The sequence below is a fragment of the Entelurus aequoreus genome, linkage group LG24 (genome assembly GCF_033978785.1).
Source record: "Entelurus aequoreus isolate RoL-2023_Sb linkage group LG24, RoL_Eaeq_v1.1, whole genome shotgun sequence".
Classification (NCBI taxonomy): Eukaryota; Metazoa; Chordata; class Actinopteri; order Syngnathiformes; family Syngnathidae; genus Entelurus; species Entelurus aequoreus.
Genome location: NC_084754.1, coordinates 29,165,853 through 29,223,352, shown reverse-complemented (window position 1 = coordinate 29,223,352; position 57,500 = coordinate 29,165,853). Strand labels below are relative to the sequence as shown.

At 38.1% G+C, this 57,500-nt stretch overlaps 4 protein-coding genes and 1 long non-coding RNA gene across 5 annotated transcripts in view; 4 read left to right on the top strand and 1 right to left on the bottom strand.

Annotated features, from left to right (window-relative positions):
- Window positions 1-7,835: 7,835 nt before the first annotated feature.
- LOC133641640 (uncharacterized) lies at window positions 7,836-10,279 on the top strand. The gene is made up of 3 exons (XR_009824313.1): window positions 7,836-7,959; window positions 8,854-8,897; window positions 9,043-10,279. It is a non-coding gene; the product is annotated as an uncharacterized LOC133641640 (long non-coding RNA).
- Window positions 10,280-16,851: 6,572 nt separating this feature from the next.
- il17c (interleukin 17c) lies at window positions 16,852-23,239 on the top strand. The gene is made up of 3 exons (XM_062035334.1): window positions 16,852-17,340; window positions 17,409-17,650; window positions 22,611-23,239. Exons 1-3 carry the CDS (start codon window positions 17,335-17,337, stop codon window positions 22,858-22,860), a joined length of 498 nt encoding a protein of 165 aa, XP_061891318.1. The 5' UTR covers window positions 16,852-17,334; the 3' UTR covers window positions 22,861-23,239.
- Window positions 23,240-24,309: 1,070 nt separating this feature from the next.
- Window positions 24,310-42,858, bottom strand: utp4 (UTP4 small subunit processome component). The gene is made up of 16 exons (XM_062036019.1): window positions 42,381-42,858; window positions 39,382-39,570; window positions 39,201-39,285; window positions 35,466-35,555; window positions 35,188-35,399; window positions 34,919-35,090; window positions 34,198-34,289; window positions 33,979-34,075; window positions 33,692-33,756; window positions 30,762-30,884; window positions 30,522-30,678; window positions 30,176-30,282; window positions 27,702-27,797; window positions 26,148-26,333; window positions 25,959-26,069; window positions 24,310-24,581 (listed from the first exon to the last, which is right to left on the bottom strand). Exons 1-16 carry the CDS (start codon window positions 42,537-42,539, stop codon window positions 24,465-24,467), a joined length of 2,058 nt encoding a protein of 685 aa, XP_061892003.1. The 5' UTR covers window positions 42,540-42,858; the 3' UTR covers window positions 24,310-24,464.
- A 629-nt stretch (window positions 42,859-43,487) lies between these two features.
- chtf8 (CTF8, chromosome transmission fidelity factor 8 homolog (S. cerevisiae)) lies at window positions 43,488-47,366 on the top strand. Its single transcript, XM_062035459.1, has 3 exons — window positions 43,488-43,586; window positions 43,815-43,938; window positions 46,955-47,366. Exons 1-3 carry the CDS (start codon window positions 43,567-43,569, stop codon window positions 47,207-47,209), a joined length of 399 nt encoding a protein of 132 aa, XP_061891443.1. The 5' UTR covers window positions 43,488-43,566; the 3' UTR covers window positions 47,210-47,366.
- A 4,705-nt stretch (window positions 47,367-52,071) lies between these two features.
- The window catches only part of tmem170a (transmembrane protein 170A), a 14,642-nt gene continuing 9,213 nt past the window's right edge, over window positions 52,072-57,500 (top strand). The window contains exons 1-2 of the mRNA XM_062036162.1: window positions 52,072-52,447; window positions 56,729-56,899. Of these exons, the coding sequence (XP_061892146.1) occupies window positions 52,165-52,447; window positions 56,729-56,899 (454 nt within the window). The 5' untranslated portion in view covers window positions 52,072-52,164. The remainder of the gene's footprint in view (window positions 52,448-56,728; window positions 56,900-57,500) is intronic.

The window sequence follows — 57,500 nt, the reverse complement described above, 5'->3', positions numbered from 1 at the left end:
ACACAAAACTTAAAAACTAAATTATTTACAATTGCAGAACAAGGTTCTTGTTTTGCAGTGGCTGTGTGGTAATGTGCTTCGTACACCTGCAGGACCGCAAGCAAGGTCGCAGAGGAAAATGCGGACTGGATTTTGAGTGATGTGGGCATTTTCCATATGAACAAGTCCAAGGACCGCAAGCAAGGTCGCAGAGAAAATGCGGACTGGATTTTGAGTGATGTGGGCATTTTCCATATGAACAAGTCCAAGGACCGCAAGCAAGGTCGCAGATAAAATGCGGACTGGATTTTGAGTGATGTGGGCATTTTCTATATGAACAAGTGGAATGGATTGGATACCGACACACTAAAGGGGCTCTCTACCTTACACTATGAAGTGAGGGGAAACTGAGTGAATAATGAGAGGTTTATATGATTATTTATTTAAAATCATATTCGGGCCACTTTATAATAAAAATGTGTCAGCATGTATTTGTAAAAAAAAAAAAAATTATATATATATATATTTTTTTTTTTAACACCAAATTATTTAGGGGGGCTTAAGAACATTTTAGGGGGGCTTGAGCCCCCCTAAAATAGGCCTAACAACGCCAATGCATATATATATATATATTATATATATATAAATGTATATATATATATATATATATATATATATATATATATATATATATTATATATATATATATATATATATATATATATATATATATATATATATATATTATATATATATTTGTGTGTGTGGGTGTGTGGGTATGTATATATATATATACACTTTATTGCCAAAAGTAATTTGGGCACCTGCCTTTACTCACATATGAACTTGAAGTGCCATCCCATGGAATTGTCCAAAATGTTTTGGTATCTTGGAGCATTCAAAGTTCCTTTCACTGGAACTAAGGGGCCAAACTCAACTCCTGAAAAACAACCCCACAGCATAATTCCTCCTCCACCAAATTTCACACTCGGCACAATGCAGTCCGAAATGGAGCGTTTTCCTGGCAACCTCCAAGCCCAGACTGGTCCATCAGATTGCCAGATGGAATAGCGTGATTCATCCGTCCAGAGAAGGCGTCTCCACTGCAGTCAGTGCGACGTGCTTTACACCACTGCATACCACGCTTTGCATTGGACTTGGTGATGTATGGCTTAGATGCAGCTGCTCGGCCATGGAAACCCATTCCATGAAGCTCTCTGCGTACTGTACGTGGGCTAATTGGAAGGTCACATGAAGTTTGGAGCTCTGAGACAACTGACTGTGCAGAAAGTCTTTGCACTATGCACTTCAGCATCCGCTGACCCCTCTCTGTCAGGTTTATGTGGCCTATCACTTGGTGGCTGAGTTGCTGTTGTTCCCAAACTCTTCACTTTTCCTATAATAAAGTTGACTTTGAAATATTTAGGAGCAAGGAAATTTCACGACTGGATGTGTTGCACAGGTGGCATCCTATGACAGTTTCCACGCTGGAAATCACTGAGAGCGGCCCATTCATCCACAAATGTTTGTAGAAACAGTCTCCATGCCTGAGTGCTTGATTTTATACACCGGGCCAAGTGATTAGGACACCTGATTCTCATCATTTGATGGGTGGCCAAATACTTTTGGCAATATAGTGTATGTGTGTATATAAATATATATATATGTGTGTATATTATATATGTGTATACATATACGTATGTATATATATATATAATATATATATATATTATATATATATATATATATATATATATATATATATATATATATATATATTATATATATATATATATGTATATTTTAATATATGTGTGTATATATATATATGTATAAATATGTATGTATATATATGTACAGTATGTATATACAGTATGTATGTATATATGTGTATATATACAGTATATATGTGTATATATATGTATATGTATATATGTATGCATATATATGTATATATGTATGTATATATGTATATACAGTATGTATCTATATATGTATGTATATATGTGTATATATATATATATATATATATATATATATATATAGATAGATAGATATATATATGTGTGTGTGTGTGTGTGTGTGTGTGTGTGTGTGTGTGTGTGTGTGTGTGTGTGTGTGTGTGTGTGTGTGTGTGTGTGTGTGTGTGTGTGTGTGTGTGTAAAAAATTTGTATATATATGTATGGACGGCGTGGCGAAGTTGGTAGAGTGGCTGTGCCAGCAATCGGAGTGTTGCTGGTTACTGGGGTTCAATTCCACCTTCTACCTTCCTAGTCACGTCCGTTGTGTCCTTGGGCAAGACACTTCACCCTTTGCCTCTGATGGCTGCTGGTTAGCGCTTGCATGGCAGCTCCCGCCATCAGTGTGTGAATGTGTGTGTGAATGGGTAAATGTGGAAATACTGTCAAAGCGCTTTGAGTACCTTGAAGGTAGAAAAGCGCTATACAAGTATAACCCATTTATCATTTATTTATTTATATATGTATGCATATATATGTATGTATATATACAGTATGTATACATGTATGTATATTATATGTATTAATGTTATATATATGCATATATATGTATGTATATATACAGTATGTATATATGTATTAATGTATATATGCATATATTATGTATGTATATATACAGTATGTATATATGTCTGTATATATATGTGTATATGTATATGTATATATGTATGTATGCATATATATGTATGTTTATATGTATATATATGTATGTATATATATGTATGTACATATATATGTATGTATGTATATACAAATGTATATAATGTAAATATGTATATACACATGTATATAATGTAAACATGTGTATACAGTATATATATACATATATACGTATGTTTATGTATATATATGTATACATATACATATATACGTATGTACATATATACATGTATACATTTGTATATACATATGTATGTACATGTATATACAGTATATATACATGTATATGTCTATACAGTATATATACATACATATGCATATACAAACCCCGTTTCCATATGAGTTGGGAAATTGTGTTAGATGTAAATATAAACGGAATACAATGATTTACAAATCATTTTCAACCCATATTCATTTGAATATGCTACAAAGACAACATATTTGATGTTCTGTTCAAACTGATAAACATTTTTTTTGTTGCAAATAATCATTAACTTTAGAATTTGATGCCAGCAACACATGACAAAGAAGTTGGGAAAGGTGGCAATGAATACTGATAAAGTTGAGGAATGCTCATCAAACACTTATTTGGAACATCCCACAGGTGAACAGGCAAATTGGGAACAGGTGGGTGCCATGATTGGGTATAAAAGTAGATTCCATGAAATGCTCAGTCATTCACAAACAAGGATGGGGCGAGGGTCAACACTTTGTTGACAAATGTGTGAGCAAATTGTTGAACAGTTTAAGAAAAACCTTTCTCAACCAGCTATTGCAAGGAATTTAGGGATTTCACCATCTACGGTCTGTAATATCATCAAAGGGTTCAGAGAATCTGGAGAAATCACTGCACGTAAGCAGCTAAGCCTGTGACCTTCGATCTCTCAGGCTGTACTGCATCAACAAGCGACATCAGTGTGTAAAGGATATCACCACATGGGCTCAGGAACACTTCAGAAACCCACTGTCAGTAACTACAGTTGGTCGCTACATCTGTAAGTGCAAGTTAAAACTCTCCTATGCAAGGCGAAAACCGTTTATCAACAACACCCAGAAACGCCATGGGCTTCGCTGGGCCTGAGCTCATCTAAGATGAACTGATACAAAGTGGAAAAGTGTTCTGTGGTCTGACGAGTCCACATTTCAAATTGTTTTTGGAAACTGTGGACGTCGTGTCCTCCGGACCAAAGAGGAAAAGAACCATCCGGATTGTTATAGGTGCAAAGTTGAAAAGTCATCATCTGTGATGGTATGGGGGTGTATTAGTGCCCAAGACATGGGTAACTTACACATGTGTGAAGGCGCCATTAATGCTGAAAGGTACATACAGGTTTTGGAACAACATATGTTGCCATCAAAGCAACGTTACCATGGACGCCCCTGCTTATTTCATCAAGACAATGCCAAGCCACGTGTTACATCAACGTGGCTTCAGCCATGAAATTCTAAGTTGATTATTATTTGAAAAAAAAAAAATAGAGTTTATGAGTTTGAACATCAAATATGTTGTCTTTGTAGTGCATTCAATTGAATATGGGTTGAAAAGGATTTGTAAATCATTGTATTCCGTTTATATTTACATCTAACACAATTTCCCAAATCATATGGAAACGGGGTTTGTATATACATATATATACATATGTATATATATGTATATATAAATATACATATATATATATATAAAAATCTATACATCTATATATATATATATATATATATATATATATATATATATATATATATATATATATATGTAAGTAAGTATGTATATATACGTGTGTGTATTTGTGTATATATTTATTTTTATGTATATACTGTATGTGTGTATGTATGTATATGTGTGTGATTATTTAAATGTGTGTGTGTGTGTATATATATATATATATATATATATATATATATATATATATATATATATATATATATATATATATATATATATATATATATATATATATATATATATATATATATATATATGACTACCTCTTGAAGCTCATTGAGAGAATGCCAAGAGTGTGCAAAACAGTAATCAGAGGCTGTGGCTGTTTTGAAGAAACTAGAATATAAAACATGTTTTCAGTTATCGCACCTTTTTTTTGTTAAGTATATAACTCCACATGCGTTCATTCATAGTTTTGATGCCTTCAGTGAATGAGGTGTGTCCAAACTTTTGGCCTGTACTGTATATATGTGTACAGTATTTGTATGTATATATATGTATATGTATATGTATATAATAATGTGTGTGAGTGTGTGTGTGTATATATGCCTCACAATAAGAAGGTCCTGGGTTCGATACCTGGGCTCAGGGTCTTTCTGTGTGGAGTTTGCATGTTCTCCCTGTGACTGACCGGGTACTCCGACTTCCTTCCACCTCTAAAGAGCAAATTCAAACAGCGGTGCAAACAGTTGGTATTTAAAAAGTACAGGGAAGAAGAGAGGTATGACTAATACCAGGGTTCTCACATTTAGCAACGTTTGCTATTGATGTTATTTATTTGGACACAGTCAGTTATGGTGTGGTTGTTTGTTAGTGATTGTCATTTTTGGTGGAGGGTATTAAAGAAGAAAAAACACAGGAAGTAAGACAACCTATAGTACTAGGTACTAAATGGAGAAGGGGTGGGAATTAATAAGCTAATGCTTCTTCCTACTCTTTTTCAAACATATCATCTAGTGCTTCAAGTGTAATGCAGTATTCACATGGTTTTTTTTTAAATAAAGCATTCATTCATTCATCCATTCAGTCAAAGACATGCACCTGGGGATTGAAAATGAAATCATCATCTCCATAGAGCTTTTCAACAGATGGAAGCATGCAGTGCTCTAAAGTCTCTTGGTACACAGCTGCATTGACTCTGGACTTGATGAAACACAGTGGACCAACACCAGCAGCTGACATGGCTCCCCAAACCATTGCTGACTGTGGGAACTTCACACTGGATTTCAAGCAACTTGGATTTTGCTCCTCTCCAGCCTTCCTCCAGACTCTAGCGCCTTGACTTCCAAATGAAATACAAAACTTGCTTTCGTCTGAAAACAGTACTCTGGACCACTCTGCAACTGTCCAGTGCTTCTTTTCCATAGCCGAAGTCAGACGCTTCTAGAGATTTTAGAGCACTACATGCTTCCATCTGTTGAAAAGCTCTATGGAGATGATGATTTCATTTTCCAGCATGATCTGGCACCTGCCCACAGTGCCAAAACCACAAGTAACTGGTGTACTGACCATGGCATTACTGTCCTCGATTGACCTGCCAACTCCCCTAACCTGAACCCCATAGAGAATGTGTGGGGTATTGTGAAGAAGAAGCTGAAAGACACCAGACCCAATAATGCAAATGAGCATTATTGCTGACCGCTATTGAAGCATCCTGGGCATCCATAACACATCAGCAATGCCACAGGCTGATTGCCTCCATGCCACGCCGCAATGATGCAGTAATCCGTGCAAAAGGATTCCCAACCAAGTACTGAGTGTGTTAATTGACATTTTCAAATGTTTGATTTTGTTTTGCTGTTTTAAATTTTTTTTTTTACTTGGTCTGAGGAAATATTCAAATTTTTTGAGATACTCTTTTTAAACCAAAATGACAAAAGAAAGTACTCAAATGACCCTGATCAAAAGTTTACATACCCCAGTGACTTTGATCTGATAACATGCACAAAAGTTGACACAAACAGGTTTGAATGGCTAATCAATGTTCCAATCCTCACCTGTGACCTGTTTGTTTGTAATTAATGTGTGTGTATAAAAGGTCAGTGAGTTTCTGGGCTTCTGACAGACCTTTGCATCTTTCATCCAGTGCTGCACAGATGTTTCTGGATTCTGAGTCATGCGGAAGGCAAAAGAATTGTCAAAGGATCTGCGAGAAAAGGTAATTGAACTGCATAAAATTAATTACAAACAAACAGGTCACAGGTGAGGATTGGAACCTTGATTAGCCATTCAAACCTGTTTGTGTCAACTTTTGTGCATGTTATCAGATCAAAGTCACTGGGGTATGTAAACTTTTGATCAGGGTCATTTGGGTACTTTCTTTTGTCATTTTGATTTAAAAAGAGTAAACAGTTGTTTGCCAATGAATAGCTTCACACAACCATTAAGCATGAGTGGAAGAAAGGTTTTTGTGTTATCATTCATATTCTCTGAAGAATGGCCAAGAAATCATAAATTCTTCCAGTGTATGTAAACTTATGAGCATGACTGTACATATACCGTATTTTTCGGACTATAAGTCGCAGTTTTTTTCATGCGACTTATATTCAGAAGCGACTTATGTGTGAAATTATTAACACATTACCGTAAAATATCAAATAATATTATTTAGCTCATTCACGTAAGAGACTAGATGTATAAGATTTCAAAAAATGCGACTTCTACTCCGGTGCGACTTATATATGTTTTTTTCCTTCTTTATTACGCATTTTCGGCCGGTGCGACTTTTACTCCGGAGTGACTTATACTCCGAAAAATACGGTGTGACATCTGGCGAACTCCTCAATCTCGGCTCAGCTTCCTCGTGAGGGCAGCGTATGACACTCTGCCATGCCCTCCAAACCTCACCCAGTGGTTCGGAAGCAGAGTCGGGGCAAACAACGCCACAGATCCCCATCGGCCAAACATCACTTTCATCAAACCAGGAGAGGTAGGACAGAAGACAGAGGCGGGAAGATCATCACGTCTGCTTACCCCTGGTAAGGGTTGGGAGATGCGCGTTGACCTGGACAAGCAGCTAGTCTTCCCAACTGAGGTAATACAGACAACGCTAAGACCAGACGTTGTGATGTGGTCCTCAGCTGCTAAGAAAGTCCTCATAATTGAACTAACCGTGCCATGGGAGGAGGGAATACCAGTAGCACATGAGTTCAAACGGTCAAAGTACAGCGACCTGGCAGAGGACTGCAAGGGGGGAGGCTGGTCTGCGTCCATTCACCCCGTGGAGATCGGATGCTGGGGCTTCGTAGGAGGTTCTGCGGCCCGGCTCCTGCGTGTGGCGGGAATGACTGGTTCCAGCCTGAGGAGGGCCATCAAGGAGTTGGCAGAGGAGGCAGAGAAGGCAAGTTTCTGGATGTGGCTAAGAAGGAGGGACAACACTTGGGGCTCAACACCCCATTGAGGTCAGTTGCAGGGAGTGGCGCGGGGAGATGTCCCCGCTTAGCCACTGCCCCCCCCACCGCAAGGTGTCCTGGCTTGGGGGCGAAACATCAGTGAACGGTGGCACCAGCTGACGACCCTGCAGCTGACCTCGAAGTGCACTGGAGGAGGTGCGACAGGCAGAGATGCCAAGCAGTTAGGTCTGTACTTATTAATATACATATATATATATACATACATACATATATGCATACATACGTACATACAGGTATATATATATATATATATATATATATATATATATATATATATATATATATATATATATATATATATATATATATATATATATATATATATATATATATATATATATATATATATATATATATATGTATGTATGTGTATATATATATATATGTATGTAATGTATATATATATATATATGCATATATATATATGTATGTGTATATATATATTTACATACATACATATATATGTATGTATATATATGTGTGTATATAAATGTATGTAAATATATATACATATATATATACATATATATATATATATATATATATATATACATACATACATATATGCATACATACGTACATACAGGCATATATATATATATATATATATATATATATATATATATATATATATATATATATATATATATATATATATATATATGCATATATATATATATATATATATATATATATATATGTATGTGTATATATATATTTACATACATACATATATATGTATGTATATATATATGTGTATATAAATGTATGTAAATATATACATATATATGTATATATATGTATGTATATATATATATATATATATATATGTATATATATATATATATATGTATATATATATATATATATATATATATATATACATATATATATATATATATATATATATATATATACATATATATATATATATATATATATATATATATATATATATATATATATATATATATATATATATATATATATATATACATATATTATATATATGTGTGTGTCGAAGGAATAAACTCTCTGAGGCATCATTTCACTCAACAGGAACACACAGTTCTTCATTCCCAACTGGTATAAACGGACAACTGGTATTTAATACACATCAACACTTAACATTTCACATTATAGTGAAATTTAACAGATAACCATCTTATCTGTTTTATCTTTACACTCAGCAGTAATTTACAATCTGTTCATGCAAAATTAACTCTATATTAATGATCTCCTTTCTAGGATGTTTTCATGGTTATCTTACCATGAGGGTCACATACTCAAGAAGTCTTCCTCACACTCACCGATCAGGACACATTGATGAAATCATATGAAATTATAGGAATTATGTAACCATTTCCCCCTGTCAGGCAGGAAAAAAGAAAAAGTCCGAAGAGCTGCGTGGGTCGCAAACTCGGGTTGTATGTACACAAGTGCAGTGGAAAACGGATCAAGATTTGGCAATTTATCAGGGAAAATCCCATTTGACATGTTGAGACCTATTTGACATGTTGAAACCTATGCAATGTGCTAACTGCAGCGTGTGTTTACACTTTGATTTACGGCAGCCCTGTTTGAAACTTTACCTTAAAGAAATCAAGTGTCATCCATGTGAGACATATGTATGTGTTTTAAAACTTAATAATATGAAACTCAAGCTTATGGCTTTGTAAAAAAAATTCCAAAAAAAAAAAGTACAATCTAAGATATCATCCAGGTTGACTTGTCTATTTTGGGCTTAGTGCAAACTTTATTTTGGTCATAAAAAATACAAAAATGCCACATTGACCAGTGTATTTTGGGCAAAAAATGTAAAACTTGACCCTACGTGGTAAAACAGTGGTGTCAAACTCATTTTAGATCGGGGGCCACATGGAGAAAAATCTACTCCCAAGTGGGCCGGACTGGTAAAATCACAGCACGATAACTTAAAAATAAAGACAACTTCAGATTGTTTTCTTTGTTTAAAAATAGAACAAGCGTATTCTGAAAATGTACAAATCATAATGTTGTTGTTTTTTTTTACACTTGCATGTTGCGGTTAATAGTATTCTATCTTTATTCGTTGTTATTTATACTGTCTTAATAAATTATGTGATAATGTTCATCAGTCAACTCATGGGTGTCAATTTTCAATCAATCAAGATAAAAATATGTCAAAAATAAATTACAGGATGTTATTTATGTAGTTTGCTCATTTTCCTCGACTGATGTACTAACATAATGTGGTTTATATTGTACATACAGGTATGTAGAATCATCTACAAAGATATAAATCAGGGGTGTCCAAACCTTTTCCACTGAGGGCTGCACACTGAAAAATCAAAGCAAGCGTGGGCCATTTTGATATTTTTTATTTTAAAAACCAATACAATATATGTATAAAAAAGATACATTTAAGCCTCCACTCAGACTTGATCCCAAAAGGTTTTGGTCAAAAAGAAATATTACAAATGTGTCATTATTTAGTATTATTATTATTATTCAAGGTTTAAATCTCTAGATCAACATTAGGTCTATCTGTCAATATAACGCTTTTAAAGATTTAAGTTGTATGCCATTTTTGTCAAGGAAAACCGTGTTTTTTTATGGAAAAAAACACAAAATATGCAATATTTTCCCCCAATAAAATTTAAAAGTGGAATATTTGAGATTACATAGTAATTGGAGTCTTAAAAAGGTCAATAACTCATAACAACATTAATTTTAATTCATTATTTTTTTGAGCAATGACATTTAAAAAAAAAAAAAGTCCTACTAAAATTATTGGGGATCCAAAAGGGTACTGCTCAGTAAAGTTTAAAAAAATAAATCCAATTTTTTTTTTAACTTTTACCACAATAGTCTCAAGATCAACTTTAGATCTATCCATCAATTATAAGTTTTATTGTTGTTTATGTTTTTTGTTTGTTCGTTTTAGGCCCTTCTTTAAAAAACTTTGTTTTTTAAATGGCAACCGAAAAATATGCAACATTTTCCCCCCAAAATATCTCAAAGTGGAATATTTAATGTGAAGTAAATGGAGCCTTGAATAGGTCAATAATTCAAAATGACATTGATTTTGATTCATTATTATTTTTTAAAGAAAGAAACAGCCTGCATGGCAGCTTTTTGTTATTAGAGTAAATAATGCAACGTTTTTTTGTTACATTTCACCTGTTTGCTCTTTTATACCACTTTTTCTGTTTTTTATTTTTTTTTCATCGTATTTTTAGAATGTGCCGTTAAAAAATTACCTGCGGGCCGCACTTTGGACACCCCTGATATAAATAATTGCTCTTGCGACATCCGGTGGACACATTTAGAACAGCTGTTTTTTTTATTTAAAAATTTTGGCTCATTTTTATACTTAGCAAACTCATCCCGCGGGCCGGAAAAAAACCTGTTCACTGTCCTGATCCGGCTCGTGGGCCGTACGTTTGACACCCCTGTCATAAAACCTTATGTATGGTAGCTGTAAACAATTGTTGATGTTGACTCTTAAACTTTACCATTGTTGTAAAAAAAAAAAAATTAAATATCGTCCACGCTGGCTCATGTATTTTGGGAAAATAAAGTAATTTTTTAATTAATGGCAGTTGTAAAAAAAGAAAAAATTATCCAAGTAAGTCTATTTTGGGCTAATAATGTATTACGATGTGGTAATTGTAAAATATATATATATATGGCAGCACGGTGGCAGAGGGGTTAGTGCGTCTGCCGCACAATACGAAGGTCCTGAGTAGTCGTCAGTTCAATCACGGGCTCGGGATCTTTCTGTGTGGAGTTTGCATGTTCTCCCCGTGACTGCGTGGGTTCCCTACGGGTACTCTGGCTTCCTCCTACCTCCAAAGACATGCACCTGGGGATAGGTTGATTGGCAACACTAAATTGGCACTAGTGTGTGAATGTGAGTGTGAATGTTGTCTGTCTATCTGTGTTGGCCCAGCGATGAGGTTGCGACTTGTCCAGGGTGTACCCCGCCTTCCGCCCGATTGTAGCTGAGATAGGCTCCAGCGCCCCCCGTGACCCCGAAGGGAATAAGTGGTAGTAAATGGATGGATGGATGGATGGATATAGTATATATATATTAGATATTGTCTATTGACTCATGTATGCCAATTTGGGGCAAATAATTTGAAAACATAAAATAAAGTATTGTCCATGTTGTCTCATGTATGTCTATTTTGGGCAAATAATTAAAAACTCTTACCTTAGGTATGTTGTTAAAAGCAAATATCTGACTCCTCTATTTTGGGCTAATCATGTGAACTTACTGTAAAAAAAAAAAAAAAAAAAAAAAAAAAAAGCCCAAATGCAAAAAATGCAAAACTTGACCTTATGTCGTAAAACATATATGACCTTATGGGAGCTTTAAAAAAAAAAGTTGACTCTTAAGCTTCACCATTGTTGTAAAAAAATGTTTTAAATAAAATATCGTCCCAAAAAAAAAGAAAGAAAAAAGTATCTAAGTACTTCTATTTTGGGCTAATAACACATTACGATGTGGTTATTGTAAAACAAAAATAAAAATAAAAAATATTGTGAATTGACTCATGTATGCCAATTTGGGGCAAATAATTAAAAAAATGTAAAACAAAGTATTGTCCATGTTGTCTCACGTCACGGATGTCTATTTTTGGCAAATAATTTAAAACTCTTACCTTATGTACGTTGTTAAAAACACATATCTGACTCCTCTATTTTGGGCTAATCATGTGAACTTACTGTAAAAAATAAAATAAAATAATTAAATGCCCAATAAACCAGTGTACTTTGGACAAAAAAATGCAAAACTTGACCTTATGTCGTAAAACATCTATCGTAAAAAAATGTTGACTCTTAAACTTTACCATTGTTGTAAAAAAATTATATATATATATATATATATATATATATATATATATATATATATATATATATATATATATATATATATATATATATATATATATATATATATATATATATAAGTATCCATGTACATTTATTTTGGGCTAATAACGCATTACTATGTGGTTATTGTAAACATATATTAAATATTGTGAGTTGACTCATGTATGCCAATTTGGGGCAAATTGAAAAAATTAAAAATAAGGGTGTACCCCGCCTTCCGCCCGAATGCAGCTGAGATAGGCTCCAGCACCCCCCGCCACCCCAAAAAAAGGGACAACCGGTAGAAAATGGATGGATGGAAGTATTGTCCAAGTTGTCTCACGCATGTCTATTTTGGGCAAATAATTAAAAACTCTTACCTTGTGGTCGTTGTTAAAAGCAAATATCTGACTCCTCTATTTTGGGCTAACCATGTGAACTTACTGTAAACATTTAAAAAAAAAAATTAAATGCCCAATTGACCAGTGTACTTTTGGCAAAACATGCAAAACTTGACCTTCTGTCGTAAAACATCTATGACCTTATGGGAGCTGTAAACAAATGTTGATGTTGACTCGTAAACTTTACCATTATTGTTAAAAAAACATAAATATATACAGTATATATTAAATATTGTCCACGCTGGCTCGTGTATTTTGGGCAAATAAAGTACATTTTAATTATTGGCAGTTGTAAAAGAAAATAAAAAAATAAAAAAAAAGTATCCAAGTACGTATACTTTGGGCTAATAACGCATTACGATGTGGTTATTGTAAAAATATATATATATATATATCTATATACTGTACATTGTCTATTGACTCAAGTATGCCAATTTGGGGCAAATAATAAAAAATAAATAAAATAAAGTATTGTCTATGTTGTCTCATGTATGTCTATTTTGGGCAAATAATTAAAACTCTTACCTTATGTATGTTGTTAAAAGCAAATATCTGACTCCTCTATTTTGGGCTAATCATGTGAACTTACTGTAACAAAATAAAACAAAATAATAATAATAATAATAATAATAATAATAATAATAATAATAATAAAATGCCCAATTGACCAGTGTACTTTGGGCAAAAAATGCAAAACATGACCTTATGTCGTAAAACATCTATGACGTTATGGGAGCTGTAAAAAATTTTTTATGTTGACTCGTAAACTAATTTACCATTGTTGTAAAAAAATAAAAAATAATAAAATATGGTCCACGCTGGCTCGTGTATTTTGGGCAAATGAAGTACATTTTAATCAATGGCAGTTGTAAAAAAAAAAAAAAAAAAGTATCTAAGTACGTATATTTTGGGCTAATAATGCATTACGATGTGGTTATTGTAAAAACAAATTTAAAAAAAATTGTCCATTGACTCATGTATGCCAATTTGGGGCAAATAATTTAAAAAAAATAAAATAAAGTATTGTCTATGTTGTCTCACGTCACAAATGTCTATTTCGGGCAAATAATTAAAAACTCTTACCTTATTTACGTTGTTACAAGCAAATATCTGACTCCTCTATTTTGGGCTAAACATGTGAACTTACTGTAACAAAATAAAATAATAATAATAATAATAATAAAATGCCCAATTGACCAGTGTACTTTGGGCAAAAAATGCAAAACATGACCTTATGTCGTAAAACATCTATGACGTTATGGGAGCTGTAAAAAAAAATTGATGTTGACTCGTAAACTAATTTACCATTGTTGTAAAAAAATAAAAAAATTAAATATGGTCCACGCTGGCTCGTGTATTTTGGGCAAATAAAGTACATTTTAATCAATGGCAGTTGTAAAAAAAAAAAAAAAAAAAAAAGTATCTAAGTACGTATATTTTGGGCTAATAACGCTTTACGATGTGGTTATTGTAAAAACAAATTTTAAAAAAATTGTCCATTGACTCATGTATGCCAATTTGGGGCAAATAATTTAAAAAAATAAAAAAATAAAGTATTGTCTATTTTGTTTTACGTCACAAATGTCTATTTTGGACAAATAATTAAAACTCTTACCTTATCTATGTTGTTAAAAGCAAATATCTGACTCCTCTATTTTGGGCTAATCATGTGAACTTACTGTAACAAAATAAAATAATAATAATAATAATAATAATAATAATAAAATGCCCAATTGACCAGTGTACTTTGGGCAAAAAATGCAAAACATGACCTTAAGTCGTAAAACATCTATGACGTTATGGGAGCTGTAAAAAAAAATTGATGTTGACTCGTAAACTAATTTACCATTGTTGTAAAAAAATAAAAAAATAAAATATGGTCCACGCTGGCTCGTGTATTTTGGGCAAATAAAGTACATTTTAATCAATGGCAGTTGTAAAAAAAAAGAAAAAAAAAAAGTATCTAAGTACGTATATTTTGGGCTAATAACGCATTACAATGTGGTTATTGTAAAAACAAATTTAAAAAAAATTGTCCATTGACTCATGTATGCCAATTTGGGGCAAATAATTTAAAAAAATAAAAGAATAAAGTATTGTCTATTTTGTTTTACGTCACAAATGTCTATTTTGGACAAATAATTAAAACTCTTACCTTATGTATGTTGTTAAAAGCAAATATCTGACTCCTCTATTTTGGGCTAATCATGTGAACTTACTGTAACAAAATAAAATAATAATAATAATAATAATAATAATAAAATGCCCAATTGACCAGTGTACTTTGGGCAAAAAATGCAAAACATGACCTTAAGTCGTAAAACATCTATGACGTTATGGGAGCTGTAAAAAAAAAATTGATGTTGACTTGTAAACTAATTTACCCTTGTTGTAAAAAAAATTAAATATGGTCCACGCTGGCTCGTGTATTTTGGGCAAATAAAGTACATTTTAATCAATGGCAGTTAAAAAAAATTAAAAAAAGTATCTAAGTACGTATATTTTGGGCTAATAACGCATTACAATGTGGTTATTGTAAAAACAAATTTTAAAAAAAATTGTCCATTGACTCATGTATGCCAATTTGGGGCAAATAATTTAAAAAAAATAAAATAAAGTATTGTCTATGTTGTCTCACATCACAAATGTCTATTTCGGGCAAATAATTAAAAACTCTTACCTTATTTACGTTGTTACAAGCAAATATCTGACTCCTCTATTTTGGGCTAAACATGTGAACTTACTGTAACAAAATAAAATAATAATAATAATAATAATAAAAAAATGCCCAATTGACCAGTGTACTTTGGGCAAAAAATGCAAAACATGACCTTATGTCGTAAAACATCTATGACGTTATGGGAGCTGTAAAAAAAAATTGATGTTGACTCGTAAACTAATTTACCATTGTTGTAAAAAAATAAAAAAAATAAAATATGGTCCACGCTGGCTCGTGTATTTTGGGAAAATAAAGTACATTTTAATCAATGGCAGTTGTAAAAAAAAATTTTAAAAAAAGTATCTAAGTACGTATATTTTGGGCTAATAACGCATTACGATGTGGTTATTGTAAAAACAAATTTAAAAAAAATTGTCCATTGACTCATGTATGCCAATTTGGGGCAAATAATTTAAAAAAAATAAAATAAAGTATTGTCTATGTTGTCTCACGTCACAAATGTCAAAACTCTTACCTTATTTACGTTGTTACAAGCAAATATCTGACTCCTCTATTTTGGGCTAAACATGTGAACTTACTGTAACAAAATAAAATAATAATAATAATAATAATAATAATAATAATAATAATAATAATAATAAAATGCCCAATTGACCAGTGTACTTTGGGCAAAAAATGCAAAACATGACCTTATGTCGTAAAACATCTATGACGTTATGGGAGCTGTAAAAAAAAATTGATGTTGACTCGTAAACTAATTTACCATTGTTGTAAAAAAATAAAAAAATTAAATATGGTCCACGCTGGCTCGTGTATTTTGGGCAAATAAAGTACATTTTAATCAATGGCAGTTGTAAAAAAAAAGAAAAAAAAAAGAAGTATCTAAGTACGTATATTTTGGGCTAATAACGCATTACGATGTGGTTATTGTAAAAACAAATTTAAAAAAAATTGTCCATTGACTCATGTATGCCAATTTGGGGCAAATAATTTTAAAAAAAATAAAATAAAGTATTGTCTATGTTGTCTCACGTCACAAATGTCTATTTTGGGCAAATAATGAAAAACTCTTACCTTATTTACGTTGTTACAAGCAAATATCTGACTCCTCTAAACATGTGAACTTACTGTAAAAATAAAAAAATAAGATGCCCGATTGACCGAAGTACTTATGGGCCAATTATGTAATATTTACCTTTATTGTTGACTTGATGTGAGTCTATTTCGGACAAAGAATGTAAACTTCGCCTGGGGGTTGTCTAAAAATACTGCTTACTGGTCTATTTTTAATGGGCTTGTTTATACGAGAGCGTGATGAAATAACACCGGAGCTCCAGAGTTGCGTCATGCTGCCATTGTTATCTCAGCCGCGTTAGTCTGGGCGGCATATTAACACACAAGCAAAAAAACAAAACAAAAAAAAAAGACTCGGTCATGAGATAAAAATAGAATTGCCGTTGTCACGTGACCTCACCTGGAGCGGCGCGAAGGTGTGTGAGTGGGAAGTGAACTGCCGTATTTCCTCATGCCGCCGTGGATTAAAAGCAGCTACAATGTCGGCGCCGCCACACAGCAGCCCACACAGCGAGACGCGCCAGCATGCAGGTGAGTCGTGGCCGCCTGGCCCTGCGCGAACATTTTCACGCTCACCGGCTCTGCGTCCCCACATTTAGATCGCGATGATCGTGGTGATCTTGGGCCTCCAGCTGGGACCGGCGTGGACCTGCAACGTGAACCGCTGCTATGAGGAGGGCGAGCTGAGCAAGGCGGCCAACAGGAAGCTGACGAGTCATTACCCGCAACCCCCGGAGCCCCACGGCGTGCTGGCGTGGGACTCCCCGGCCTCCTGCCCTCTGGACCTCTACGTGCACTACCAGCAGAGGGAGGCCAGGTCCTTGTCGCCATGGAGATTTGTGTAAGCTTTCACATCTTCATCTACACCAGGGGTCGGCAACCCGCGGCTCTAGAGCCGCATGCGGCTCTTTAGCGCCGCCCTAGTGGCTCTCAGGAGCTTTTTTAAAAATGTATGAAAAATGAAAAAAGATGAGAAAAAAAAAAAAAGTTTTTGTTTTCATATGGTGTCCGTAGGAGGACAAACATGACGCAAACCTCCCTAATTGTTATAAAGCACACTGTTTATATTAAACATGCTTCACTGATTTGAGTATTTGGCGAGCGCCGTTTTGTCCTACTAATTTTGGCGGTCCTTGAACTCACCGTAGTTTGTTTACAAGTATAACTTTGTCCGACTTCCTAGAACGTGTTTTATGCCACTTTTTCTGTGTCATTCTGTCCACCAAACTTTTAACATTGTGCGTGAATGCACAAAGGTGAGTTTTGTTGATGTTATTGACTTGTGTGGAGTGCTAATCAGACATATTTGGTCACTGCATGACTGCAAGCTAATCGATGCTAACATGCTATTTAGGCTAGTTATATACATATTGCAGCATTATGCCTCATTTGTAGCTATATTTGAGCTCATTTAGTTTCCCTTAATTCAATTTATATCTCATGACACACTATCTGTATGTAATATGGCTTTTAATTTTTTGCGGCTCCAGACAGATTTGTTTTTGTATTTTTGGTCCAATATGGCTCTTTCAACATTTTGGGTTGCCGACCCCTGATCTACACCTTCTTTTTCTTTCCACGCACACTTTTTAATCTGACATTTCCAATTGTTTTAAACACTAAATGCTTCACGCCGCTCTATTCCAGTCAAAAGTTTAGAGACGCTTTCCCATTGAACATGTGACACAAGTTACTTTTGACTAGCGAGTACAAGTCAGTAGTCTAGTGCGGTAGTTCTCAAATGGGGGTACGCGTACCCCTGGGGGTACTTGAAGGTATGCCAAGGGGTACGTGAGATTTTTTTTAAATACTCTAAAAATAGCAACAATTCAAAAATCCTTTATAAATATATTTATTGAATAATACTTCAACAAAATATGAATGTAAGTTCATAAACTGAGCATCAAATCAAGTAGGCTATTCCATTCATTACCATAACGCCAGAGTTCCCCCCATGCCATGATGGTTTGACCCTCACTAAAATGTCTGTCAAAAAGAACTGTGAAAAGAAATGCAACAATGCAGTATTCAGTGTTGACAGCTGGATTTCTTTTGGACATGTTCAATAAATATTGATGTTAAAGATGTATTTTTTTGTGAAGAAATGTTTAGAATTAAAGTTCATGAATCCAGATGGATCTCTATTACAATCCCCAAAGAGGGCACTTTAAGTTGATGATTACTTCTATGTGTAGAAATCTTTATTTATAATTAAATCACTTGTTTATTTTTCAACAAGTTTTTAGTTATTTTTATATCTTTTTTTTCCAAATAGTTCAAGAAAGACCACTACAAATGAGCAATATTTTGCACTGTTATACAATTTAATAAATCAGAAACTGATGACATAGTGCTGTATTTTACTTCTTTATCTCTTTTTTCAACCAAAAATGCTTTGCTTTGATTAGGGGGTACTTGAATTAAAAAAATGTTCACAGGGCGTACATCACTGAAAAAAGGTTGAGAACCACTGCTGTAGTGCATCTCCAAACTGCTGACTGCTACTTGAAGGAAAAAAAACCGTTTCCGATTGCATTTGCCTTTTTGAAAACACATTTGGGGATTTAGATGGAAAACCGCAGGTGCCAAACTCACGTCTAGCCCGCCATATCATTTAAAGTGGCCCTATACATCATTTATCGTGGCCCACCATGTCATTAATTGTTCAGGCAATGTCATTTAAAGTGAGCCACAGCGTCTTTTGATGTGGCCCGCCACGTCATTTAAAGTGGACCACCACATCGTTTAATTTGGCCAGCCATTATCTTTTTAAGTGGCCCGCCACGTCATTTAAAGTGGACCACCACATCATTTAATTTGGCCTGCCATATCATTTAACTTGACCCACCACGTCATTTAAAGTGGACCATCACATCATTTAATTTGGCCCGCCACATCATTTAAAGTGGACCATCACATCATTTAATTTGGCCTGCCACATCATTCAAAGTGGACCACCACGTCATTTAATTTGGCCTGCCACATCTTTTAAAGTGGCCCACCGCATCACTTTAAGTGAGCCACAGTGTCTTTTGAATTGGCCAGCCACATCATTTAAAATGGCCCGCCACATCATTTAATTTGGCCCGCCACATCTTTTAAAGTGGCCCACCACAACGTTAATTTGGTCCGCCACATTATTTAAAGTGTCCCGCCACGTCATTTAAAGTGGCCCGCCACTTCATTTAAAGTGAGCCACAGCGTCTTTTCAATTGGCCAGCCACATCATTTAAAATGGCCCACCACATCATTTATTTTGGCCCGCCACATCTTTTAAAGTGGCCCGCCACATTATTTAAAGTGTCCCACCACATCATTTAAAGTGGCCCGCCACTTCATTTAAAGTGAGCCACAGCGTCTTTTCATGTGGCCTGCCACATCATTTACAGTAGACCACCACGTCATTTAATTTGGCCCGCCACGTCATTTAAAGTGAGCCACAGCGTCTTTTCATGTGGCCTGCCACATCATTTAAAATGGCCCACCACATCACTGAATTTGGCCCGCCACATCTTTTAAAGTGGCCCACCACGACATCATTTAAGGTACAGCGTCTTTTCATGTGGCCTGCCACATCATTTAATTTGGCTTGCACGGGGTATATACGTGTGTGTGTGTGTGTGTATACAATGCATGCAGTTTCTCCAACCAATTGGGTCATTTCCATGAGACTCCCCTGACATGTTTCAACTCCCCAAACATGATCAGATAACTTTCCCATATTTAATGGCAGTGTTTCTGTACGCCTGCTGTGTTCTGAGCGGGAGACATGCAGCTCTTTTCACGCTCCGTCTTAAATAGCCAAACAAAATAAACATCCTTCCATGGTTGAGATTTCAATGCCTGGGGCGAGAAAACACCCACACACACACACACACACACGTGGGTGTACACTATTAGTGATGACACCTGAGTCATGCGACATCCATCCAGTTTTGTTTTGAAGATCGTATGTCGACTCTCTTTCCGCTCAGGTGATCAGCACACAAGGAAACTTCCGCAGGCTCTTGCATAAGTTCTTTTTTTTTTTTTTCCATCACTTATCTTGCCCACAGAGAGCTTCTACCAGTGAGTCACGGCTTCCCCGGGATTTGATCATTTCTCAACTACTTTTACTTGAAACTCGATCTGAGATACTAAACCACGCTGTTGGGAAATTCCCTACTATCTTACCTCGAGCAGTGACTTTGAAACATGCCGCTTTTGCAAGACAACCGTGAGTGGCGTGCATCAGCATAACGTGGATGCACACTCGCTGTGTGAAATATACTTAAGCGGTCATTCCAAGTGGGCATGCCTTACAAAACTGCATAAAATACACATTCCATTGAGGACCAAGTCTTTAAATGACATAAAAGTTAAAGTACCCATGATTGTCACACACACACTAGGTGTGGCGAAATTATTCTCTGCATTTGACCCATTACCCTTGATAACCCCATGGGAGGTGAGGGGAGCAGTGGGCAGCAGCGGTGGTCGTGCCCGGGAATCATTTTTGGGGATTTAAGCCCCAATTCCAACCCTTGATGCTGAGTGCCAAGCAGGGAGATAATGGGTCCCATTTTTATAGTCTTTGGTATGACTCGGCCGGGGTTTGAACTCACAACCTACCAATCTCAGGGCGGACACTCTAACCACTAGGCCTAGCAGAGAAAAGTAGAGAGGGACCGATACCGGCACCGATATTTCGATGCATTTTTGTATCAGCCTATTTTCATTTTAATACAATAGACACATATGACAGAAATATTAATAATTGTTGAGGTAGATAGTAATAACCAACGTTCACGCAGCAGCTCTTTTACCCCGCGTGAGAAAAATTCCCTTCTTGTTTGAAAAATTATTTTAAAAATAAGATTTACTCTCATTGAGTTCTTGTGAGAATTCTTCTCCGGTCTGCTCAGCTCTCCCGGTTTTAGGTTTTCCCTACCCCACAAGCTTCGGAGTGTGGGCGCCGCGAGTTTCATGTTCTGTGATTCGAATAACAACGCAACAGGAACGGAGGAGAAAACTTTGTGTACATATCTTGACAAACGGGAGACTTATTATATGCGGAAAGAAGGGCAGGCAGCAGCTCACACATTCTCATACTGTCTGTCACATCCAGGAAGAAATCATGTCGGTCAGCTTGAAAAATGTCTTAGAATTGTTAAGTACATAACTCCACATGCATTCATTCATAGTTTTGTTGTCTTCAGTGACAATCTACAATGTAAATGAAATGAAAATAAAGAAAACGCATTGAATGAGGAGAAGGTGTGTCCAAACGTTTGGCCTGTACTGTACACATTATATATACATATATATATATATACAAATATACATATGTATACATTTACACAAATATATACATATAATATACAATATATATGCTGTACACATACAGATTTATATATACTATATATATATATATATTTTTTTTTTTATAAAATGAAAAAAATTATGTTTATATAAATGAAATACTATATTTGTGGGGCGGTATAGCTCGGTTGGTAGAGCGGCCGTGCCAGCAACTTGAGGGTTGCCGGTTCGATCCCTGCTTCCGCCATCCTAGTCACTGCCGTTGTGTCCTTGGGCAAGACACTTTACCCACATGCTCACAGTGCCACCCACACTGGTTTAAATGTAACTTAGATATTGAGTTTCACTATGTAAAGCGCTTTGAGTCACTAGAGAAAAGCGCTATATAAATATAATTCACTTCACTTATTTTTAGCCTGTTTACAAACAAAAAAAAAGTCACCATTTGTTTGGTCTTTTTTTGTGCTCACGGTTTACACTGTCATGCTTTTTGTGTCCAGGTGGAAAACCATGAAGGACCACTACCCCTCCACGTATGTGGAAGCTCAGTGTCTGTGCTCAGGCTGCATCGTGACCAAAAACAAGGGTGTCCCTGAAATGAGTCACGACTACAACTCAGTCCCCATCGAGCAGAGTCGAGTGTTTCTGAAGAGGGAGCTCTGTGATGATGGACGAAAGTATTATCTGAAGCCCGTCTCGGTTAATGTGGTCGTGGGCTGCACATGTGCCAGACCCCGTATCGCTTCCTAGGGTCTCCTCTTGTAGGCCCACCAACTATATTTTAAGATTCCACTATGGTCAGTGGAATGATGGTAGGATATTCATCCAGAACTGTATTGCCTTTTCTTTGCAATCATTAGTCAGAACTTCGGAGGCTCCAAGTTGCATATGCCTTTTATTTACAAGCCTATTTATTTATTTATGTTTACTGTACAGCGGGTATTTTAATAAAAGCAGTTTTTCATGTTGAAATTTTTAATATAGTTATTTAAATGTACTTTTTATGTGTCCTGTTCGGCGATGTTTAGCTGATACATGAGCGAATGACGAAGATCTGACAGTCTAAAATATTGTATTTATTTATTTATATATGCTGATATTGTCCCAATTTTCATGTCAAACGGGTCTTGTGAGGTTAGCTTCTTTAAGTTTGAAGCAAAAATAAAGATGTTGATGCTATTTTCTTTGTGTGCTTATTTCCAATGCCAATGACACATGTGCATCTTGCACGTGCAGCAAGGTTTATTTCAGAAGTTCAATTCGACAAGTGAAACTCTTAGTTTTGATAGATTTATTACACAAAGAGGGACATTTCTTAAGACATTTCGCAGTTATAGTTTATAGCTGACAAAATCGCCAAATTCAGTATCTCGTAAAACTTGGTCAAAAAAGTTGAATAATGTAAACTACTGGTTCACGCTCTGATCAGCAAATGAACTGCAAGAACTTCCTGAAATATAATCTGGTTTTAGTCTGAATTCAACTCCTGAAATAAATAACTGCTGCACCAAATTTAAAATGATTGTGTTGCACCTGTGTTTGAATTGGAGCATCATGAGTGGGGTTCTGCACCATTAATCTCATGCTACTTTGACTGTAAACCATTTTTAAACAACACAATAATCCAAATAGGTTAATTAGGTCTGCAAATAATTATGCAATTTGTAATTCTTATAGCCACACTTGTGTGTTTATTTCCGTACCTGACGGTTTCGGCTACAACTGTTGCCTTCCTCAGAGGTTTAACATCACGTGACAACCGCTGAGGAAGTTGTAGCCGAAACCGTCAGGTGTGGAAATAAACACATAGGTGTGGTGATAAGAATAACACATTGCAACACAATAGACAATTTTAACCCTTTCTCTGCTCCCTGATATAACAAAATATTCACTCTTGAATATCTTGCCCAATAGGTCACTGATATATAATGGTTGTATTGATGTAGTGGGTATAAATTTGGGTATGCACTTGACAGCGTAATTATTGAAAGTTTGATGATCATTTAACCATTGATACACAGCTGAATAAATCCACCATTGTCCCATCATGTAGTGTGACATAACGTTAGTTGGTGCAAATGGAAATTCTTCATATTGAAAGCAAACCATTTCTGTGATTTTTGTGGCCCTATCCACAAGACAACGTTAATATAAGTATAGTATGCAGAGCTTGATCAAACAAAACAAATAGTATTGTGTTGTAAATATTTGTTTTATTTATCAAAACAGTCTTTACATAGCGGCCACAAAGAGATATGTTATGACGTGGTCCACCTCCAGCTATTACGCAATTGACTAAACTCTCCTTTGCTGAAATCTGTCATCAGGGCTGACATGCCGAGAGTTTGTTTATCTTATGTGGCAAACTTCTTCTGTCGTACAGGTGCAGGTAGCTGAGTCAGGATTTCCTCAAGAGGACGTTCCACTACGACCAGGGACTGATCATCCAAGAGAGTCGCACACATGAGTGGCTGTGGGAAGTAGGAGGTGTATAATTGTTATTTTTTCCATTAATTGAAGGGAATCTGCACTGTTCAGACAGGTATTGTTGGTTATATCTTATAAAGGTGTTTAAATATTTGAAAGAATATCACAACTATGTAGTGTAAGTCAGCTTTTTTGGGAATGACTTAAAACAATTGCAATGCAGCGCTGGTTACAGGTAGTGGAGCAAATGTGTTGTTGCGTCCTCACCACGTACTGACAAAAGTATAGTACACATTTAAGGATAAAGCTGCTCAAGACACTACTTAATCACAACTCAGTCTCTACTTTGCTGCAACAGTTTGTTTCCTTGCTAAATTGGTCCATTACTGACCCACAAACAAACTGAAGGATGTTGCAGACAGCAAAGTGTTCTCTACTACATCAATCGAGTTCTCAGTGTAAACCTGCTGTAATCTACGAGGAGAAAAGGGCACAAATGGCTAATCTGCCAATTGCGGTGGTCAAGTCTGACACCGCAGTTTCTGCAGTGTCAGACCCTCAGAGTTTGACATTTTCTTATTAAACAAACTTTTGACTTACTGTATCAACCTTGCGGAGTCTGTGTCACTTTGGTTTAAGTGCATCACTTCCTGTTAAAATATTGCACACTGGCGAAGACCTTGTCGAAACCGGCCTGTGTTTGGTAGCACCTGTGCAGTTTATATTAAAATTATAAGAAGGACACGAGTGTTGCTGGCCTTGCTTTTTCTGTAAGTACACTTATTGCCGAGCACCTCTTTATTTTTGTTGTATTACGTTTTTTGGGGAGTGCGTTTTTCCTGTATTTTGTACCACTTTGGGCAGAAACATGCACACTAATGGCCTTCTTGAGGTCAATTTGTAGGGACAATCATTTTTAACATGTTCTTAAGTAGAAAATGCTGAATTTAAGCATTTCTTCATCAAATAAAGGGCAGAAAACTGATGTGAAGCAGCAGTGAGCTGAAACTCCTCCTTAAATGCATAATGCCTCACAAACTGGGATATCATGCCGGAAAATTAACTGCAGAGAAGTCATAAGGTAGAGCAGACGGTCCTCTGCTGCACCAAAGGAGTCGATGCTTTACCAGTCATGAACCTCACTGATTAGGCATCATTGCAATTCAACTTTGTTTTGATCAAACAATTATATGTATAGAACTAGAATAAGGAACTCGTTTAAATATTGGGCTGATATTGTTCAACTGTCAATAGCACTCACAATAAATACATTGAAAAATGTACAGTTAATACATGTGAGCAATTTGCATCGGTCTATTTTACCCATGGATGATCGGAATCGGCAGCATGAATCTATGATCGGAACGTCCCTAGCTATAAGCAAGGCTATCAGGAAAGAGGACTCAGTATCTGAATATTACCTGAAAGGTCTTGCAAATCTTGAATGCGTGACTGTGTTTGATTCTCTCACACTCCGGTACACTTTTAAGTGTCATTTGATTGGAGAGCTGAGATTGTGGGTCAGGGAGGGGCTGTGCGGAAGACATAAATGCCTCACTGATCAATGACATCAAGGCTATATACATCACAATAATGGTCTGCTCACATACCTGACTCTGATCTATGATGCAGAACATAAACATGTCATGTAGCAGGATGTGAGCCGGGTTCTTAGGGTTGAAGGCGACGTGGGTGACTGGTGTGTCTCTCTTCAACCAGTGAGGGTGCAACCCATGTTTCTGCAGATTGCGGCTCCACCTAGTGTACTCTTTTTGCTCTAGAGAGAACTCAAATATCTGCACACACACAGACAGGAAGTTGATGCTAACTCCAATCAACCAATCAAACTTTTTTTGTTAAGCCCCTTATTGCTGACCCAAAGTGCTGGACAACAATGCAAGACAACAGCATACAAGAAGAGCACATAATAATAAAACAATAGAAAATTAGGTTACAATTTATAAAAGTGTCACTGTAATGTTAAGTACCATATTGCAGCTTTACGTAAATAGGTCTTTAGTCTTAAACAAATGTAAATTTGTGATGGGCCGGCTGGAAACGTATTACAGTCTGGGACCAGCTATGGGGAAAGACTGATCGGCCCACTGTTTATATTTGGACCTAGGAACCTTCAGCTGCTGTGGTTTGGTATACCGTAGAGCTCGACTGGGGTGATGGATGTTTATGAGCTCATACAAATTAGATGGAGCAGTACCATAAACTGCCTTAAAACAAACATTACAAGTTTAAAATTCATCTCTAAAACACACAGGAAGAACTGAAGTGATATGGCTCTGTCACAGTGTTGAGAATCAGGCTCCTGCATTTTGCACCAGTTGGAGATAACTGGTTGACCCCAACATACAGGGCTTTAGACTAGTCAAGGTGAGAATTGATAAAAGCATTGATAGCCATTTCAAGGTCTCACTTGCTAACCAAGGGCTTTACTTAAGCCAAAAGGCGTAGTTGAAAAAAACTAACAGAATTAATTTGTTTGGCAAAATTAAAGATTTTTGCCCAAATTATTTACCACTGTTTTGCAGTAGGGGGCCAGAGAACCCAGATCCGAGACAGCACTCGCGAGAATGTTAGATCCTAACACAATGCATTCTGTTTAGGACTCATTTAAGTATAATAAATTACGAGACAATCACACTTTGATATCTCATGCAGTTAAAAATGTAATCGTGTGAGATAAGGGTGTTCTAAAAAGAAAAAAAAACCTAAAGTTGCAGATCGTCGGCATAGAAATGAAGGAAAAGCTTTGCTTGTCAAAAACTGAACTTTGGGGCAACAATTATGAGGAAAAGTACTGGTCCAAGAATAAATCCCTGAGGCATACAAGAGGACAGCGGCTCGCTGGTAGACACAAAGTCATTACTGCAAAAGTCCTGTCTTTCAAGTATGACTTGAACCATTGAAGAACCAGCACCAGAAGGCCAACAATCACCAGCATTACAGGCTTTTTGGAGTTAAGGGACAAAATATTATTATTCTGGACTTTAAGCAGTGTAGACTTGGTGCTATGTCATTATCTAAAACCAGACTGAAACTTATCTAAATAGTATTGTTTGAATAAAAACAAACTTTTCTAAAATGATAGAAACATGTCTAAAAGACCAATGGCCGTAATTAAAAGACAGAGATGATGTTGAAGTGTTCACCTGCTGATCAGCGTGCACCATGACGAGGTTCTGGCTGACTGGGTGGATGGCCATGGCGGTGGGACAGGAGCTGTACACTGGCACTTTGCAGTGGCACTAAATGCACACAGACAGGATCAAGTAGTGATGGATTAGATTTATATAGCGCTTTTTTAGACTCTCAAAGTGCTTCACAGTGAAAACTGAGAACCCATCATTCATTCAGTCCACATTCACACTGATGGTCGTAAGTAGGGATGGGTACAGAATCCGGTACATTTTTGGCACGGGCCAAATCCCGCCGATCCTACCGGGAACCGATTCATGTTTAAATTGAACAATGCCATGTTACGGTACCTGTGTGTGCTGTCATGCCTGGTTGCCGACTCAGCTCTTCGCCGTTCGGCACTTGCCGATTACTCCAGTAGCATTGAGAGTGGACTCAGCCAAACTACCTCGAGGTAAATGTAATTTTCACTGCCAACAAACGAATTGGGTTGACAAACGCTCCAACGTAAGCTAAGTAAGACTACACTTTTCAAAAAATATGCTAAGTTAATGCTAATGTACATTGGCTTTGCTATTGACATGCTTTACTATTAGCATTAGCAATTTTATACGGCAATTTCAACACCTCCAACTTTAGTAATTAAAACTACAACTAAGATTCACGTTACAATTAAACACCCGATGTGTAATAAGTACAATACTTACAGTATTAACCCTTTTTAGGGCTCAACAAAAGTAAACCACTACTAAATAACTATGTAAACTAACACTACTGCCATCTAACGTCTTAGACTTGCAACTGTAATTGAAACTCATGAATGTGATAATGAAACAAGATAACTAAACAGCGGTTCTCATTATCTGCTCATTTTTAAATGTTGCAATAAAAATGGGATTTTATCATCAAAAAAAATTAATATTCATAAACGCACACGTAAGTGTATTGCTACTGTTGAGTACTGGTATTGAATCGGGAATCGGTACTATATCGGTTCAACTGTGAACGGTACCCATCCCTAGTGGCAAGCTATATTTGTGGACAGAAACATGAATGCCAATTTGCGCCTAGAGCAGGGGTGGGCAATTAATTTTTACCGGGGGCCGCATGAGCTACCCGAGCACTGCTGGAGGGCCACATCGACAATATTTCAATTAAATTTTGCTCAATATTATTTTTGATACATACCGTAAGATAAATAATAATAATAATAATAATAATAGTAATACTTCAACATAGTGTGTGTAACAGCATTCCATGACTAATATATATAAATTAACATTAATAATAAATGACAGTAAAATAAGCACACGTATGACTGAGGAGTCATAGTGTAACTTTGTGTGGTGTTTGAGTTGTCCGACTTTTTGTGTGGCCTTAAACGCACCAGTGGTTTAGTGCTATGCGTGTTGGTGACAGATGACAAGTTGGTTTTGGCCTGGTTTGTACGGCAGAAAATGACTAGTTTTTCGAGATAGAATTGTTTTACTCATGTTTTTGGTGTGGTTATGGCCGAATATAAACAGTTTTGTTCAATAAAGTGATCGATATAATTCCTGTCCTCGAAGCATCTCGATAGACATTACAATAATTGAACGGTGTTCAATTGAACGGTGTTGACGAACACCATTAGGGCCGCTTGTTGTCACTGTCACTCAAAGTTGCATTGCAAAATTCCATAGAATAAATATGTTTATTTTGTTTAGAATTCAGATGGGATTTGATTTGGTGCGCGGCATATACTTGCTGCGCGCAGCGGACGCTTGAGCAGTGCGCAATTGCGCAGGCACGCACCTTAGGTGAGGGGACGTTGCTTTGCAGTTCATGTGTTGTTGAAAACACGGCATTCCTCGTCAACTTTTCTCTTTTTGGCGTCTCGGGTGTAAACCGTGCATCACTTGTCGCTGCATGTGCACCTTCACTCGCAGGTTACACACGGACACACGCCCATAAATAATACTTTTCAAAATAAAAGCAGCACAGTTGTATTGCGCGCAGGACATAGATGTTTTTTCAACTTTATTTTGTAATTGCAGTTGTTCACATTCACTCACAATCACGCATACGTCCACACGGAAGTAATACAAATAACGATTTTCAAAACAAAAGCAGCACCGTTGTATTGCACACTCGACATAGATACTTTTTTAAATTTATTTTGTAATTTATAATTGGCCTCACGCGGGCCGGACAGGGACGCACAAAGGGCCGGATGCGGCCCGTGGGCCGCAGAATGCCCAGGTCTGGTCTAGAGCCTTTCTGACCACCACCAAACATTCATTCACATTCCTGCACTAGTGTGAATGACACTAGGAGCAAAGTGGATGAAATGTCTTGCCCAAGGACACAACGGAAGTGACTAGGATAGCAGAGTCTAGATTCGTACCAGGATACCTAAAGTTTCTGGACAACAACTCCACGATTTGAGCCACACCACAAACGAGGGAAATTTTGTGGACCAACAAAAATAAATACATTTTAAAATTACCTTCATCTTTTCAAGGTTGTAGACGTGCACTTCACCCCCTGTGTTGGCAGCCGCGAGCCATTTTCCATCGTCACTGGCATACAACAGGTGGACTGGTTGTCTGGAGCCTGTACACATATTCATACCACACGTTCTCTCAGCAGATTAGACAAAGTTTTTCTGTGTGTGTTATGACACATATCAGCGGAGCATGTGTGACAAAATCAGTCCCACATAAACAGTGTACAAAAAAACATTTAAGGCACCAATCTTGACTCCCAATAAAAATCCAGACTGGTTTTGTAAGTGTGTACCTGTATCTGGTCACACTTTTATGATTAATTCCTGGAAAAATCAGCACTCTCACCTGACTTAGGTTTGAGGGTATGAACATATTTGCACTCAGATTGGCTGAGAGAAACAACAATGACTGATGAGTGGCTGCAGGATGCAAACAGTTTGGAGGAGTCCGAGGAAAAGCAGAGCTGCTGGGCATTGTGAAGGATCTTGGGCAGTTTAGACACCTATGATGAGCCAGAAGACAGCATTAAAGTGTGCTGGATGAACAACATTTTAGACGTTTTTTTGTCAGCAATTAGGTACCCACCTTTGACATGCAGATGTCGTCGTTGTGGATCTGGAGCCTATAGAGACGAACACTGGAGATGGTGGAGAATGCGAGCCATTCTCCACAGGGAGACAGAGCACTGCACCAGATATTATCTTCTCCCTAAACACAGCAGCACACTTATTAGCCTAACACTACAACTACACCCAAAAACTTTGTACAAATCAGTTAATTTGGTACTGCATGCTAAACCAAACCATACTGTACAATACTTGGTGTGCACTTAAGAATGTAATGATATGAAAATTGTAACAAAATTATTAAGGTTATGATTATCGCAGTATTGTTAAATGTGCTCAAAAAGTATTTATATACACAATTAAATTTTTTGACGAAGTTATTTTTTCAGTAACTAAAATAAAAAGACACATGGTTAGAAAACCCACTAGTTTGCATGTTCTGTTTCTTATGCTTCACTGATAATGTTTTAGGCTTAGTATTTTATTTGTTTTAGTGGATAGGATGTTATTCTTCTGACGGGCGTGGTGGCATCCTACACTATTCAGTGGTCCTTGAACGCACTATAAAAATACCTCTGTCCCGTATTGCTCCGAGTATGGGACGATCACGCTGTGCTTGTAGAGCACAGCTTGTAGGTGCAATGTGCACATTTGAATAGCTTAGTTGTTCGGACTGCAATGTGTTCATATAAGTTTAGATTGGGATATTCTGTTTCTTAATGGGGAAAGACGTTAATGTATTTTGTTTTCATGTTCGCAATAAAAGGTAGCGAGCTGTTTTTTGATCATTTTAATTTAAAATCGTAACTAATATATTTTGTTTTCATGTTCGCAATAAAAGGTAGCGAGCTGTTTTTTGATCATTTTAATTTCAAATCGTAACACTAACCGTCTGAGTTTTACCACAAATTTTTGTTAATACCGTTTATTGTTACATCCCTAGTGTGAACAACATTTTTATTTCACTTCCCAACTATAAGACTTTTGTGATCTTTTGTTTACAGATCCCTGATTGGTTGAATCCTCTCACTAAAGCAGTGTGGCATACAATTACAATTACAAAATAGCAGTAAAAGCGTGAAAATTAGGGTTAGTTTCCAATTTCTTACCCAAGCACAACTTAGAATGGCCGCTAAGCAAGAAAACCACCAGCACTTTTACTGTGGCTCGTTTAAGTGCAACCTCCTCACTCTTCATCCCTGTCTGTGCATGTTCAGTGACGGAGAAAAGAAGAAAAAAAAGAGAAATCCCATCCCTCCTTTCAGAACTTTGTGTGAGAGGGTGGACTACACCCTGCTGTGTGAATGTGAATTGGACATTGAGTTGCAATCGACAGGAGGCACAAAAGTCAGCTATGTATACCCTTGAATTTTATCGCCATCCATCTTCTTTCGCTTCTCCAAGGTCGGGTCGCGGGGTCAGCAACTTAAACAGAGAAGCCCAGCCTATCCTCTCCCCAGCCACTACGTCCAGCTCCTCCCGGGGATCCAATGGCGTTCCAAGGCCAGCCGTGAGACATAGGCCATGTCCACACGAACACTTAATAAACGCACTTATTTTGTCAACACCCAAACGCATACTTTTTTCCTTAAAAACGTAGACTTTTGCAAACGCTGGCCAAGGTGTAGAGTTCCAAAACTCTCCGCTCAGCGCATGCGTGTACACGACACAAACGGAGACTTGTACTCCTCTGATGATGTCATGGCTGTGCGCTGTCATTTTCAAAACTCAACAACACTGCCTTTAAACACACTATAAGAAGATCTACTGTGTGTTTGAACGTAAATATGCCGCTATTTTCACTCAATGTTGACAAAAAAAAGACTTGGGCTGTGCGACACCACCGCCAGCGCCAATGACGGTCAGCTGTTTCGGATACGATTGCTGCCGAACCGCTACCTGATAGGACAAGTTTGACAAGCAACACGTTTTGCTTTGTGTCATAAGAAAGATGCAACAAGAGCTCATGTTTTTAGTCCTTATTTAATGACAGATCATTAAGTTAACTTACGTGTGTTTCTTTCATTTGTGTAGAAGGAGCCGGGCGCGCCCGAACAACAGACAAAACATGTCTCCTTCCTTGTTGTTAATGTTAAAGACAATGTACATTTCATTGCACATGTATCTTTATATTGATCATTTAATGCGTAATAATTCCACGAGAGTTTTGCAGTGGCACACGCACGTCCGTGCGCTTATAGGGCCTTTGACATGCAAAAGGGGTTCTTTGGCTCCTTAGTGCATGCTAATTTTAGAAATAACGTACACTTCACTGACTGTACATGTAATATCTCAGGGTTTCATCAGCACAAGCGTGCATGCGAGCTTTAAACACTAAACAAAGATTCATAATGTTCCCAGGGCTCAGTGTAAGTGCAGGCTGGTTTTAAAAATAATGTACATGTCGTTGTATGTCTAGTATGCCAAAGTAAATACTATAATAACTGAGGTGTAATGCCACCAAGTCAGCTGTGGCTGCTTTTTCCAGGCTCCTGATTGGACAAAATGTGCATGACAGCAGGTGTATGCGTTTGTGAGGAGACAGACAGTTTTGAAGCTACACTTGTGTGGATGGAGATCGTTTTAACCTTGGATATGCATTTTTGAAATTCTCCTTGTGGACATGACCATAGTCTCCTCAACGTGGCCTCCTACCAGTCGAACATGCCCTAAACATCTTCCCAGGGAGGCGTCTGGGGGCATCCTGACCATTTGCCCGAACACCCCTTCTAGCTCTTCTCGATGTGGAGGAGCAGCAGCTTTACTTTGAGCTCCTCCCGAATGAGAGCTTCTCACCCTATCTCTAAGGGAGAGGCCCGTCTACCGACAGAGGAAATTCATTTCGGCCGCTTTGAAATGTATTTACTAATAATATATTTATTTTCCAAACAGAACATAGCACATTAGTAAATTGGTCATGGCAAATCAAAGGCACTTCGCAATACACACCTTCCTCTTCAGATGAATAAGTTTCTCTGGCTTTTTCTTCAAAGGTAAACTGTCACCTGGCTTCCCTGGAAAAAAGACAAATAAATCAGTCATTACACCACAATAATATACAGTGGCCAATTTTAAAAACAATATGCTTATTTTTGACACAACTTTAGCGTATACAACTTTGGGATTGCCAGCCTTTATTGGTGGCCAGGAACTTCTTATACACCAACCACGCCTTGCTTTATCGAGCCAACTCATGTCAGTAAAGGTATTAATATTGATGTGTGTTCTCTTCTCACCGTGCCCTTCGCTCTCCCCTAATCTCCACAGCTCGAGATGATCTGGGAACTGGAAGAGGAGAAGCCCCGACTTCTTTGCACAACACACCAGACTCCTCTACACAGAACAAACCTGTTACTATGGCAACAGTCCACTAATAGCTGATTGCCAAACTGCAATTCAGTGGCTAACTGAAACAATAATGTCTCCTTTTTTCTGCATAATATTGTGGTGCTCACATGTGGGAACAATATTTTATGAAGGGCTGACTCTTTGGTGTTCTTCTCCACTCTGTCCAGCAGCGGTCGTACTACCAACTGTGTATCCATACCTAAAGGGGATACAACAATAAAATCTTCAAAAGACAAGTTCACATTAATAATGTCTGATACAATGACAAAAATTTACATATTTTGCATATCGTATTGTTGTGGTCTATATAAGGGGCATATTATGATTTTTAAGGGGTCATATTTCATTTTTATTAATAAATGTGGTCTACATAACATGTCGTTTTCACATAGATTTTGTTTTGCAGACCATCTTCAAGGTGAAATGCGCCATTTTGTGGGCAGTCTTTTTGCCATTTTTAATAAAAAGTAGCAAATATTTCTAACTTGTATCGGTCATTAGACTCGATATGTAAGCGCTAAAAATTAAAACATGGCTGACGGGGAGAAGACACAGTTGAAGGGCACTTGGCCTGGAGGAGGGCCTTGGCACGTAAATAAGTCCGACCACAAAACGACACATTCTGAAGCGACGGTCTAAAAGCGACTTGAAAATTGGCTAAAACAAATCAATGCAAAATTTGGACCAAAGCACCACTGTTACATGTTATGTAGACCACAAGTAAGTATTTTAAATGTAGGAAACAGAATTATAATATGACACTTTTAAGTCGTGTGGCTGAAGAGAAAAGAATAACATCACGCCAACCAAGAGAACTTTAACACTGACCTCCAGAAACAACAGCAGTGTCAGTATGGGCCAGCGCCCTCACATCATGTGAATGGTTTTTAAAGGTCCTAGTTCGGACCCAGTCCTTGTTCTGCTGATCGGCGATGCTGGAGAGAAACTGGAACTGTACCACAGTGCCCTCGGACGTCCCAGCGATGAGACTGCTCTCATCCTGTCAATCAGTTAGGATAATCAACACTATCAATTCTGAAGGAACATGAATTTGAAACTGGCTTCTTATGTGTGGCTTCGTCTTATGACTCACACACCTGGCTTACAGAAAGAGCAAGAACATCAAACTTGGTGATTAGGTGAGTTTGGACAAGTGTTCCTGTGATTCCATCCCACATCTGGACTTTTCCTGCAGAATCACCACTGATGATGGTTTGGTTAGATAAGAAGATAATAGCCCAAACCACCACCTCGCTTTTCCTGGGTGCCCCAACACCTCTTTCTACCAGCATTCTGTGTGCGCTGTGACCTAATTTAAGGATAGTAGAATGTTTTAAACTGATCCCAAATCAATGGTGATTTTGTATTAGTTTACCTGTTTCAGCATCAAATATTCTGATCATGTTCATTGTGCCAGCAGCCACACGTGTGCCAGAGTGGTGCCAAGAAAGACTCATTATACGACCTGGAAGATTACAGTAACACATATGTCATAATGCCCATGAACTATATGCCTACTACAGGTTTCAAAAGAGTCACGGAGGAAACATGGGCCAACGTTGAAAGCCAGCATTATCAAATTAATGTGTGGGCAAAGACCTCCACTGTTAAGTTAACTTGCAGTTACTTTTAACTAGGGATGTCCCGATCAAGGTTTTTGCACTTCCGATCCGATACCGATGTTGTTCTTGCACTTCTAATCCGATACCGATACTGGCCTTATCTGAGCATGTATTAAAGTTTAAAGTTATTTAGCCTACTTAGTTGTCAGATTCATGTTGAAAAGGGTTTTAGTACCGGTACTCTTGATAACAACGAGGCAGCTAAATTAGGTGAGTTTGAATAATACACAATGGTTGGTAACAAGAAACTGACCTGTTTATTCATGGATAAACACAAAATAGACAAAATTATACATGACCAACAGAAATGGCATCATTGAACTAGGGCTGGGCAATATGGCCTTTTTTTAATATCGCAATATTTTAAGGCCATATCGCGATACACGATATATATTTGGATATTTTGCCTTAGCCTTGAATTAACACTTGATGCATATAATCACAGCAGTATGATTATTCTATGTGTCTACATTAAAACATTCTTCTTCATACTGCATTAATATATGCTACTTTTAAACTTTCATGCAGAGAAGGAAATCACAATCTGGATCTGGAAATGTTTGCCTCTGCATTTTGATGGTGTGGCACCAAACGGAGATATTGACGTGCGGAGTAAGCACTCTTCATTCTCTAACGGGTGACTTTTCAAATGACGCTACATATTAGCAGTAATGCTACTTTTTATAGCAACGCTTTTGCCCCACACTTGACAAATTACGGTTGTCTGTTCGACATATTCCCACTTGAAGCCAAACCACCGCCAGACGATGGACTTCTGTTTTTCTTGGGAATTAATTAATTCTTCCTTCATTATTACCGCTCACACGGCTGCGCTAGCATACAGCTAACGTTAGCCATGCTGCTAACTCTCTGCTGGGAGAGGGCGTATACGTATGTGACGTATGACGTGACAGTATGTGACGTGACAGTATGTGACGTGACAGTATGTGACGTGACAGTATGTGACGTGACAGTATGTGACGTGTGTAAGAAGGTGTGCTTGCTGTCTGTGAGAAGCAGACACAAGAAGGAGTGGGAAGAGCCTGTCGTGTAATGCCAGCAGCTAAAGTTAAGTTAAAGTTAAAGTACCAATGATTGTCACACACACACTAGGTGTGGTGAAATATGTCCTCTGCATTTGACCCATCCCCTTGTTCGCCGCCTGGGAGGTGAGAGGAGCAGTGGGCAGCAGCGGTGCCGCGCCCGGGAATCATTTTTGGTGATTTAACCCCCAATTCCAACCCTTGATGCTGAGTGCCAAGCAGGGAGGTAATGGGTCCCATTTTCATAGTCTTTGGTATGACTCAGCCAGGGTATGAACTCACAACCTACCAATCTCAGGGCGGACACTCTAACCCAGCGTTTCTCAAAGTGTGGGGCGCGCCCCACTGGTGGGGAATAGAGACATGACAGGTGGGGCGCGAGGAACGGGAGGAAATTTCACTTTAATTTTTTTTATTATATTCTTAAGATTTTTTTTTTTTACTATGCTTTCATTTTCTATACATACTGTAAATCACTTTGTGATTCTGTCTGTGAAATCCGCTATATAAATAAATGTAAATTACTTATTTTTCCTGTAGGCTTTACATTTCTAGGTAGGAGCGAAAGTTTGACAGACATAGCAACAGTAACTAATGGGGGCGGGGCTAAGCGGAAGCTTTGTGAATGGCGAGTCACTGTGCGAGGATTTGCTGTTTTGCAAATACATAAAAAATAGAGCCACTGCTGATGAGCTGTTCAAGATAATGGGCAGTTTCCTCAAAGAATACGACCTTAAATGGGAAAACTGTGTGGGCTTTTGCTCTGATGGCGCATAGACCATGGCAAAGTCAAGAAACGGGCTGCAGGCTCTAATAAAGAGGGTTGCGCCAAATGCGCATTGGACACACTGTGTGTCATTCACCAGGAAGCACTCGCGTCAAGCCAGCTCAGCCCCAAACTCAATGAGGTTTTAACAGAGGCAGTGTCAAGCCTGCAACCCCTATTTGAAAAGCTGTGCAGTGCAAAACAGGCTCATTGCAGCCACTAATGCTGGAGTACTGTAAAACTCATGTTCACTTGACCTGTCTTGCCAAATGCATATAGCGCCTCCTTTTTTCTGTTGCAAAGATTGCAAAGTGGCAAATTTATTTGTATTTATTATTGAAATTGATGCAAGTTATTTGATTTATTATTGAACTTGATGCAAGTTATAACACTTTTTTTGATTTATTATTGAACTTGATGCAAGTTATAACACTTGTTTTGATTTATTATTGAACTTGATGCAAGTTACAACACTTTTATTTGATTTATTATTGAACTTGATGCAAGTTATAACACTTTTTTTTTATTTATTATTGAACTTGATGCAAGTTATAACACTTTTTTTTATTTATTATTAAACTTGATGCAAGTTATAACACTTTTGTGTTATTTATTATTGAACTTGATGTAAGTTATAACACTTTTATTTATTTATTATTGAACTTGATGCAAGCTATAACACTTTTTTTTATTTGCTATTGAACTTGATGCAAGTTATACCACAGCTGCACAGTTATTTTATTTATTATTGAACTTGATGTTATTTTATGTTATTGAGTTTGAATGTATACAACTTGATGTTACTTGATGTTCAATAAATTTGAAAATGTTAAGCTTGGCATTAGCGTTCTGTTGGGGCGATGGGGGCAGGTGGGGCTTGAAAACTCCCCCTTGTCCAAAGTGAGGGATGACAAAAAAAGTTTGAGAACCACTGCTCTAACCACTAGGCCACTGCCAAAGCAACTGCATGAGAATGTATACTCAAATATCACGATATAGTCATTTTCTATATCGCACATTTTTACCGGTAACTTTTAATTCACATGGCTGTCTTAACGGTTAGGACACAGACCTGTGGATGTGTTGAAGGTGTGCTGGAAAATGCGGAACGGAAATTAGGGAGCAGCAGAAAAGTGGAATGTATTATTTATTTATTATAGGGGCGGCGTGGCGAAGTTGGTAGAGTGGCTGTGCCAGCAATCGGAGGGTTTCTGGTTACTGGGGGTCAATCCCCACCTTCTACCATCCTAGTCATGTCCGTTGTGTCCTTGGGCAAGACACTTCACCCTTGCTCCTGATGGGTGCTGGTTAGCGCCTTGCATGGCAGCTCCCGCCATCAGTGTGTGAATGTGTGTGTGAATGGGTGAATGTGGAAATAGTGTCAAAGCGCTTTGAGTACCTTGAAGGTAGAAAAGCGCTATACAAGTATGACCCATTTATTATTATTTATTTAAATCGGTGCGTTGGAAAACACGGACGGGAATTTTTTAAAAAACTGGATCTGGATCGGCATTTTCCCATGCCTTGCCGATACGCATTTTTTGGCAAATATCGGCGGCTGATCCGATCCAAATATTGGATCGGGACATCCCTACTTTTATCTAAGTAGGTGTTGCTGCTAAAACACATACACAAACAGTAGAATGGCGGATGAAACATTTGACTGTCCCCATTCTTACTTTTTTGCCTTTCAAAGTTCCTTTGAAACTGAATCCTGTCCTTCAGTATTTCAAATATCTTCACCGTCCCATCTTCACACCCAACCTGCAATAAAATATGCATCATTAAACCATACAAAAACACATTTTCATAGCAAAGTGGGAGTGGAGGAAATAAATGATCCACACAATCTCGACTGACCGCTAACTTTGTTTCCTTGTTGTCGCTACTGATTGCCCAGATTGGTCCGCCATAGGCATCCACTGTGTACTTGGGCTGCAAGTTCTCCAAGTCATACTCTATGATCTCTCCGCTCAAGCCAGCGCTGAAGAGGCGCAGCCCAACCCAGCACAAAGCCTCAATGCTACCACCTTCCCGTCCTGGAATCACCTGTCAAACCAAAACTTCGTAATTCATCACTACACACCTTGTAAGCATCGTAGTAAAACAATATTTCCAACTACCAAGATTATGAGTGCATATACTGTACATCGTTTAAAATAGAGTGCTTACTGAATAAGCATCATAAGTTCCAAAAAAGTTTGCTGTGTCTTAAATAACACAAGGACACTGATGATACAAATAATCAACATTACATTTCTAGACTGCATTATCAAATTATTATCACTATCTGCACCGTAAATGTTTACATTGGTTATACTTGTATAGCGCTTTTCTACCTTTTTAAGGAACTCAAAGCGCTTTGGCACTATTTCCACATTCACACACACATTTACACACTGATGGCGGGAGCTGCCATGCAAGGCGCTAACCAGGACCCATCAGGAGCAAGGGTGAAGTGTCTTGCTCAAGGACACAACGGACGAGACTAGGATGGTAGAAGGTGGAGATTGAACCAGGAACCTTCAGGTTGCTGGCACAGCCACTCTCTCCCAACTGCGCCACGCCGTCCCCACATTGTTTGTATACACTAGCATTTAAAGGCCTACAGAAATGAATTTTTTTTATTTAAACGGGGATAGCAGATCCATTCTATGTGTCATACTTGATCATTTCGCGATATTGCCATATTTTTGCTGAAAGGATTTAGTAGATAACATCGACGATAAAGTTTGCAACTTTTGGTCGCTGATAAAAAAAAGCCTTGCCTGTATCGGAAGTAGCGTGACGTCACAGGTTGAAAGGCTCCTCACATTTTCCTATTGTTTACACCAGCAGCGAGAGCGATTCGGACAGAGAAAGCGACAATTACCCCATTAATTTGAGCCAGGATGAAAGATTCGTGGCTGAGGAACGTGAGAGTGAAGGACTAGAGTGCAGTGCAGGACGCATCTTTTTTCGCTCTGACCGTAACTTAGGTACAAGCTGGCTCATTGGATTCCACACTCTCTCCTTTTTCTATTGTGGATCACGGATTTGTATTTTAAACCACCTCGGATACTATATCCTCTTGAAAATGAGAGTCGAGAACGCGAAATGGACATTCACAGTGACTTTTATCTCCACGACAATACATCGGCGAAGCGCTTTAGCTACGAAGCTAACGTGATAGCACAGGCTTAACTGCATGTAGAAACAAAAGAAATAAACCCCTGACTGGAAGGATAGACAGAAAATCAACAATACTATTAAACCATGGACCTGTAACTACACGGTTAATGCTTTCCAGCCTGGCCAAGCTTAACAATGCTGTTGCTAACGACGCCATTGAAGCTAACTTAGCAACGGGACCTCACAGAGCTATGCTAAAAACATTAGCTATCCACCTACGCCAGCCAGCTCTCATCTGCTCATCAACACCCGTGCTCACCTGCGTTCCAGCGATCGACGGAGCGACGAAGGACTTCACCCGATCATCCGTGCGGTCGGCGGCTAGCGTCGGATAGCGCGTCTGCTATCCAAGTCAAAGTCCTCCTGGTTGTGTTGCTGCAGCCAGCCGCTAATACACCGATCCCACCTAAAGCTTTCTTCTTTGCAGTCTTCATTGTTCATTAAACAAATTGCAAAAGATTCACCAACACAGATGTCCAGAATACTGTGGAATTTTGAGATGAAAACCAAACTTTTTGTACTGGATACAATGTGTCCGAATACTTCTGTTTCAACGATTGATGTCACGCATACGTCATCACACATAGACGTTTTCAACCGGAAGTTTAGCGGGAATTTTAAAATTGCACTTTATAAGTTAACCCGGCCGTATTGGCATGTGTTGCAATGTTAAGATTTCATCATTGATATATAAACTATCAGACTGCGTGGTCGGTAGTAGTGGGTTTCAGTAGGCCTTTAAGTCCCATCTTAAAACTAATTTGTAAACACTAGCCTTTAAATAGACCCCCCTTTTAGACCAGTTGATTTGCTGTCTCTTTTCTGCTCTGCCCCCCTCTCCTACGTTGAGAGGTTATCAGGTGACCACAGATGAAGCGCCAGCTGTTCAAAGTCGAGACCCGGGGTGGACCACTCATCTGTGCATCAATTGATGACGTCTCTGCGCTGATAGACAGACAACATTCACACTCACATTCACACACTAGGGCCAATTTAGTGTTGCCAATCAGCCTGTCCCCATGTGCATGTCTTTGGAGGTGGGAGGAAGCCGGAGTACCCAGAGGGAACCCACGCAGTCACGGGGAGAACATGCAAACTCCACACAGAAAGATCCCAAGCGCAGGATCGAACCCTGAACCTTCATATTGTTAGGCAGATGCACTAACCCCTCTCCCACCGTGCTGTAGATACTTTTTCTTGTGCTTTCTGATCTCTCTCTCTCTCTCTATGTCCACTCCTTGCTGTACATATCCTACCAAGTCAGACCTACACTGTTTCAATGTCCATTTCTCTGTTCTCAATTGTTGATAACTGACACCCCGGATTGTAAATAATGTAAATAATTCAATGTATATACCCTGATGATTATCTTGTGTGATAACTGTATTATGATGATAGTATATATCTGATAGTATATAACTGTATCATGAATCAATTTAAGTGGACCCCGACTTAAACAAGTTGAAAAACTTATTCGGGTGTCACCATTTAGTGGTCAATTGTAGGGAATATGTACTTCACTGTGCAACCTACTAATAACAGTCTCAATCAATGCAATTGATCAGTTTATGAATGCAATGTTGACATGTTTGTCATCTCTAGTCAATAAGAGTGAAAGACATGCAATACATAGCATTAATAATAACACAAAACATGTGGTACTTTCTGGGATGCAAGTGTCTACTTACCTTTTCTTGGTAGTAGTTGTCAGAGAAGTTGAAGATCTCCACACTACTGTCCGTCCGGGCAACAGCCAGTCGCTCGGAGCGGTGGTTGTACGCCATGGCTCTCAAAGCGCTGGGCATGTAGTCAAAAAATCGAACCCGGTGCACGGTAAACTCGCCCATTTTGTCCAACGGGGGAGAAAACACGCACAAGTGGGTTGTCGACACGAGTGTTAGTGTCCAACAAATACTACGACACGCTGCTATGCGCTATCGAGTAAAACACCTCAATTATCAAATGCAGCGCATGCTATTTTGGACAACGAATAAGTATAAAAATAAGGCGAAAAGACGCCCTTCCTCTTTACACACGCAATGTTATTATTAAGTTAAACTCAAGCTTATACGCCGTTCACATGCGTGAAACACGCTGGAAAACACTGGCAGCCATGTTGTAGACCTATGACCCGGAGATGATCCTCAGGAAACAGCTCGTACTGCGCAAGCGCACTCGGCAAACGTCGTGAAACACAAACATTGTTTATCTGTTTTATTCAATGTACAACACGTGAACAAATTATATAATAATTTGTGCACTCTCGAGATTATGCAGGCTGTCAGTAACTCAGATTTGGGCAAATATCGACATTACCTACCAAGTGTAAGATCACAATGAGATCGATACAAGTTCAACAAGGTCCATATGTGTCTTGTTTTTCAATGTTTTCGCATTGTTGATATTGTTGTATCAATTTATATTGCACACACACGCACACAAATGTAGTTTCTTGGTTTTATGTATTTATTTTTGCGCCATTGACTTAATTTCCCCCCAAACAATAGAATGTAGTAAAAGAAGACGATATTATTATTTTTTTTTACAGTGTCTTATATGTTGTATGTATATATTGTTAAATTATTCAAATGCGTTGTGTAAACGTGTTTTTGTTTGCCTGAAATCGTTGCCTTGCGTTTTATTTTGATTATTATAAAGATCAACAGAGAAAATAATTTAATTATTCTAAACATTTTCAAGCAACAAATATTCTTGATTAGTATTCGATCATAGCAAAAAAAATATCAGTATCGTCCCTTTAAAAACGCTGTATGTGACGTCACTTTCACCAAGACGCGAATGTCCCAACGAAGTTTCCGTAGTATTTTCGCGGCAGATTTATTTTGGGACCGGCGGGCCTGACTACTTTGACAAATGGTGCAAATAGTCATACGGTAAGATCAACTTTTATCTGCTATCATTGGCGAACATCGAATAACAGATCAATCTATTTGTAGTAATGTATTTTAAGAAAAGCGATTTCGAGTGTTCAACTCAGCAACACTTTTGTTGTTAGAAAGCATTATCCGTTTCAGAAACAGGGAAAATGGCGGTTTTCAACTTTCAAGTAATGAATGTAGGCTTACGCATGTTTAGTTTACGACTGTTTGTACCTTTTGTAGGGCGAGTGTGGACAGCAGCAGTCCTCCCGAGTGGCTGCTGATCGAGCTGCAGGGAGAAGTGGTGTCCAGACAGAACTCTGGTCTGGCGGGAAATGTGATGGGCGATTTGCTCTATACCAAAGAGGTAATCAACAATTACTACACAATATTATTGTTTTGATTGTGGGAAGAAGCTGTGGTACACATTCATCCTGGAACTACATGTGTAATCCCGTCGCATAACAGTTAATACAGCATTGGAAACAACACCCAGGCGTATGTGCTCCACTAAATGTGTCCTTAGCTAAAACTATATGTAATTATTTTTTGATGACTTGACTGATTGGCAATAATTAATGATCCAATAAGTCATGATACATTTTGTGCAGGATAGTTGCACTTTTAACAAATGGCTGGGCTGTAGCATCAAATTCTGTGCCCCCATACAAAGACTTCTAAAGTCCCGTCCCCCCCCCCATCCCACTCTAATCCTAGATGTCATCACACCAGAGACACTATATTGTACAAAAACTATATTGTTTGTTAGTACTTAGTAATAACACATTTGTGTTGTTAAATGGATGTATAATCAACCAATCAATGTTTATTTATATAGCCCTAAATCACAAGTGTCTCAAAGGGCTGCACAAGCCACAACGACATCCTCGGTACAGAGCCAGAGAGGACCGCATATGTGGGTAACCCCCCCCCACCCCCCCCCCCTCTAGGGGAGACCGAAAGCAATGGATGTCGAGTGGGTCTGACAGCGTATAACTTATTTTTAGACTTTTCAAAGAAAATATATCAATCATCTGAGATTATGCAAATTATATGATGGTACCATATGCCGACACCCATGGCCACGTCCTTGCCACCACAGGTATATTGGCAATCTGGAGGAAACCCTGAACCTTAAATAGGTTTCTGACTTTTTAAAGATGGCATGAAGATATCTAGATGAACCCCCCAAAATGTCTTTTTTTTTTTTTTTAAGATGAATAAAAAGTGCCAATAAAATCATTATAAAGCGGCCAGAATATGATTTGATATAATCATGTAACCTGTCATTATTCACTTAAATGTTATAAATATGTCAAGTTTTACATTTCCTTTTCCTTCAGCATGTCGTGATTACATGATTAATGAAGGATTATCATCAGTGGATAATACAAATCATAATTCAAATCACGTATTTTACACATTTTCATTTCTCTTTACAACATGTCTGAAAAAGAGTTGGAAGAAGCAAAGCTTTTTTAATCCTATCCCTTTTACAATTCATAGCAATTACTAACACATGGATTCACTTTACTGTTCTCATTTTATAACACAATTTACATCATCCATTCCATCCATTTTCTACCGCTTATTCCCCTCGGGGTTGCGGGGGGTGCTGGAGCCTATCTCAGCTACAATCGGGCGGAAGGCGGGGTACACATCAATGAACTCTAAATACACATAAATAAACACTTCTCTTAATAAAGATTTAACTCAGTTACAATTTACTTAACACAATGAATAATGTCTTATTTTCAACAAGTTCAAGACGTTAATCACAATTCTTTTTCCTTGTACTTTGTAAACACTTGTAATTTGAACAGCCGCCTAAACTGGATCATATTAGTACATGCATTGCCACATACTGATACACAAAAGGTGTAGTTCTCTTTTGTTGAAAATAATTGTTGCACATTCTTCGGTTTGCTTTGTACGTAATTTTAGCTGTTTGCAAACACACCAAATATTTGAATTTCAATATTTTGGAGTTAATAAATACAGGGTTTGTATGTTTTTTTATATCCAACATTACGTATTATTCTAACTGACCTCTTTTGTAACACAATTAGTGAATGAAGTATACTTTTGTAGTTATTTAAGAATGTGTAGTGATTCTTGGTCTAGAACATCATTTTCTATAATTTCATTATAGAAATATTTTGCCAATTTATGTTGTATATTTTTTTTGAGGTTTCCAGTTCATTTTGTTATCTATTATTACACCTAAAAATGTGGTTTATATTACCCTTTCAATTAGAGATGTCCGACAATATCGGACTGCCGATATTATCGGCCGATAAATGCTTTAAAATGTGATATCGGAAATTATCGGTATCGGTTTCAAAATGTTACATTTATGACTTTTTATGACGCCGTTGTACGGAGTGGTACACGGACGTAGGGAGAAGTACAGAGCGCCAATAAACCTTAAAGGCACTGCCTTTGCATGCCGGCCCAATCACATAATATCTACGGCTTTTCACACACAGAAGTGAATGCAAGGCATACTTGGTCAACAGCCATACAGGTCACACTGAGGGTGGCGTATAAACAACTTTAACACTGTTACAAATATGCGCCACACTGTGAACCCACACCAAACAAGAATGACAAACACATTTCGGGAGAACATCCGCACCGTAACACAACATAAACAGAACAAATACCCAGAACCCCTTGCAGCACTAACTCTTCCGGGACGCTACACCCTCCCACCCCCCACCTCAAACCCGCCCCCCCAACCCCGCCCACCTCAATTTCCTCATGCTCTCTCAGGGAGAGCATGTCCCAAATTCCAAGCTGCTGTTTTGAGGCATGTTAAAAAAATAATGCACTTTGTGACTTTAATAATAAATATGGGTAGTGCCATGTTGGCATTTTTTTCCATAACTAGAGTTGATTTATTTTGGAAAACCTTGTTACATTGTTTAATGCATCCAGCGGGGCATCACAACAAAATTAGGCATACTAATGTGTTAATTCCACGACTTTATATATCAGTATCGGTTGATATCGGAATCGGTAATTAAAAGTTGGACAATATCGGAATATCGGCAAAAAAGCCGTTATCGGACATCTCTACTTTCAATGTCTTCCTCATGTATTTGTGTTTGTTTGAATTTCTCTTCTACTGTTACTGAATAGCAGTATTTTAGTTTTACTGAGATTCAAATATAGTCTGTTTTTGACAAACCATTTATTTAATTTGTTAATTTTTTCTGTTGTTGTTTGTATTAGCTTATGTCTGTTTTCACCTGAACAAAATGCTGCTTGTGTACCTACAGAAGTATTCGATTTCAGATGCTGAGCTTAGTTGCCTGTTTTATGTTTCTCTTCTCTTTCTGTTTTCTCTGGTTATCTTTTATTATTTCTCATTCCACCAGGGGGTGCCAGTGTTGATTGTGGGACATCACATATTGTATGGCAAGCAGGTCAAACTGGAGAAACCCTTTGCTGTCCTCACTAAACATGCTGCCCAATCACAGGACACTGGGGAATACCATGATGCCTCCAAGGTTACCATGGAAACGGAGCAACAACGCTCCACCTCCTACTGTGTGTCTGCACTTATCAAGCGAAAGCTTATCTTCAAGACTCGACCCAAACCCATCATCACGAATGTGCCCAAGAAAGTATAGTAGGCCTGGACTGAGTTATGTGGGAAGGAAAACTAACTGATACAACATTTGAATGTTTTATGGCTTTCTTTTTAGGAGACTGCTTGTTTGTGTGTAACCGTAAAATATAATTGTTTTATATAAAAGTATAAAGGGGAAAAAAGCTGTGTTTTTCTTCTGACTTAGCAGATCACTTGTTGCTAGAGACATGTTTTGCTGGACTCGCGGGCCTCGGACTAGCCCAGCTCAATACAATGTTTTAGCATCAAATTAATATTGCCTTTCTTTAGAACATGGATGATGAGGACTATCTGACTTTACAAAAAAGTGTATCACTATTTGGGCCATGGAAAGGAAACAAATGATCCCATAATGCAAATTGAGAATTTTCTAAACCTCGAAACATCCATGCAGTAGACTATTTATTCAATTCTCTTGGGTAAGACACAAGTCAATCACATGATTTGTTTGGCTTGGTTTTTACGCCAGATGTCCTCCCTGACACAACCGGGGTTAGAACTCATGTGGTCTGCATTGAAGCCTACAGCATCTACCATCACACAAGGAGGGTTAATACCTAACACAAAACTATTATGCAATAATGTCCTTGGGTACCCATCTATTCATGCAGACAACCCAATCAAGACCAATCATTGGGGCATTATTGTAATTTAAGTACAAGAGAGTGCAGATAATATTCTTTGTTTCTAATTAATGACTTCATACGTATAAAGTGCGCCAAATATGCCAAGAGAGATTTCACTCAAACTGGTTTTACATATTTAAACATACGGACAACGCCATAATTATACATAGCCTATTGCAGGGGTGTCAGGCTCATTTTTAATAAGGGTCACGTCACAGTTAGGGCTGCCTTCCGAAGACCACTTGTGAATATTTATGAACATAATTGCACCATGATATTACACAATTGCCTAAGCATACAAATTGATGGCTACCTTGCTTTATAATCATAAGACAAGATGACAAGCAGATATTAAATTATTTTTTCCAAAAGAAATGTAGTACAGTATACATTTGTTGCATGATCAGATAAAGGCAAACGTTAAAAGCAGTACATTTTTTCTGTCAGAATGGAAATAATTAATTTAGTCAGAAATATTAAGTAGTTTATTGACGCAAATTATTTCCAGGCTTTCTTGGACCACAGTAAATAATGTGGCGGGCCATCTTGCCCCTGTTTTGTAAGTTTCATAACTGTGGCCCACAGTCTTAATATGTACCGTGGGTGTGGAAAGTTAGGGTATCTTTACTTGACAAGGCTAAGCCCTATCATTCACCCGTGGGTGTGGAAAGTTAGGGTGTCTTTACTTAACAAGGCTAAGCCCTATCATTCATTAATAAAAAAAAAATGTGTGTGTTAATCTACACCAACAAATTGGCTTTTCCATTTTCAGTTCAGTTCAGTTTCAGTTTATTTTGAACATGCATACAATACGATATAATGCATCACACAGACAGAGACAGAAAATACTCAGAATACCAAAAGTGCAAAACCGAAGTAGATAAACAACCCAATAATAACCTCAAATCACTCCTTTCAACACTCAAAAAGCAATGCAATAAATTAAGTAATAAGACAACCAACCTGACTAAATCCTTTAAAAAAAATGACATTACCGACAACATAGAGGAAAACACAAATAAGCTACATGAGCTCTGGAAAATCCTCAACAACCAGCTTCCTGGTTGCAGCCAGAAACTTAAAACCAGACTCACCGAACTTCAACATCAAGGAGGGTGACTCCTTTATTACAGACAAAATGGAGGTAGCAAGCAGACTTAACACCTTTTTCACCAGCATAGCCACAACTCTAGTCAACAAGCTGTCCCACCACTCTGGTCACTTTGGTGTAGAACACATTAAAGCCTTCTACAGAAAGCTAGGAGTATCCAACGATGATTTCAAATTAGAAACGGTCTCAGCTGACGAGGTGTTTAAAAAATTGAGCGCGCTCCACCCAAACAAGGCCATCGGCCTTGATAATATCCCCTCCAGATTCCTCAGGGACTCTGCCACCACCATTGCCCCAATCATCACGCACATAATAAACCTCTCAATTACACAAGGCCAAGTACCAAAAGATTTCAAAATAGCAAGAGTAACTCCCCTCTTTAAAAAAGGAAGCAAATTGGAACCTGGCAATCACCGACCTGTTTCTATTCTCAGTTCCATTTCGAAAGTAATGGAGAAAATAGTTTATGAACAGGTCGATAGTTACCTTGCCACTAATAAACTCATGTACAAATTCCAATCCGGCTTCAGAACTAACCACTCCACTGACACATGCCTTCTCTATCTGACCAACCACATCAAACATGAGGTGGACGCGGGCAAATACTGCGGCATGGTCATGCTGGACCTTCAGAAGGCCTTTGACACCGTTAAGCACGTTATACTGTTAGATAAGCTCAGAGCAATCGAATTTGATAAAACCTCATCGAGCTGGATGCAATCCTACTTGGAGGGGAGGAAACAGGTGCAGAGGTGAACGGCACCGTGTCCCCCCCCCCCCCCTCCTCTCAGTAAGCTGTGGAGTCCCCCAAGGCAGTATATTAGGGTTTTTATTATATTTATATTACTGTTCCTAATATACGTAAATGACATGTCATCAGCATGCGACTGAATTGTTTTTGTTTGCGGATGACTCGGCCCTGCTGGTATCCGACAAGGACAAGTCACAGGTGGAGAAAATCCTCAGTGCTGAACTCTGTAGAATTTGCACCTGGCTCGCTGACAACAAGCTATCCATTCACTTGAGTAAAGTTAAAGTTAAAGTACCAATGATTGTCACACACACACTAGGTGTGGTGAAATTTGTCCTCTGCATTTGACCCATCCCCTTGATCACCCCCTGGGAGGTGAGGGGAGCAGCGGGCAGCAGCGGTGCCGCCCCCGGGAATTATTTTGGTGATTTAACCCCCAATTCCAACCCTTGATGCTGAGTGCCAAGCAGGGAGGTAATGGGTCCCATTTTTATAGTCTTTGGTATGACTCGGCCGGGGTTTGAACTCACAACCTACCGATCTCAGGGCGGACACTCTAACATCTAGGCCACTGAGTAAGTAAAACGGAATCCATCCTTTTTGGGTCCCACATCAACCTTAAGAAAGTCAATGACTTCACTATAAAAGTGGGTGACATTGTTATCACCAGGAAAGATGAGGTCACCTACCTAGGTTCCATTCTAGAGGCTAATCTTTCCTGTGATAAAATGGCAACCAAGGTAATCAAAAAGGTCAACCAACAAACGAGATTTCTCTATAGTCTCTTCTCTCCTGTTAACAAAAGCACCATGAGGATTCTAGCGGGAACTCTCGTTCAACCCTTTTTCCATTACGCATGCACCTCCTGGTACCCTAGCACCTCCAAAACCCTCACATATAGACTCTAAACATCCCAGAACAAGCTAGACAGGTTACTTCTAGACCTCCACACCAGACCACACCTCACTCCTACCCACTTCTCCAAAGTGGGCTGGCTCAGGGTGGAGGACAGAGTAAAACAACTTGCACTGAGCCTAGTCTATACAATCCGCTACACCTCCCTGATACCGAAGTACATGTCAAACTACTTCCTTAACGTAAATGACCGCTATAACCATAACACCAGAGGGAGCTCCACTAAGTTAAGTTAAAGTTAAAGTACCAATGATTGTCACACACACTAGGTGTGGTGAAATTTGTCCTCTGCATTTGACCCTTCCCCTTGATCACCCCCTGGGAGGTGAGGGGAGCAGTGGGCAGCAGTGTAGCAGCGCCCGGGAATCATTTTTGGTGATTTAACCCCCAATTCCAACCCTTGATGCTGAGTGCCAAGCAGGGAGGTAATGGGTCCCATTTTTATAGTCTTTGGTATGACCCGCCTGGGATTTGAACTCACAACCTACCGATCTCAGGGCGGACACTCTAACCACTAGGCCACTGAGTAGGTGCTAACCACGTTAAACCCAGATTCCGATCTAACAAAGGTCTTAACTCATTCTCTTTCTATGCCACATCAATATGGAATGCACTCCCAACAGGTGTAAAAGAAAGGGCATCTCTATCCTCCTTCAAAACCGCACTAAAAGTACACCTCCAGGCAACTTCAACCCTAAACTAACGCCCTCCCTTTCACAGCATACCTCTTCGGATTGTAAATAATCAAATGTAAAAAATCAAATGTAGACACTTTTTCTTATACTTTCTGATCTCTCTCTCTGTGTCCACTACCTGCTGTCCATATCCTACCAAGTCAGTCCTACACTGTTTCAATGTCCATTTCTCTGATGATGCAATTGTTGATGACTGAAGTGTTGATAAACTGTTATCAACCAAACCCTCCTCATCCCACCCCCCGGATTGTAAATAATGTAAATAATTCATTGTATATACTCTGATAATTATCTTGTGTGATGACTGTATTATGAAAATAGTATACCTGTATATCTGTATCATGAATCAATTTAAGTGGGTGTTACCATTTAGTGGTCAATTGTACGGAATATGTACTTCACTGTGCAATCTACTAATAAAAGTTTCAATCAATCAATCAAAAAAACACAATTCCAGTTGTTTCATTACAGCACGTCCGAAAATTTTTGTTTTTTAATTATGTGGAATCTCACAAATTAGTTTATTCCCTAATCAAATGTTATTTCTGGTTAAGTCAATCCTAATTGTAAATAACCCATTAAACTAAAAATAAAAACTCAATTGATTCAATTTTTCTTGACAGCAACTTCTCTGAAACTATTTTCCCCCAGTAACATTGATAGGATGCGTAGTGCTTTTATTGTGAAAGCCGGAAGTATTGTTTAAAAAAAAATTTTTTTAGCTCTTGATGGCTATAATGTGTTACGGGAAGAAGAAGTTTACACATATAATGTACTATATTTCAGATTATTCATATTTTACATGTCTTTTTCTGTACTTGTAGTAATTGTCACAAATAAATTGCGCTTTTACGTAACATGTCAGAGGGGAGCAGTAATGCACCGAGAAGCTCTTTGCCATCCGGTAACGAAGAAGAAAGCCGGAAGACAACAACAACAACAGGAACTATTTCTAGTGCAAGTTCTATCTTTCCTAATACTCGGTCTTCCCCGAGTTCTTTCAATCGTCATACTATACATCAATGTGTCATGGAGGATTATAGCGACAATGACATTTTGCAGATTATGCTTAGTATGAATTTAGTGCCAAGAAAAAATGGCACGTACGGATACAACGACACATCCCTTGGCGACTTCTCGGGTAGGTTGATTCTATTTGTGTCGATATCGCTTTATTATCTCTCTCATGTCTGAAATAAGTTGTTTTTTTGTTGCGTTTGTGTCTGAAATGTTCGATTTAACTACAAGTCACCCATGTTGTCTGGCTACAGATTCCAGGTGATTACATAACACCTTAAACCTTCAGTTCAGTTCAGTTTCGGTTTATTTCCAACCTGCAAAGGATACAATGTAATGCATCACATATTTCCAGTTGTTTCATTACAGCACGTCCGAAAAGGAGTAGGAAGAAGCTGATCTTATTTAATCCTACCCCTTTTCATACCATAGCAATTGTATCCAATTTCATTGTTCTCTGTAACAGAACAGTGAACAAATAATAAAAAAATAATATACCATAGTAAGTAGAGATGTCCGATAATGGCTTGTTTGCCGATATTCCGATATTGTCCAACTCTTAATTACCGATTCCGATATCAACTGATACCGATATATACAGTCGTGGAATTAACACATTATTATGTCTAATTTTGTTGTGATAAATAAATAATAATGATAAATGGGTTATACTTGTATAGCGCTTTTCTACCTTCAAGGTACTCAAAGCGCTTTGACAGTATTTCCACATTCACCCATTCACACACACATTCACACACTGATGGCGGGAGCTGCCATGCAAGGCGCTAACCAGCAGCCATCAGAGGCAAAGGGTGAAGTGTCTTGCCCAAGGACACAACGAGGAAGGTAGAAGGTGGGAATTGAACCTCAGTAACCAGCAACACTCCGATTGCTGGCACAGCCACTCTATCAACTTCGCCACGCCGTGATGGCCCGCTTGATGCATTAAACAATGTAACTTTACCATGAATTGATTAACGTTTTTCAACTAATAAGTTGAAAAACTAATAAGTTGAAAAACTTATTCGGGTGTTACCATTTAGTGGTCAATTGTACGGAGTACTGTACTGTGCAATCTACTAATACAAGTTGCAATCAATCAATCAAAAACAAGGTTTTCCAAAATAAGAGAACAACTTCAACTCCAGTTATGGAAAAAAGTGGCAACATGGCACTGCCATATTTATTAATGAAGTCACAAAGTGCATTATTTTTTTTTAACATGCCTCAAAACAGCAGCTTGGAATTTGGGACATGCTCTCCCTGAGATAATCCTAATACCCACTACAACTATGGGAAATACTATACTTTGACTTTCACAAAGTGCATTATTATTATTTTTTTTAAAAACATGCCTCAAAACAACAGCTACAAAAACAATAAAGGCACACAGCCTCAGTCCCGAGTATACTAGAGCATACTTGCCAACCATGAGACCTCCAAATTCGGGAGATGAAGGGGGGGGGGGGTGGTTGAGGTTGGGGGGTCGGGGGGGGGGGGGTGTTTGGTGGTAGCGGGGGGTGTATATTGTAGCGTCCCGGAAGCGTTAGTGCTGCAAGGGGTTCTGGGTATTTGTTCTGTTGTGTTTATGTTGTGTTACGGTGCGGATGTTCTCCCGAAATGTGTTTGTCATTCTTGGGGACGGCGTGGCGAAGTTGGTAGAGTGGCCGTGCCAGCAATCGGAGGGTTGCTGGTTACTGGGGTTCAATCCCCACCTTCTACCATCCTAGTCACGTCTGTTGTGTCCTTGGGCAAGACACTTCACCCTTGCTCCTGATGGCTGCTGGTTAGCGCCTTGCATGGCAGCTCCCGCCATCAGTGTGTGAATGTGTGTGTGAATGGGTGAATGTGGAAATACTGTCAAAGCGCTTTGAGTACCTTGAAGGTAGAAAAGCGCTATACAAGTATAACCCATTTATCATTTAACCCATTTGGTGTGGGTTTACAGTGTGGCGCATATTTGTAACAGTGTTAAAGTTGTTTATGCGCAACCCTCAGTGTGACCTGTATGGCTGTTGACCAAGTATGCCTTGCATTCACTTATGTGTGTGTAAAAGCCCATATATTATGTGACTGGGCCGGCACGCTGTTTGTATGGAGGAAAAGCGGACGTGACGACAGGTTGTAGAGGACGCTAAAGGCAGCGCCTTTAAGGCACGCCCCCAATAATGTTGTCTGGGTGGAAATCGGGAGAATGGTTGCCCCGGGAGGGGCACTGAAATTCGGGAGTCTCCCGGGAAAATCGGGTGGTTGAAACCGATACCGATAATTTCCGATATTACATTTTAAAGCATTTATCGGCCGATAATATCGGCAGGTCGATATTATCGGACATCTCTAATAGTAAGCAAACAAATATTAAATACATAAGTAATCTGTGCACCAAATCGGTGAATTTCAATATTTTTGATTCAATAAATACAGGGTTTGTATGTTCTCTATATCCAGCATTATGTATTATTCTAATTGATCTTTTTTGTAACACTGTTAGTGAATGAAGCGCAGTTGACAAATCAATCAATCAATCAATCAATCAATCAATCAATCAAAGTTTATTGATATAGCCCTAAATCACAAGTGTCTCAAAGGGCTGCACAAGCCACAACAACATCCTCGGTTTAGAGCCAACATCAGGGCATGGAAAAACTCAACCCAATGGGCTACAATGAGAAACCTTGGAGGCGACCGCAGATGTGGTTGCCATGCTTCACCTATTTTCTTTATTGAAAACCTTATAACGCTTCAAATTTTAGCATCACCCATATGTCTATTTCAGGGGTCCCCAAACTACGGTCCGCCAGTGTCCAAATCTGTCCTTTCTAGCCCATCCATCAATCCATTTTATACCGCTTCTTACTCTCGGGGTCTCCTAGCTGCTCAGGCAAATCATATTGTCTAAAAGTGCATTTCCCATCGATAACGCAAACCGGCAAGTGTGCGCTCTTTCAGTCAATTAGTGCACGAGGGGGAAAAATTGTTGGGGAAACGTAAAATAGGCCCTAAGTGTAGAAAGTTTAAACATCATTGGACATATGACTTTTTTTGTTCAGTGTAAGGAAAAGCTGGCCAAATTTTTTTTTAAGCCAATGCCGCCCCCGGGTCAAAAAGTTTGTAGACCCCTGGTCTAATCTGTCTCGGTAATGTTTGAAAGCGATGAGATGAAATATCTAGGAGGATCTGGTTACAGAACAACATCTGGAAATAGAAGTTCATAAAAGATGCAGCGTTGCATGTTAACTGAATTAAACACACAACTTATATTTATATATGGCGATGGAAGGGCTAAATTCCTCACTGGTTGTGCTGTTGCGTGGTAAAAATCCCTGTTTGGTCTGCGGACTATTGGCACGTTTTCACCTTGGCCCTTGGATGCAAAAGGTTTGGGCACCCCTGATGTAAACGCTGAGACGAGGGAAATTTTGGATTATAAATTCCAAAAAAGTGGGATTAGTAATACTCAGAGTCAATTACCACGGTAACTTGATCCTAACCAGCTCCCCGGCATAGTTTTCTTCAACAAGTTTTTTAATGTTTCCTCCCTCCTGATAAATGTGAAGCAAGCTGTCAGGACATGATGTGTTTATGACTTCATAACCAGTAGATACTAAAACAAAACAATTACTAAAGATTCATGTTTGGAGAGGATTTTGAGGTCATGGTTAGTTAGAAATGCAATCATATCTTGCTAAAATCCCCTGATGTTGGGTATGTATTATTACATTGATTTTTTAGGATTAAATATATTTAACAAAAAGTATATTGTTTAGTTTTGTCATCATTGTAAAATCTGTGATATATCCTGCTGAGTCCTCCAAACTAATACTCAAGTCTCACTGTGTCGGATGCTGGTTCTCAGGAGATATTGCTTTATAAACATAAAGTAAACTGGTTAGAGAAAAACTATCTTGTTAGTAAAAAGAACAAAAAATTATATATCTATAGCTTGATTTCAGATATTTACTCATAAAAAAATGAATTAAATAAAAAGTAGATTTTTGGGCATTTAATTATTCCAAATATGAGCTAAATTACTTTCAAAGAGCAAAATAACCTGAGCAAATAGAAAATAGGTATACAACAAAGTTCCCGGTTAGAAAAAAAATAAATATTGTCACTTCATAATATTTAACTTAAGGATATAAGCAATATTATCATTTTCCCCCGCTTCACTGTTTTATCAAACTAAAATGAGATCATTCCTTTTTTTACATGTGTGCCAATAAGAAAATATAATTAAATGTTAAATCAATAAACCTCTGCATTGAAACTTACACATTGACTCTGTCAATAATGATCTCTCTCACTTCAGGTCAATATTATTTTACTCTATTTCTTTTCATTGTAAAAAAGTGTTCAAAGTAACCATGTGTGCATACTGTATGTTAATGCTATTATGTTTTTCCAGAGATGTGGTATGGAGTTTTTATGTGGGCAGCAGTCTCCTCTATGATCTTCCACCTTCCTGCAACTCTGCTGGCATTCGTTGCACTTCGGCAGCACAAAATGGCCCGACTGATGCCCATCGCCATCCTCTTAATGGGCATTGTTGGACCAGTGGGTGGAGGAGTCCTCACCAGTAGGTTCCCTGCTTTTGTCACTGTGTGATAAATTAGCATATAGTTAACTGTAGTGGGGCTGCAACAACTAATCGATTAAATCGATTAAAATCGATTATAAAAATAGTTGTCGATTAATTTAGTCATCGATTCGTTGGATCTATGCTATGCGCATGCGCAGAGGCAATTTTTATTTTTATTTTTTATTTTGAAATGTATTTATTTTTTTAAAATTTTTTAATAAACCTTTATTTATAAATGGCAACATGTACAAACAGCTGAGAAACAATAATCAAAATAAGTATGGTGCCAGTATGCTGTTTAAAAAAAAAAAAAAATTACAGGAAAGGATAGAAATACGGAGCCCCTAAAGGGACATGGGAATTTTTTTTTTTTTAGACATGTATCTCGTGGCCACGAGAAAGTATCTCGTGGCCACGAGAAAGTATCTCGTGGCCACGAGAAACTTTCTCGTGGCCACGAGAAACTTTTTATAAAAAAAAAAATAAAAATAAAAAAATTAATATTTTTTTTTTATTTTTTTTTTTTTTATAAAAAGTTTCTCGTGGCCACGAGAAACTTTCTCGTGGCCACGAGAAACTTTCTCGTGCGCACGAGAAA

What these genes read in the sequence shown, in the direction of transcription:
- chtf8 (XM_062035459.1), top strand. Translation starts at nt 43,567, where the DNA reads ATGGTGCAAATAGTCATACG. An exon ending in ATGGTGCAAATAGTCATACG is followed by an intron (nt 43,587 to 43,814) that starts GTAAGATCAACT and finishes TACCTTTTGTAG; the next exon opens with GGCGAGTGTGGACAGCAGCA. An exon ending in ATTTGCTCTATACCAAAGAG is followed by an intron (nt 43,939 to 46,954) that starts GTAATCAACAAT and finishes TCATTCCACCAG; the next exon opens with GGGGTGCCAGTGTTGATTGT.
- il17c (XM_062035334.1), top strand. An exon ending in TTGTCGCCATGGAGATTTGT is followed by an intron (nt 17,651 to 22,610) that starts GTAAGCTTTCAC and finishes TTTTGTGTCCAG; the next exon opens with GTGGAAAACCATGAAGGACC.
- utp4 (XM_062036019.1), bottom strand. Translation starts at nt 42,539, where the DNA reads ATGGGCGAGTTTACCGTGCACCGGGTTCGATTTTTTGACTACATGCCC. An exon ending in ACAACTACTACCAAGAAAAG is followed by an intron (nt 39,571 to 42,380) that starts GTAAGTAGACAC and finishes TTGGTTTGACAG; the next exon opens with GTGATTCCAGGACGGGAAGG. An exon ending in ATAAAATATTGTTCCCACAT is followed by an intron (nt 34,076 to 34,197) that starts GTGAGCACCACA and finishes TGTTCTGTGTAG; the next exon opens with AGGAGTCTGGTGTGTTGTGC.